A 72,089-nucleotide genomic window follows, 5' to 3' on the forward strand; every position below is an offset into this window, starting at 1 on the left:
CATTAAGAGCAACCAGAGAGAAAGATAAGGTCACTTACAAAAGAAAATCCATCAGAATAACAGTGGATCTCACAGCAGAAACCTTACAAGCCAGATGAGACTGGAGGCCAATATTCAATATTCTTGAAGAAAAGAATTTTCAACCCAGAATTTCATATCCAGTCAAACTAAGCTTCATAAGTGAAGGAGAAAACGAAATTATTTCCAGGCAAGCAAATGCTAAGAGATTTCATCACCAACAGGCCTGCCTGCAAGAGCTCCTAAAGGAAGCACTAAATATGGGAAAGGAAAACTGATACCAGCCACATCAAAATATAATGACCAATGACATTATGAAGAAACTGCATCAACTAATGTACAAAATAACGAGCTAGCATCATGATGACAGGATAAAATTTACACATAAAAATATTAACTTTAAATGTAAATGGGCTAGATGCACCAATTGAAAGACACAGACGGGCAAATTGGATAAACAGTCAAGACCCATGGGTGTGCTGTATTCAGGAGACCCATTTCACATGCAAAGACACACATATGCTCAAAATAAAGGGATGTGGGAAAATTTGCCAAGCAAATGGAAAGCAAAAAAAAAAAAAAAAAAAAAAAAAAAAAAAGCAGGGATTGCAATCCTACTCTCTGATAAAACAGAATTTAAACGACCAAAAATCAAAAAAGACAATGAAGGGCATTACATAATGGTAAAGAAGAAGAAGAGCTAACTATCCTAAATATATATGCACCTGATATAGGAGCACTGAGATTCATAAAACAAGTTCTTAGAGACCTACAAAGAGACTTAGGCTCCCATACAGTAATAGTGGGAGACTTTAACACCCCCCTGTCAATATTAGACAGAGCAATGAGGCAGAAAATTAACAAGGATATTCAGGACTTAAACTCAGCTCTGGATCAAGTTGACCTAATAGACATCCACAGAACTCTCCACTCCAAGTCAACAGAATATACATTCTTTTCAGTGCCACATCGCACTTATTCTAAAATTGACCACATAATTGGAAATAAAAGACTCCTCAGCATATGCAAAAGAACTGAAATAATAACAAATAGTCTCCCAGACCACAGTGCAATCAAATCAGAACTCAAGATTAGGAAATTCACTCAAAACCACAAAACTACCTGGAAACTGAACAACCTGCTCCTGAACGACTACTGGGTGAATAACGAAATTAAGGCACAACTCAAGAAGCTCTTTGAAGCCAATGAGAACAAAGAGAGAACATACCAGAATCTCTGGAACACAGCTAAAGCAGTGTTAAGAGGGACACTTATAGCAATAAATGCCCACATCAGAAATCTGGAAAGACTTCAGATCTACACACTAACATCACAATTAAAAGAATTAGAGAAGCAAGAGCAAGCATATCCAAAAGCTAGCAAAGACAAAGAAATAATTAAGATCAGAACAGAACTGAAGAAGATAGAGAACAAAAATACCTTCAAAAAATCAGTAAATCCAGGAGCTGTATTTTGAAAACATTAACAAACTAGATAGATTGCTAGCCAGACTAATAAAGAAGAAAAGAGAGAAGAATCAAATAGATGCAATAGAAAATGATAAAGGGGGTAGCACCACTGACCCAATGGAAATACAAACTACCATCAGAGAATACTGTAAACACCTCTGTGCCAAGTTAACCAGAAAATCTAGAAGAAATGGATAGATTCCTGGACACATACACCCTCCCAAGACTAAACCAGGAAGAAGTTGAATCCCTGAATAGACCAATAGCAAGTTCTGAATTCGAGGCAGTAATTAATAGCCTACCAACCAAAATAAAGCCCAGGGCCAGATGTATTCGTAGCTGAATTCTACCAGAGATACAAAGAGGAGCTGGTACCATTTCTTCTGAAACTATTCCAAACAATTGAAAAGTAGGAACTCCTCCCTAACTCATTTCGATACTGAAACCTGGCATAGATACCACACACACAAAAAAACTTTGGGCCAATATTCCTGATGAATATCGATGCAAATATCTTCAATAAAATACTGGCAAACCAAATCCAGTAGCACATCAAAAAGCTTATCCACCAATCCAGTTGAGGGATGTTGAATTTATGACAAACCTGTAGATAATATCATACTGAATGGGTAAAAGCTGGATGCATTCCCATTGAAAACCAGAACAAGACAAGGATGCCCTTTCTCACCACTCCTATTCAACATAGTATTTGAAGTTCTGACCAGGGCTATAAGGCAAGAGAAAGAAACAAAACGTATTTAAACAGGAAGATAGAAAGTCAAATTGTCTGTGTTTGCAGATAACATGACTGTATTTTAGAAAACCCTATTGCCTCACTCAAACACTCCTTAAAATGATTAGCAACTTCATCAAAGTCTCAGGATGTATAATTAGTGTGTAAAAGTCACAAACATTCCAATACACCAACAATAGACAAGCAGAGAGCCAAATCATGAATGAACACTCCTACACAATTGCTACAAAGGGAATAAACTACCTAGGAATACAACTAACAAGGGATGTGAAGGACCTCTTTAAGGACCTCTTCAAGGAGAACTACAAACCACTGCTCAAGGAAATAAGAGAAGACACACATAAATGGGAAAACATTCCATTCTCATGGTTAGGAAGAATCAGTATTGTGAAAATGGCCGTACTGCCCAAGTAATTTATAGATTCAATCCTATTCCCATCAAACTACCATTGACATTCTTCACAGAATTAGAAAAATCTACTTTAAATTTCATATGGAACCAAAAGTGAGCCTGTACAGCCAACACAATCCTAAGCAAAAAGAACAAAGCTGGAGGCATCATGCTACCTGACTTCAAACTATGTTACAAGGCTACAGTAACCACAACAGCATGGTACTGGTACTAAAACGGTTACATAGACTAATAAAATGAAAAAAGCGACATCAGAAATAACACTACATATCTACAACCATCTGATCTTCGACAAGCCTGACAAAAACAGGTAATGAGAAAATAATTCCCTGTTTAATAAATGGTGCTGGGAATACTGACTAGCCATATGCAAAAAACTGAAATGCAACCCCTTACACCCTATACAAAAATTAACTCAAGATGTATTAAAGACTTAAAAGTAAAACTCCAAACCATAAAAATCCTAGAGGAAAACCTAGGCAATAACATTCAGGACATAGGCATGGCAAAGACTTCATCTGAAAACACCAAAAGCAATTGCAACAAAAGCCGAAATTGACACATGGGATCTAATTAAACTAAAGAACTTCTACTTCTGCACAGCAAAAGAAACTAGCACATAGCGAACAAGAAACCTACAGAATGGGGGAAAAGTTTAGCAACCTATCCAACTGACAATGGTCTAATATCCAGAATTGACAAGAAACATAAACAAATTACAAGAAAAGAAAACAAATACATCAAAAATTGGCAAAGGATATGAACAGGTACTTCTCAAAAGAAGACATTTATACAGCCAATGAACATATGAGGAAAAGCTCAACATCACTGATCATTAGAGAAATACAAATCAAAACCACAGTGAGAGACCATCTCACACCAATCAGAATGGTGATTATTAGAAAGTCAGGAAACAACAGATGCTGGTGAAGTTGTGGAGAAATAGGAATGCTTTTTCACTGTTGGTGGAAATGTAAATTAATTCAACCATTGTGGAAGACAGAGTGGCTATCCCTCAAGAATCCAGAACCAGAAATACCATTTGACCCAGCAATCCCATTACTGGGTATATACCCAAAGGAATATAAATCATTCTACTACAAAGACACATGCACATGTATGTTAATTGTGGAACTATTTACAATAGCAAAGACATGGAACCCACCCAAATGCCCATTAATGATAGATTGGATAAAGAAAATGTGGTACGTATACAACATGGAATACTATGAAGCCATAAAAAATAAAAAGATCATGTCCTTCACAGGGATGTGGATGAAGCTGGAAGCCATCATCCTCTGCAAACTGACACAGAAACCAAAAACCAAATATCACTTTTTCACTCATAAGTGGGAACTGAACAGTGAAAACGTGTGGGCACAGGGAGAGGAACATCACACACCGGGGCCTGTCAGGGGTTGAGGGGCAAGGGGAGGGATAGCATTAGGAGAAATACCTAATGTAGATGATGGGTTAATGTGTGCAGCAAACCACCATGGCACATGTATACCTGTGTAACAAACTGCAGGTTCTGCACATGTATCCAAGAACTTAAAATAAAATAAAATAAACACTACTGACTGGTTTATAATATATCAATATTGCCTAGGCAATTGTAACAAATGTATTACACAATTGCGAGATGGTAATAATAGAGGAAACTGAGGGCAAGGAGACAGAGGGAATTCTGGGAACTCTGTGTTCTCTGTTCAAGTTTCTGTAAACCTAAAACTGCTCTAAAATTAAACTTTATTTATTAAAAAACATGCAGCCTGCTAATTCTTAAATCTTGTTTTCTTTTAAACTGCCTTCCACACTTTTTCTAGAGTGTTTTAATATGCTTATTTTGTCACTCTCACTTAAAGTCCTCGGAACCCTCAAAATAAACACAATTAAATTAAAAAAAAATTAAATTGACTGTGTGCCAGATGTAGGGAACACTTTGATAAACAAGCCGACCTATGGGATATGGTTTGGTTCTCTGTCCCCACCCAAATTTTATCTTGAATTGAAATTTCCATGTGTTGAGGGAGGGACTTGGTTGGAAGCGATTGGTTCATGGGGAAGGTTTTCCCCATGCTGTTCGCATGATAGTGAGAGAGTTCTCACCAGGTCTGATAGTTTAAAAGTGGCAGTTTCCCCTGTGCGCTCTCTCTCCTCCCACCATGTAAGACATACCTTGCTTCCCCTTTTTCTGTGATTGTAAGTTTCTTGAGACCTTCCCAGCCATGTGGAACTGTGAATCAATTAAACCTCTTTTGTTTATAAATTACCCAGTCTCAGGTAGTATGTTTAAAGCAGTGTGAAAACAAACTAATATATTATGTTTTTAGTTTCCAATATCTTTAACTTTCAGGAACACTATAAATCTAGTTTTGGTGTCATACAGCATATTTGTTTTGTTTTGCTGTTCTTAAATTACTTTCATAATGCTGTATGATCTTGGAAAAACAAGTGTCTCTAAACTTTAGATGTTTGTCTATTGACTATTCTAAAGTGAGCTCATACATATTAACAGTTTTAACTTAAAGAAAAACCTCCTCTGTGTTATTACTGTGCTATTTACTCATTAATGGTTAATTGATCTTTCATGTGCATAAGTCTTGGTTTCAGAACAATTTAGTAGGCTCAGCTGAAGGCATAAAACACATATCATAGTTACATATGTCAACTTGTCCCTACTCCAAATAGTCCTCAAACACTTTTGAACTTTTAGTTAATATCATTTTCCTTTGAATTTTTATTTTTAGATAGTTGAGTAGTTGTGATACAATGTTGAAGAAATACAGATTTCTTCCCTCTCTGTATTTGTGGAGCTCTTGGGCAGGTCAGGAGATAAACATTAAGTAAAAATACTTATATTTTAAAATTGAAACTATGATAGGGCTCTGAGAAAGACACGAATATTGCTAAGGGATTGTATGATAGGCTGATTTTAACTGAGGATTTTATCCAAGAAAACATTCTTTTGGCAAAGACCAACATAAATACGAGGAGGATTAGGCACAGGCTAAATAATACAAGAAGGCAAAAGATTTCAAGAGAGGGGAAATTCAATTTGCAAAGCTCTGTGGCATAGGAGCAATCGAGCTCAGTAGGGGGCCCTGAAAGTTGACACTGTGGCTGGGATGGAATGAACCCCAGGGCATGGTGTCTCATGAGGTTAAAGATTTGAACAAGAAATAGACTGGGCAGGTTCTTCTGTTCATACTAAGAAATTTGTCCTTTACATGTTTTTAAATGTAAGAGTTTTGTTTCCTAGAAATAATGAGAACCACTGAAGCTATTTTAGCAAAGGAGGGCCATATGAAAATCTGTGCTTTATACATTATAGTAACAATAAATAATAACAATATATTTCATAATTGAAAATTGCTAACAGAATATATTTTAAGTATTCTCAGCACATAGAAGAAAATAGTAAATGTATGAGATAATGCATATGTTAAATAGTTTGATGATATGGCTTGGATCTGTGTCCCCATACAAATCTCATCTTAAATTGTAATCCCCAATGTTGGAGGTGGGGCCTGGTGAGAGGTGATGGAATCATGGGGGCAGCTTTCTCATGAATGGCTTAGCACAATCTACTTGGTGCTGTTCTTGTGATAGTGACTAAGTTCTCCTGAGATCTGGTCGTTTAAAAATGTGTGACATCACCCCCTCTGTCTCTTGTTCCACATCTGGCCATGTGATGTGCCTGCTCTTCCTTGCCTTCTGCCATAATTATAAGTTTCCTGAGGTCTCCCCAGAAGCCAAGCATATGCTGTAACCATGTTCTCTGTACAGCCTGAAGAACTGTGACCCAATTAAACCTCTTTTCTTTATAAATTACCCGGTCTCAGATGTTTCTTTATAGAAATGCCAGAATGGCCTAGTACACTTGACTTTGTTATTCCACAACACCTACATATCAAAACATCATATTGCATGCCATAAATACATATATACATACGTGTGTGTGTATAACTTATCAATTATAGTAAATTTTAAAAATCTGTGTTTTTATAAAATCACTCTCGTAATTTGAAAAATAATTTCAAGAGAGGAGCATGAGAAACTTTAGGATACTAGTACACTAATTCAAACAAGAGGTTGGTAGAAGAACCTTGATTTTTCTTAACTCAGTCTACTCAATATTGAAATCTTTTAGAAAGTGACCCAGGCAATTCATCCTTAATGATATTCTCCTTGTCATTAGAAGATGATGGGAATAGTTTACCATAAGGAGAATTGCTTCTCACCATATGGCGTATCTCTTTTATTATTCTAATTCATAACAGATAGTGCAGTCATGTGACAAATATCTTGTTAGTGACAAAAACAAGTTATGATCAGGTGAATTCTCATATCTCATCTGCTCTTTCTTGTGTATTTGAATATGCCTCAGTTTGTTTCATAATGAGCTCTCATAGAGTTCTCCTGTGTATTGTTTCTTTTATCATGGCTATATTTAAAAAGAATATTTGGAAGGAATATCTACAGATTACATATCCAAAAGAGACAAAAATTACAATAGTAAGCAGGCACTGATAAAGTCAAGGACAGTAACATATTTAAGACTGACTGCAAAACCTATCCAGGAAAATGTAATAGATAGAAATGATTATGAGGGCAGGAAAATGAAAATGGTGGTTTTATCATACTTTTGCTGGTGTCAAGAAAGTTTCTTAAATCATGTGGGCAGGGTACAATGTATTTGGATTTTTTCTATAATGTACAAAATTCTGGCTTGGGAAAATTTATTAGAATTGCATAAAATGCCGCACCTGCCTGTAAGTGAATATTTAAACCATGATTCATTATAGCAGTATTTCTTATTTTTTTATTCTGTTCCTTTATGTGCAATTTTAATCAATGATTATTCTTTCTTAATTTTTGCTTTGTTTTAACTTTCTTTATACAGTTTTATTTAGAGAAGCTTTCTCTACATATAAATGATAAGTTATACATTGTCCTTAGGAAAGTATATTCTCTAGGTTACCCCTCTCACTGCCCACCATATTTGCCCAGGGCATTCATTCATTCATTCATTTTGGTTTTGTCTTGACCCTTAAAATTTGGTGCTTAATGTCAGAGGTTTTCAGCCCTTGTTTGAAGGCATCATATGATTAAAGTTTTGATTTATTGGTTTGCATATATTATGAATTATTTTGTTAAATCTGAATCAATTAGAAGAGAGTTTGCTTTAACATTCTGAAACCAAATTTATCTTCAATAGTGTTGTATCATTTTTCTCTATAGTTTAAATGTTAATGGTCAAATAAAAATACGCCATCATCTGGTATATAGATTTAAATTAATTCCATTAATTTAATGAGTATCTTAGTCAATATGGGCTGTTATAACAAAATACTATAGACTACATGGCTTAAAAACAGCAGAAATTTATTTCTCATAGTTTTGGAGGCTGGATGTCAGAGATTAGGGTGCCAGCATGGTTGGATTCTGGTGAGGACCCACTTCCAGGATTTAAACTATAGATTTATCTTTACAGTTTCACATGATGGAAAAATAAGACCAGAGAGCTCTCTCGCATCTCTCTTTATAAGGGCACTAATTCCATTCATGAGATTTCTACCCTCATGACCTACATTACTTCCCAAACACCTACCTACTAATACTATCATCTTGAGAATTAAGATTTTACCATATAAATTGTGGGGGTGGTGGCGGGGGGGAAGGGATACTGTCTACAAAATGAGATTTTCTTACTCTTGAAATAGTTTTAAAAAGAAAGAAACTTTAAAAGGTATTTCATTTCATTTTTATGTGAAATCCAATTAAGTGTCAGGAAGCACAATATTTCAGTCTAGTTTCTTTTTCTTGCTTAGAGATCAAATATATTTAGGAAATTTATTTCAATACACAGTGTGTCATTACTCTCAAGAATCTATTGATGTCAAATGTGTGTGTGTTTCATGGACATAAGGGCATAAATGTCTTCAAACTGGCCACTCAAACTTGATCTCTGATACTTTGGGGTCACTCTTAGAAAATAAAATTTCTTCCAAGCTATTCTCATCAAAAAAGAACATTGAGTTTGTAATTATTCTGTACAGTGTATTATAACAACAACAATAATAAAGCCTCTAAACCTTGCAAAAATGACATGATTATTACAATAGACACAGAGAAATCATTTGACAAAATCCAGCATCCCTTTATGATAAAACCCTCTGCAAAATCAGTATAGAAGGAACATAACTTAATGTAATAAAAGCCATCTCTGACAAACCCACAACCAACATAGTACTGAATGGGAAAAAGTTGAAAGCATCTCCCCTGAGAACTGAAACAAGATGAGGATGCCCACTCTCACTATTTCTATTCATCAGACTGCTGGAACTCCTCTGTAAAGAGGAAGCCAAACTGTCACTGTTTGCTGGTGATAAGATCACATACCTAGAAAACCCTAAAGAATCCTCTAAAAAGCTCCTAAAACTGATCAATGAATTCAGCAATGTTTCAGGATAGAATAATTAATGTATATAAGTCAGTAGCTCTGCTATACACCAACAGTGACCAAGCTGAGAATCAAATCAAGAATTCAAACTTTTGTTACAATAGCTGCAAAAAAAAAAAAAAAAAAAATACATAATACTTAAGAGTATACCTAACTAAAGAGGTGAAAGATTTTTTACGAGGAAAACTAAAAAACACTACTGAAATAAATTACAGACAACACAAACAAATGGAAACAGATCTTATGCTCATGGATGGATAGAATCAATATTTTGAAAATCACCATATGGCCAAAAGAAATCAACAAAGTCAATGCAATTCCCATCAAAATACCATTATCATTCTTTACAGAAGTAGAAAAAACTGTAAAATTTATATGGAACCAAAAAAGGGCCTGCATAGCCAAAGCAAGACTAAGCAAAAATAATCAAACTGGAGGCATTACCTGACTTCAAACTATACTATAAGCTCTAGTCACCAAAACAGCATGACACTAGTATATAAACAGGCAAATAGACTAATGGAACAGAATAGAGAATGTAGAAATAAGGCCAAATACTTACAGAAAACTGTTCTTCAGCAAAACAAACAAAAACATAAAATGAGGAAAGGACACTCTATTCAACAAACAGTGCTAGGATAATTGGCAGGCCATATGTAGAGGAATGAAACTGTATCCTCATCACTCACCTTACAAAAACCAACCCAAGATACATCAAAGACTTAAATCTAAGACCTGAAACTATAAAAATTCTGGAAGATAACATCAGAAAAACTTTTCTAGACATTGGCTTAGGCAAAGACTTCATGACCAAGAACCCCAAAGCAAATGAAACAAAAACAAAGATAAATAGATGGGACTTATTCAAACTAAAATGTTTCTGCACAGCAAAAGAAACAATCAATAGAGTAAACAGACAGCCCACAGAGTGGGAGAAAATCTTCACGTTCTATACATCTGATGAAGGACGAATATCTGGAATCTACAAGGAACTCAAATAAACTAAGAAGAAAAAAACAAACAATCTCATCAAAAAGTGGGCTAGGGGCTTGAATAGACAATTCTCAAAAGAAGATATACAAATAGCCAACAAACGTATTAAAAAATTCTCAACATCACTAATGATTAGGGAAATGCAAATCAAAACCGCAATGTGATACTGTCTCACTCCTCCAGGAATGGCCATAATAAGAAAATAATAGATGTTGGTGGGGATGTGGTGTAAAGGTAATACATTTACACTGTTGGTGAGAATGTAAACTAGTACAAACACTGTGGTTAAAGGTTAACAATGTGGAGATTCCTTGAAGAACTAAAAGTAGAACTACCATTTGATCTAGCAATCTCACTACTGGATATCTACCCAGAGGAAAAGAAGTCATTATACACAAAAGATACTTGTACACACATGTTTGTAGCAGTACATTTTGCAATTGTGAAAGTATGGAACCAGCCTAAATACCCATCAATCAATAAGTGGAAAACTAAATGGTGATATATAGATATAGATATAGATAGATATAGATAGATATACACCATGAAATACTACTTAGCCATAAAAAGGAACAAAATAATGGCATTCACAGCAATCTGGGTGGAGTTGGAGATCATTATTCTAAGTGAAGTAACTCAGAAATGAAAAACCAAATATTGTATGTTCTCACTCATAAGTGGGAGTTAAACTGTGAGGATGTAAAGGCATAAGAATCATACAATGGACTTTAGGGACTCTGGGGAAAGGCTGGGTGGTGAGTGAGAGATAAAAGACTACAAATTGGGTACAGTGTATGCTGCTCAAGTGACAGGTGCACCAACATCTTAGAAATCACCAGTAGATAACTTATTCATGTAACCAAACACCACCTGCTCCCCAAAACCCTATGGAAATAAAAAATGAAAATAATAAATGAAACAGTAGCTAGAACATAGTGGCTACTCAATGAATATTGGTTGGATGAATTAAAAAAATTTCCAACTATGAACAATGTAATTGGTTGCTTTTATGATATAGAGTCCTTAAAAGGGCCCATTATATGGTAAAACCTGGTTTTTGAAGAGTTCTCTCCCAATATTGGTTATTTCACCACTAATAGTTTGAGTCCTATTTGTCACCCAGGTTCTTGTCTGTAAAGCCCAGGATTTCATATTTGGAACATATAAAATATGCCAATGCTTAACATATTTAATGTATAAAAACTCTTAAATATAAAGATAACTAACAGAAGGAAGGAAGGAAGGAAGGAAGGAAGGAAGGAAGGAAGGAAGGAAGGAAGGAAGGAAAGAAAGAAAGAAAGAAAGAAAGAAAGAAAGAAAGAAAGAAAGAAAGAAAGAAGAAAGAAAGAAAGAAAGAAAGAAAGAAAGAAAGAAAGAAAGAAAGAAAGAAAGAAAGAAAGAAAGAAAGAAAGAAAGAAAGAAAGAAAGAATCTCTTTTTTTTGGAATGACTGCCTGCAGTAGACAAATGAATGTGTTCTCTATGTGTAACTTACCTGAACCAATATGGCATTGGTTTCCTCTGGATGTGGCAGAGGTTTAAAGCTGACTCTTTTTTAGATATATTTTTGTGGGCTCCTTAGAAAATTCCTTCATCACGAGGATTTCTGGTCTCTACATCCCCTGCCATATACAAATGTATTTCCACTAGCCCGTCAATCAAGATTGCTTTCACATCTCCTGGGCATTTGGCAATACTCTTCTCACCTCTTTCAGCTGAAGTCCATTTGTCCCTTCTTTTGAACCTCTTTGCAGGATCTAAACCAACTCTGACCAAATTTCTCCTATGCACAAAGTACATGTGCCCCATTTGATCTACCATCAGTAGGAGTGCAGTTATTTTCAATTATACCCTGCTTTTCATTTAGCTGCACAGCAGGTAGTTTAGCTACAGCCTTTTGCCCTTTAAAATTCTCACTTGCAAGTCTGACCCTTATCCAGTATGTCACTAGACTGCTGGGAATACAATCAACCTAGTTGAGTTATCTCTTTGAAATGACTCTCACCAAAATTAAGGTCAAAAGACAGTCATCCCACCCCAAGCCCCTAGGGAGATGGCACTCATAGCAGTGCTCTTGTCAAAGAAATACTTTAATTCCCAACTTAACTGTGGGGTTTTCCAAATTCTGTGACAGGCTGGAGATGGTTATCAGATAAGAGCAGTAAAACAGACAAATGCTTGCTCCCTTCCTTGGCAAGTTAATATGGTCTTTCACCTCATGATAAAATATCGTTTTCATTTTGAGATAGAGACCTATTGAGATAGAGGCTAATTTTATATATTAGTGGGCACTGTGTATATGTTTGTATGTGTGTCTGTTTAATGTAGAAGATTTATTTTATTTACCCTCCACATAATGAGGTACCAAACTGATGCATGAGAAGATTCACTACTGAAATGATGCATGGCTTCCAGTGATTTTCTGTGTTTACAAACCTATGAAACATGCTGATCTCTTGCTAGTGCCTTCTAGACCAATTGCAAGCAAGAACTGTGAGGAAGCTTTGTTAGGAACATAGCAGGGCAGAAAAACGAAGAATGAAAAAATGGGGTGCAAGTGGAAGATAACAATACTATTGGGCTCAAATTCCAAGTTCTTGTCTTAAGGAAATGCAAAAGGAATTCACTTAAATTCTGTGGAGAAAAATCATAAACTTTTTAAGGATTATCTCAAAAATAAGGTAACAATTCACATACACAAGATAGTTAGGAGAAGTAAACACAATAATATAAATAAAAGTATTCTATAGAATGCAAAATGCAGCCTTTATAGACATTAGAAATCCTGGCATGCTCTTATGCACAGGGAAGAACTGCTGAAGATATTCAATAAAGAAAGACAAAATATGATAATCCAATAAAAATACATGTGATGGATTAGAGTAAGTGCAGTCTGGAGGCAGGGAAACCAGTTGGGAAGCCATTATGATATTTTATTCATAAATAACAAGTAATATATAAATAGAAGTAGAAATTAGAGAGAAAATGTTCTATTCATTTGTGCAGAAACAGAAAATGCAATAGAGGGTAGACCTTACAATATCTCTTGGATAATTTGGTATCATCTAAACATTACAGACCACAGGCTCTTAGACTCCCCATGTAATGGCAATTAACATGGGGCCAAGCTGATTTCTCAGATAAGGCTTTTATTTGTGGCTTGTACTCAAGTGCAAGGGAGACAGCAGAGGTGCAAGGATTCTCTGGCTGGCTCCCCAAAAAGAGCTAGTAGGGATTTTTATATCTGGCAAAATGTGGGAACTGACATCAGGGGTAAGATATGCAGGCTGGGTTGGGCAAAGCACAGGAAGAGTAGGGTATGCAGGTCAGTATCTGGTTGTGATGGTTCTCTTGAAGAATGAGCCACCCGGTGGTCTGGTTAGCAGCAACAAGGCTGTGAACAAATTGTTCAGCATTCTTTCCCAAGGTGAGACACTCTGGAACCTTAAATCAATTTTGGATCTTCTAAGGCCAGTTTTTGAAATTCTTTAAGTAAACGTCATGATTAAACATTACGGGAGCACAAAAGAATGATATAGATTGGCCATTTTCTTTATATGACTATTAATGGGTATGACACCAGTGAGGTAGTGGTGTGGGTTTTGTGATCCAAGGGAAGGCTCTAGTTGGGGTGAGCTAAAGCCAAACCCTGTCCTTACTTTGTCCTCATAAATGCTCACAATGTGTTTAAAAATATGTTATGAGCTATAGCAAAGGTAGTGAACAGATAAAGTTGCCATCTCACAGATATTCCTTTACCACTCACAATCCACTAATGTGTTTGCAGCTTCCCACTGGAAACCCCAGATCTTTTTCTGGGCACAGAAATTGCTTGGTCCATGCTTGGGACAAGTTGAAAACATCTAGGAATTAGTGCAGCTGCAATTGCAATAGCCCTCATCCAATATGAGAGGGAAATTGGTGAATAAAGAGCCAGTCCTCTGCACTCAGTGAATGGGTAACCCTGAAGGCATTCTAGGCTATCTTCCAGCATTTCCAGTGGGATTGTGTGCAGGTTGCCCCGACAATAACCTGCAGATTAAAACTGCCAATATTGACTTCCTTCCCTTACATGCTTCATTTCCTCATTCCCCTACCAGTGTTGTCTCATATAGCTTCTTAAGTAAATTAACCACCTGCATCCAAACCTTATATTACAGTCTAATTCTGAGGAACCCAACCTGTGATGAAGAGAGATGAGGGATGGTATCATCTGGTTCCTGACTTTAAGGTGTCTATATAATTTACTAGAGGGGTAAGAGAAATTCATTGCTTCTTCTCTTGTATTTAGTTGTTTACCCATCTCAATAGATCTTAATTTCCTTGGAAAAATAATCTATGTATTACTTACCTGTGACTTCTTTAGCAAGTGGCATATTGCATTGCCCAGAAAAATGCACATTAGTATTTGTTGAAAGGACAAGTTATAAAGAACTAAAAAGCTTCTTTACTACAAGCACTGCTCTCGGGTTGCTGTAATAAACTGATAACCTTTGCATTCAAACCTTTCTCACATGATTTTCCTGCTGGGCTAGTGTACTTTATTCAGGAAATGGACTTCCCTATGCTTTCTTTTGAATCTAGGCAATATTATTGTTATGCGTATGCAGGAACTCAACAGAACAAAACACACAACTGCCCAGAGTTAGGTTGATAGCAGATTCATCATAGCTCTTTTTCTGTGGCCTTTAGTGTATATTGACAGAATCATAAGTTAAATGCCAGACTTTCAAATGTAAAGTAAAATTGTTTCCTATTACAGACTAAATGACTGTTGTGTTAGGCATTTCAGACTGATAGTTCATGCTACAGTGATTGGTTTACTGTTCTATGCATACAGTTTCAGGAATACATCCTAATTCCAACAGGAAAACAAGCCTTACTGTGACTTGAATGAAGCTGGAATTCTATTCTTAGTTGAGGACACTAATGTGAACATAAAACAGATTTAGAACCCCAAATTGGCAGAAAGTATTCCCTAAGGATTACTCAGTACTGTCTGCCATATGCAGCAATCTCTCAATTCATGAGCTTTCTTTGCTTGATTGAGAGCTGGCTAACAAGGTAGCAGCAATCCAGTTAGTTGATATGAAGAACAGAAACACCATGCACACAGGTCTACAACATGAAGGCATTCTTCAGATGATTGTTTTACCTTCAGACAATACAATTATGCTAATATATTTAGCAAATTATAAATTAAAATAAGAGAAAATCAAGTTGAATATGACATATAAAAGTTTTATTTAATAGGCTAAAAATCTAGCATATGTGTGAAATAATCATTTCTAATCACCTTACTACAAAGAAAGAACAATATTTATTTATAAGTTGTTTTATGGTTAGATGATCCTTTTTAAAAAAGCAGGTAAATGAATACGTTGACAATTGTACTTTCCAATGTGTTGGAAAAAATATTATTTTTCTCTCAGAGCAAATGTTTCGGGTTGGACAACTGCTGTAGGCATGCTGGGCCAGTCTTCATGATAGAAGCACCTGAAGCTGTTTCTAGGATCAGCAGGTCTCGCAGCTTTTCCTGAAGACACAAGGTTGCTGAATGGCCCAGGTATAGTGTCTGACTTCCTATTTCCATAGTCTCACAAAAGTGCGGTGCTCATCTGAAGTCGAATTGGTGGCCCCGTTCCTGTACCCCTAGGCTGCAGTCATTGCCGGCCACTGCACTCCAGTCTGGGCGACAGAGCGGGACTCCGTCTCAAAAAAAAAAAAAAAAAAAAAAAAAAAAGAAATCACTGTGGCCTCTCTGCACCTGGCTCAGAGCATGTGGGGTTTTCCCCAAGGTCTTTTTATAAGTGCAACTACTTGAAAAGTGAATTTTCTCCTGCAGGCTGCATCCAAACAGAGTAAGTGAGGTGGAAAAGGAAAGAAATCACTCAGTTGTCTGTGAAAACTTAGAGTATATTATCAAAGCTTAAACCCATAATTGACTTCTCTTGTCTACACTTTCTTAAAAGCCTTAACATATCATAGTTAGGGGGAAAGGCTTTTATCTTGACAGTAGAACAGGAAGAGAAGTGTTACTCAGAGAGGAGAGGGAAAAGGACAGAATTCTTGGTTTTACTTAAGTGAAAAATTATTCACTAAGGAGTAGAGTCTTCCTTTTAGAAAACTACAGACTCATTCTTTCAGCTCTCTCATTTTGTAGTCATTGTAAAATCTGAGCTTTAACTTCCTTCCTTCCTTCTTTCCTTCCTTCCTTCCTTCCTTCTTTCCTTCCTTCCTTCCTTCCTTCTTTCCTTCCTTCCTTCCTTCCTTCCTTCCTTCCTTCCTTCCTTCCTTCCTTCCTTCCTTCCTCTCTCCCTTTTCCTTCCTTCCTTCCTTCCTTCCTTCCTTCCTTCCTTCCTTCCTTCCTTCCTTCCTTCCTTCCTTCCTTCCTTTCTTTCTTTCTTTCTTTCTTTCTTTCTTTCCTTCTTTCTTTCTTTCTTTCTTTCTTTCTTTCTTTCTTTCTTTCTTTCTTTCTTTCTTTCTCTCTTTCTTTCTCTCTTTCTTTCTTTCTTTCTCTCTCTCTCTCTTTTCTTTTCTTTTCTTTTCTTTTCTTTTCTTTTCTTTTCTTTTCTTTTCTTTCTCCTATTATTATTATTTTTTTTTGACAGAGTCTCCCTCTGTCACCCAGGCTGGAGTGCAGTGGTGCAATCCTGGCTGCCCAGGCTGGAAGATGAGGCCGAAATTTCTGTGTATTCCAGTGTTATACATATCAATTTTTATCCAGCTGTAAATGTTCGATTTTGGATTTATTAAAGTTAACTTGTATAAGGGAACCTTTTCTAGGGACTTATGTTCACTTAATAAAAGAAAAGCTAAAAATTAAAGTTGAATGATGTAGACAGTCCAATTATATCACAGTCATAGAGTTAAAATAAGTTTTGGTCCAAAAGGGTTTTCAAAAATTATGTATTATAAATTTATAATTGAAAAAATCAGAAATGTATAGCCCAATATAATTAAGTGATTTCCTGGGTGATAACAAAACCAGAGTTAGAAACTTGATTCTCAAACAAGCTTTCTGTCCCTTTCTGTCTGAAAGGTAACAGAAAAAATGTTACTGTCTATGGGACATAATTTTTTCCCCTCACTTTGTATGCAAGACTTAGGGAAATTGAGGAAATTCTGAATATTGTATTAAGAAATAAGAGTGAATTTCAACTCAGAATCCATGTTGTTTAGAGATTAAACTAGTAATTACAAAAGAATGGATGGTATAGGCTTCCAGAGAAGCACATGACTGATCCATGAAAGAGCAAAGCCTGCGATTTTATCTCCATGAATGTGGGAGAATGAAGATACTATGAGATGCAGGGAGAAAGAATTATAATATAATGGTATCCCTAGGCTAAAGATTTAGTAGAACATCCCTGAAGTGCTACCTATACAATTTCCATAATATCTGTCCAATTATGAACATTTTAAGAAATGATGCAGGTAGAGAAGTCAAATTTCCAAAACCAAGATTAGTGATGTTATGGCACATGGCTTACCAAAAAGAAACACATGTACACATACAGACGTATACATAAAAATGTACATATACATGCTGACACATATGTAACAGAAGTGAATAATTTTTTTTAGCAGATTACCCCTCTATTACAGTAACTTGTTATTAATCATAACTCATTCTCTGTTTTAGTCTTGAATGTTCTTTGCCTTCAAGGGTAGTTTACAGAGAGCATTGCCAGTTGACAATAATATATATTTTTCCAAGGTATTTAAGTTGAAGGTAAATTTATGTAAAGTGGGAGATTGCAGAATATTACAAAAATTTTTTAAAAATTTCAATAATTAATATTTGTACAATTGTTTATAGTTTGTCCAATGGTTTAATGTGCAGAATCTTATCTAAAGAATCAGGGTCAATGTACAGCCATTGCTCAGGGAAGAAATACTAATTGATATGTTGATATGTACTCTGTTAATTGGGTACCCTCCTCCCTCCCTCCCTTCCCTCCTCCCTTCTCTCCTCTCTCCGTGTCTCCCTGTCTCCCATCCTCCCTCCCTCCCTCCCTCCCTTCCTTCCTTCCTCCCTTCCTCCCTCCCTTCCTCCCTTCCTTGCTTCCTTGCTTCCTCCCTTCCTTCCTTCCTTATTTCCTTACTTCATTTCCTTCTGCTTACTATGGCTTGCTCAGTGAAGATGAGCAAAGAACTCCAGGGTTCCTGATAAATATGCCAAACTGCAATGCTCTTTGTTGTGATCAGCATTTTTAAAGGTAGCTTTAAAAATTCAGATTGAGGCAAAGCTCACACTTTATAGAGAAGTGGTAGCAGTGACAGCCTCAAATTGTGAGATTTGGCCCAGTAATTCAAAGCACATGTTTTATCTCAGTTTTATTTGCATGGGCTACAGGCTATAATTAACATCAAGTGGCAAGACAAGATCACATACAATAGAGTCCTGGAGTACAATCAGACCACCAACATTGAAACAAGCTACTTAACTATGCAAGACTAGGTCTCTGTGGCCATAGAGAAATGACTAAAGGGGTATTTAATGACCAATTATGTGAGGAGGATAAAGAGGGGTGGACTAAATTCACCACTAAATGTAGTGGTAAGTAAGATTGTATTTTATTTTGATACCTTCTAACTTGATTTTTAATGCTTGATGCCTAAATTATTTAGTAATCTGGCCTTTGCCAACTTAACTTCTCATAGAATTCTACCATATATCCAAGGAGATCAGACATAACATGAAACTCCCTGCCAAAAACAAAACAAATCCTACTTCATAGGTAAGAATGTTTCACACATGCTCCTTCTTTTCAATAACTCTCTATAGTTTGGAACTAATTATTAATCATCCTCCAATAATCAACTCAATTGTTGCCACTTCTGGAATGGTTTTCCTAAGGATGCCCCAGGCTGAGTTAGGTTCTCCTATGATTTGAATGTTTCTGTTACCTCTAAACTCATATTTTGAAATGTAACCTTCAAGGTGATGTTATTATGAGGTGGGACTTTTGAGAGGTAATTATGTCATGAGGGCAGAGCCCTCAGCAATGCAATCAGTGCCCTTATCAGGGAAAGACGCTCAAAGAGTCTTTTCATCTTTTCCACCTTGTGAGGACACAGAGAAAAGCAGCCATCTATGATCCAGAAAAATGGGAACTTACCAGACATTGCATCTGTCAGCACATTGACCTTCGATGTCCCAGTCTCCAGAACTATAAGAAATACATTTCTGTTGTTCATAAGCCACCCAGTTTATGGTATTTTGCTATAGTAGCCAAGTAAACTAAGAGAAGTTCACTGCTTTTATTGCACTTACCGCACTGAACCATTATTATTTAAGGGTAACTACAAATCTTTGAGTTTTTCTATTACTTCTCTATTATTATTTTACAACATACTGTCTGACATATATAAAGGGATCTATAAGTGCCTATCTAATAAATTCATGAGAACCAGGCATGGTGGCTCAAGCCTGTAATCCCAACAGTTTGTGGGGCAGAGGCAGGCGGATCACCTGAGGTCAGGAGTTCAAGAGCAGCCTGGCCAACACAGTGAAACCCATCTCTACTGAAAATACAAAAATTAGCCAGGTGTGGTGGTGGGTGCCTTTAAACCCAGCTATTTGGGAAGCTGAGGCAGGAGAATCGCTTGAACTTGGGAGGCAGATGTTGCAGTGGGCTGAGATCGTGCCATTGCACTCCAGCCTGGGTGACAAGAGTGAAACTCCGTCTCAAAAAATATAAATAAGATAAATAAAATAAAATAAAATAAAAAACAAATACATACTCCCTCCCTCTTCTGTACCGTCTCATTCTTCTGTGTCAAATACCTAAATTGTGTTCAGTTCATACAAGTTGTCTCTAGATCAAAAGTTATAAGTCTTCATATATCTAAAGAGTATGCATATTTCAGACTTAGAGTACTTTTGAAGTTTGCACAGCCTCTAAAAAAAGAAAGAGGATAATGCTGAAACGATAGATGAGACTTGGAATATTTTTGGAAGTGGTGGTGTTTGCAAGCACATTTTCTTTAATCTGTAGAGCAGAGGGTAAATTTCTATCTTCCAAATGAATTGTTGTAATTACTGAACTCAGATTGAATGACACTGTGTCCTCTCAGAAACAACTCATCCTCAGAGGATGCCTGAGGTAATCTGTAGATAATTGCTTCTAGCTGGGTTGGTTTAATCATATGCACGCCTTGGACCCCAGACCCTAGCTCTTGAAATGCTAGTTGCTCCTCAAGAGCCTTCTTCATTGCTTTAATGGGATGTGAATGAGATTATCTCTCAGGACTGCTCTTCCTGGTACTGTATCCGCATGCTGCATAATTGAATCTGCAAGTGGTTTTGGTAGGACTAAATCAAACCATAGAGATTCGTCGGGGCGTGTTTCTTATGTACTGTAATCTATTGCCAGGAATCCTTTGTCAGCGACATTTGAAATATGCCCTTAATATTTTTGTAACATGTAGGGAAGCAATTTCATTGATAGGGTCATTTTCTTTAGCCATTATGAGAATCATTCAAGTTTAGCCAAAAGATATCATTGGAATATAATTTCCACAAACTGGGGAAAGTGCACCTTCATGTAATTGATGGGTAGTTACTGCTCATTTTAAAAGTATTCAAGCTAATAAATGAAAAAGGGCTTATAAAGTTATATCATCATATCACCACTTTGCAGCACTAGTAAAATAATGTATCTAAGCAATTATCATCAATGGCTACTAATATCATGAAGATATAGGCGGCACAACATCATGCAAATTCTGATTGAAGTACAGCTAGAAAGTATTCATGGCCAAAACAAAATCAAGCCAGAATATGATCAAGTCTATAGCCCTAACCACCAGTGAAGATAAAATATATAGGAAAATATATACTGAATCTTGGGAATATGATATGTAAAATGTAGGCTGTGTGAGTCTTAACAAGTCAGTAAATTATAGGACAAGTAACCTAATTTTTCAAACAAATAACTTGCAGAAAAATACTAAGAGGTACAGGAGCCTAAAGATCAATATTACCTGGGAGAGTTCAAATGTAAGTCACAAATGCAAATCACATGCTAATTTTAAATTTCCTCTCAGCCACATTAAATTTTAAAGTGGTGAAATATGAGATTTTTTCTTTTCGCAAGAAATTGACTTACAGGATTATGGGAACTCGCTAGACAAGCCTAAAATCCAATGGGCGGCTCAGCAGGCCAGAAACTCTTGGTTAGGAACTCATACTGAAGTCTAGTGGTAGCATTTCCTCTTCTCAGTTCAGTTTTACTATTAAGGCCTTACAACTGATTGGATGAGGCGTATTCAGATTATTTAGGACAGAATAGTCTTCTTTACTAAGTCAAATTTTTGTGTATGTTAATGACATTTATAAAATACATTTGCAGTACACCTAGATTAATACAGAATTAAAAAACTGGATACTACAGCCTAGTCAAGTTGACACATAAAACTAGCCATCATACTAACAAACCGTTTATGGGGCAGTAGTATTGATAGACTGAAATTTGGGTTCTAGAGTTACTCATTGCTACTGGTTGGTTACTGTTTATAGGTCCTTTTAGCAGACAGAGTTAGAAAATACATATTTTTTAAAACATAGAATACTTTAGGTTTAAACTGATACTTCATATTCAAATTCAGAACTGTACGCTTCTATTCAACCTTACAAATTTTACTGTATATTTTATCTTCTTTCTCTTACAATGGTCATCACAATTAATCACTGTATTAGTATGAAGAAATTTTCATTTCCTTCATCCACAAATACACACTTAGCTTTAGAATCACTATCCCAACCCTACCACCAAGAATGTGATTACTGAATCTATTTACAAATATTTATTGGAGTGCTTTATGTCCTTGGAATATATCTCATTATGGATGTGCCTTCAAACCACTTTGAAAAAAAAAAAAAGCTTAATTCTTTTAGAGTAATATTAGGTTCACAGCAAAACTGACCAGAAAGTACAGACACTTCTCATGTCTCAACCTCACTGTTGTGTGTATGGGTTGGAAAGAAGAAGTACTCTGTTGACATCCTGCATCAGAGTGATACATTTGTTACAAACCATGAGTCTACATCTATAAATCATTATCACTCAAAGCCCATAGCATACTTTAGAGTTCACTCTTGATGTTGTACACCCTATGGGTTTGACAAATGTATAATGATATGTATACACCACTGTAGTACTACACAGAATAGTTTCACGACCCTAAAAATACTCTTTGCTCTGCTTATTCATCTATCTCTCCCTCCAATCCTTGGCAAATACTTATTTTTTTACTATATTCATAGTTTAGACTTTTCCAGATTTCATATAGTTGGAATCATGCAGTATGTAGTCTTTTCAGATTGGCTTTTTTAAAACATAATATTCACTTAATAATACGCATTTGCATTTCTTCTGTTTTTTTCATAGCTTAATAGCTCATTTTTTAATGCCTAATGATATTCCATTGTATTAATTGTTGTCTTTCAGATAAACAGAACCGATTATATTCTGCAATTTACCAATCCTTCCCCTCTCCCTCTCTGTTTCTCTCTATTTCTCTCTCAATTATACAGAAATGATTAATGTTATTACGGAAGCTGGAGGCTGAGAAGTCCCATGATCTGCCACGTGTATGAGCCGGAATCCCAGGAGAACTGATGGTATAATTTCAACCTGAATCCAAAGGTCTGAGAATGAGGAGAGCTACTGATATAAAGAATCCTACACTGACAAAGAAGACTTCTCTGACACTGGCAAAGAAGATTCATCAGAATTTAGGGCTCAATGTTTCCAGCTTCATCAAGGTCTTCCAACACATCTCTATGACAATTACGGGATAGCATTTTTTTTTTTTTTTCCTCAATGAGTACTCTCATGTTAAAATACACATCTTGTGAGTCTGTGAGTTCAACTCGCATTGTAATTTAGCCACTTAGAAGATGAGATTTTGTGTTTGATTTTCAGCAACTCAGCCCTAAGGCTATAGGAGATAAGGCTCTGGTAAAAGCAAACATAGAAGTTTTCAGGTTATTTTTGTAGTGCTTGAGCTGGAAATTTGTATCCCTGAGCTGGCTCTTTTCTTTGACACTTTGTCCAGCAATATAAGTAGCCACAAAATGATCTACCTCATTAAATTCATGATTTTTAAAGAAATGGTCAAAATTTCATATATCATTTTCTAGCTTCTGGCTTCTTGTACATAGTTGCTTAGGAGTATCAAATAGAGATTTTGCATATTTCTATTGCCATATTATATAAAATAGTTCATATCAATGAACTGTTAGTGCCCTCTTTGCAACTGGAAATATAATGATAGCATCTCAACTTTAATCGAATAAGGGAGCCAATTCCATAAACCCTAAATATCAATTCAAAAAGCTCATTTTTAATATTTTGTTTCTAAAGCCACCTTTGGTTCAAAAACCACTATTTCTATAGATCTATGTCTGTGTGTATACATATACTGAGATTTTAAATACATACTGAGAAGTCCCATTATCTGTAGTTGGAGACACAAGAGATCCTGTAGCATAGTGTCAGTCTGAGTTCAAAGGCTTAAGAACCAGCAGAACTGCTGGTATCTGTTACAGTCTGGGTCTGAAGGCCTGAGAACTGGGATCAATGATGGTGTTAAGTTCCAGTCCAAGGGCAGGAGAAGACAAATGTTCCAGCACCATTAGGCAGGCATAGAGAATGCAAATTCTCTCTTTCTGTGCTTTTTAAATTTTATTCACACACTCAGTGGATTAAATGATGCCCATTCACATTGACAATGTTAACATGCTTTATATAGTCCACAAATTTAAAGCTAATTTTATTCAGAAACACCCTCACAGACATACCCAGAAATAATGTTTAACCACATATCTGGGGGGCACCATATGACCCAGTCAAGTTAATACATAAAATTAACCATCCCATTCATTGTCTGATGTGCTGCAGTTTATTTATTCATTCACCTACTGAAGGACGTCTTGGTTGCTTCCAAGTTTTGGAAATTTTGAATAACTACTACTAACATCTATGTGCAGGTTTTGGTGTAGACATGTTTTCAATGTATTTGGTTACTAAAGAGCATGATTGCTGGGTCATATCATCAGAGTATGTTTAGTTTGGTAAGAAACTGCCAAAATGTCTTCCAAAGTGGCTATACTATTTTTCATTCCCACCAGCAGTGGGTGAGAGACATTTAGATATGTGATCTATGTTGAGTTAGTTTTCATGAAGGCTGTAAGTTCTTTGTCTGGATTCAACTTTTTAAAATGTGTTGTTCTAACACCATTAGTTGAAAAGATTATCTTTGAACGTATATATTATTGTCTTTATTCCTGGAGATTATAGTAAGTCTTGAATTTGAATAATGTCAGTCCTTTGCCTTCCCCTTCAATATTAAGTTGGTTATTCTGGATTTTTTTGCTTTTCCATATAAATTTAAAATCAGTTTGTTGATGTCCACAAAATAACACTGGGATTTTGATTGTGATTGCATCGAATCTATATGTCGAGTTTGTAAGAACTGACGTCTTGGCAACATTGAGTCTTTATATCCAAGAACATAAAATATATGCGCCTTTATTTACTTATTTGATATATTTATTATAGTTTTGTAGTTTTCCTTATATAGATTTTTTTGTGTGTGTGATTTAATGTTTTAATCATAGTAAATGCTGGTTATGCATTTAACCAAATCAGACATTCTATTCCCCAGCTGAGTAAAAGGCCTTGAGCACAAGGCTTATTATTCTCTTTTTAGCATACATATAACGTATACAATTTGTATTTTTCTTTTTAAAGTTTCATCTTATTTTAAGCTAACAAGTAATAATTCTATATAAATTTTGTGTAGTACAATGTGTTATTACAGTTCATACGATTCTTGTGCATATTTTGTTATATTAATATGTAAGTATCTGATTTTTGGTGGTGCTAATATAGATGGCAATGTATTTTTAACTTCAAATGCTCCTTGTTCATTGCTAGTATGTAGGAAAGTGATTGACTTTTTATATTAACCTTGTATCTTGCAATCTTGCCATAATCACATTAATTTCAAGAATTTCTAATACTAGGTGACTTAGTTGAGGGTGATATGAGATAAAGTCACAGGTAACAGAGGCCAGACTGTGTGGTGCCTTATATAGTAATGCATTGCTTAATCACTGAAATGTATTCTTAGAAATTAATTATCAGGCAATTTTGTCATTATATGGATATCACACACTGCCTACACAGACTTAGTATACCCTACTATACACCTAACTGTATGGGCTATTGCTCCCAGGATGCAAACCTGTACATCATGTTACTGTACTGAATATTGTAGGCAATTGTAATACAATGTTAAGTACTTGTATATCTAAACGCAAAAAATATACAAAAATATGATATAATCTTATGGAATCATCATTGTATATGTGGTTCCTCTTTGACCAAAACATTGTTATGTGATACATGACTGCAATTTACACCATTTTTCTTCTTTTCTTAGCGTGGCTTGAGGCTTGTCAATTTTGTTGATCTTTTTAAAGAACCAGCTTTTGGTTTTGTTGATTTTTCTCTATTGATTTCTTCTTTCAATTTTATTAATTTCTACTCAAATTTTTATTATTTCTTTTCATGTGTTTATTTTGGAGATAATTTGATCTTCTTTTTCTAGTTACCTAAGGTAGAAATTCAGACGACTGGATTTAGAGTTTTTCTTTTTTAATACACGCATTCAATGATATAAACTTTCTTCTAAGCACTGCTTTTACTGCATACTACACTTTAATATTTTGATACATTGTATTTTCATTTACATTTAATTCAACATAATTTTAAAAAATTTATCTTGATATTTCTTCTTTGACCATGTATTATTTTAAAGTGCTTTGTTTAATCTCCAAGTATTTTGGGAGTTTCTAGCTATCATTTTGTTGTTAATTTCCAGTCATATTTTATTCTGGTCTGAGAGCAGTCATTGTGTGATTTCTATTCTTTTCTATTTATTGCCATGTGTTTTATGGCCCAGAATGTGGGCTTTCTTGGTGAATATTCCTTGTGAGTTTGAGACCACTGTCCGATCTTCTGTTTTATTTTACCTTCACTTACTTACTTTCTGTTGGCCTTGCTCCCTTCATGTTGATGTGGTTTCTCACTCATATCATTTTCCTTCTCCCTGAAGAACTCCGTTTAACATTTCTTCATGGCAGTTATACTGGCAATAAATTCCCTCAATTTTGGTTTAAAGAAAGTCTGAATTTTTCCTTCATTTTACAGGGTACAATATTCTAGGATGGTGGTGGTGTTATTCTTTTAATATTTTACATATTCCACTCATTTTCTTCTTGCTTGCATGATATGTGGGGAGAAGGGAATATAATTGTTATCTTTACTCCTCCATTGGTAAGATGTTTTTTTCTTCAGGCTACTTTCAAGATTTTTTTCTATGTCTTTTATTTTCTGCAGTTTGAATATTGTATACCTATGCTGTTTTGTTTGTTGGTTGTTTGATCATCTAGCCTATTTGTTGTTCTCTAAACTTTCTGGGTCTGTGGTTTTGTTTGATATTAAGTAGAAAATTTTTCAGATATTATTACATGAAATAATGTTCATTTATTTATTCTTCTCTGGTATTCTATTACATGTATGTTATACCATCTCCAGTTATCCAGTGATACTTGGATATTTTTAGGTGTTTTATTTTCAGTCTTATTTCACTTTGTTTTTCAGTTTTGGACATTTTCATTGGCATAACTTCAAGGTTAGAGATTCTTTTATTAGTGGCGTACAGTCTCCTGATAGGCCTATTATAGGCATTCGTCATTTGTGTTACTATATTTTTTATCTCTAGCATTTCCTTTTTGTTCTTTATCAGAATTTTCATCTCTCTGGTTGCGTTATTCATATGCTACATTATGAAATTCCCATCCACTGAGGGTGGCAGGACCAGTGACTTGCTTCTAACAGTAGAATATGGTAAAGGTAAAACTCACATATGTAATTATGTATACATAATATGTACCACAAAATTAGAGACATACAACAATATACATGAATTACCTCACAGCTTATGTGAATGAGGAGTCTGAGTATCCTCTGCTTTCAGGACCTCACAAAACTATTACTAGTTATCAGTCAGTGTTATGTACATATACATATCATATATAATATGTATATATAATTATGTTACCTTACATTGTAACACCAGCATTGCAAGGAGACACATTCCTTTACTGGCTTTAGGATGCAAGCAGCCATCTTGGGAAGGCCCATGTAGCAAGGAACTCAGGGCAGCCTTCAGCTCTTGCTGAAAGATAGCAAGAAACCGAGCCCCTCAGTCCAAGTCCAACAGCCCACAAAGAACTGAATGCTGCCAACAACTATGCAAGCGTGTAAATGAACTATTCTTCACTTGAGCCTCGGAAGGGACCATAACACTGACTGATAACTAATAATAGTTTTGTGAGGTCCTGAAAGCAGAGGATACTCAGACTCCTCATTCACAGAAGCTGTGAGATAATTCATGTATATTGTTTTATGTCTCTAATTTTTATGGTAATATTGTCATACTTTAATGGTTAATAAAGCTACCAACTCAACAGAAATTTAGATTAAATTGTTTACTTTGGCTTTAGGTTCTTAAGGTGTCAACCTACATTTATTTTCAAGCAGGACCCAGTGTTTTTGGCTGGAAGGAATAATATAGTTGTAATAATTTGCCAAGGATTAATAGTCCTTGGCAAACTGCATTGAGCAGACTCTTCTATGATCAAATTATATCTTGATTTACTACAGCTTATAATGATAAGACACAAAAATTAACACTTCAGTAACTAAGAGCTATAGTGTAGTTTGCAAACAAGCAGCACAATTTTTTTTTTTTTTTTTTTTTTACTGTATAAGAGAAAGAAAACCTATTTTAGAAAAATTATGACTATTTTTTTTTTTCCTGGACAATATAGTGATTTGAGTAGTTTCACCCTGGGAGCCAAAATTACACCATAGAAAATGTCTTGAATGGCTTTGAGACTTTGCTTCTATTTAGTTTATAACGTCTAGTTGTAGTGTTGAGTAAATCCCTTAAATTAACAATTTTGTAACCTCTGAAATATGACTATCTAAATGCTAAGACTGATTCTAGATCCAAGTTCTTGCGATTCTCTGAAATGGACAGAGAAAGCTTGGAGAAACAGACATCACTGGAGTAATATAAAATTCACTCCCCCACACTCAGTGTTGCATCAATCATTTGTAAACATTTTGACTTGTGTTTAAATTTTATATTTTTCCAGGTAGATATACCACTTGTATAATGTGTGGAAATATAAGAATTTATAGTTACTTTGGCAAAAGTATAGGCCAAATAAGATTATCATTATATTTATTGATTTTTACTAATTTAATAATTCTCAAGAAATTTTTTTTTTTCTCCTCTCTTAGTTTGGTCTGCAATTCGTTAAAGGCCTTTTAGGAATGTTTATTTCCATTAGTTAAAAAAATTGGCCGGGCGCGGTGGCTCAAGCCTGTAATCCCAGCACTTTGGGAGGCTGAGACGGGCGGATCACGAGGTCAGGAGATCGAGACCATCCTGGCGAACACGGTGAAACCCCGTCTCTACTAAAAAATACAAAAAACTAGCCGGGCGAGGCGGCGGGCGCCTGTAGTCCCAGCTACTCGGGAGCCTGAGGCAGGAGAATGGCGTAAACCCGGGGGGCGGAGCTTGCAGTGAGCTGAGATCCGGCCACTGCACTCCAGCCCCGGGCGACAGAGCCAGACTCTGTCTCAAAAAAATAAAATAAAATAAAATAAAACTTGCAAATTATATTACTTGAATAAATTTGTGATGATACATCTAAAGAGACAGGAAAATATGCTTTTATTTGTATTAGTCTGCTTAACTGAACTCACTTAAAGCAAATATCCTGCCTTTTTATCTCTTTCTCAGTGAAGTACCACTGTCACTTACAAGTAAGTTATTTAAACATTTATAGCAAGTCTTATAAACCAATGCTGCACAATTAAGAAGTCACATATATTAAGCACATCTATGAAGGGCTCCTGAAAGGGTCTGATTCAACTTTCCTTATCTTAAGAAAACTTTCTGGTCTATACAGGCTAGCTTAGTAGTCTGAAATAGAATTCTGGAACAACAATTAAAAAAATGTGTACTCCACGGCTGATACTTCACATGCTTATTAGTGTAGCATGAACGAAAATGATAATACAATAGCATTTCCCAGTGTGAAATGTACAAAGTTGGAGAGACACAGCATGTGTTGTCATCGGTTAATGTGCAAATGTTCACTGCCAGGGTGAAGCAACCAGGAGTGAACCATGAAATGATTGCATTCACCCTGAAATGTCAGCAAAGCAAGGGAGTGATGAGTAGTAAGCAACTTTTCCTGAGCATGATAAAAGTACTTACTAGAGCAGCAAAAATAACTTATTGAATATTTATATTTTATTAGGAGAGGAACAACTCTGCCTTTGCATACTACGACTTCAAGAAGCACAGGCTGGGCTTAATATGTAAATGCTTATTTTGATGTGCCACCGTATGTAGCCCCTTTCCTTTCCAGCTGGCTGGCCTTACTGCCTCTCTTCTTTACTTTATATCCAACCCAAAGCTCACCAGGAAACTGTTCCTAATTAACATTATCCATTTTCCTATTCCACAGATTCATGGACTTTTAGACTAGCAGCATTGGAACAGACTTTAGAAATGAGAAAATCTTACTGACAAACGAATTCAAAGAGTTGATGATCAATTTTGCAATTTGGGGGGAGAAGAATATGTAGGTGATATTGAGTACACCCCAGACTGGATTTACTGAGGTGAATGCTGCAAAATGCCAGTAATGTAATGAAGAACAATCATTTTTAAAAAAATGGTAAGTAGCATGATTGCCTCAAAATCATGAGACATACAGGATAGAGTCTTAGGAAGAAAAATAAATCTGTTTACATTGCCTTCAAAATTCAGACAACTTCAAGTATATTTTCTTTTTTTTTTAATTATTATACTTTAAGTTCTAGGGTACATGTGCATAACGTGCAGGTTTGTTACATATGTATACTTGTGCCATGTTGCTGTGCTGCACCCATCAACTCGTCAGCACCCATCATCTCGTCATTTACATCAGGTATAACTCCCAATGCAATCCCTTCCCCCGCCCCCCTCCCCATGATAGGCCCCAGTGTGTGATGTTCCCCTTCCCGAGTCCAAGTGATCTCATTGTTCAGTTCCCACCTATGAGTGAGAACATGTGGTGTTTGGTTTTCTGTTCTTGTGATAGTTTGCTAAGAATGATGGTTTCCAGCTGCATCCATGTCCCTACAAAGGACACAAACTCATCCTTTTTTATGGCTGCATAATATTCCATGGTGTATATGTGCCACATTTTCTTAATCCAGTCTGTCACTGATGGACATTTGGGTTGATTCCAAGTCTTTGCTATTGTGAATAGTGCCGCAATAAACATACGTGTGCATGTGTCTTTATAGTAGCATGATTTATAATCCTTTGGGTATATACCCAGTAATGGGATGGCTGGGTCATATGGTACATCTAGTTCTAGATCCTTGAGGAATCGCCATACTGTTTTCCGTAATGGTTGAACTAGTTTACAATCCCACCAACAGTGTAAAAGTGTTCCTATTTCTCCACAGCCTCTCCAGCACCTGTTGTTTCCTGACTTTTTAACGATCGCCATTCGAACTGGTGTGAGATGGTATCTCATTGTGGTTTTGATTTGCATTTCTCTGATGGCCAGTGATGATGAGCATTTTTTCATGTGTCTGTTGGCTGTATGAATGTCTTCTTTTGAGAAATGTCTGTTCTCAAGTATATTTTCTAATTAGACATTGGTTAATTTATAGCTAATGCTTGAAGAAAAACTTTTACCTTTCCAAGCCTAAATGCTCACCTCATGTTTATGATACATAGTACAGAAATTGGATGATTGGGTGATGTGGCATTAGTAGCAGCAACAGTAGCAATGGTTCTTGTCATTCTATGCAGTAAAGACTTAACATGCGTTATCTCAGGAAAAATGCGTTATGGAAGTTACTATTTATTAGAGATGAGAAAGGTGAGTCACAGAAGGCAAAGCTGGCCTGAAAAATCAGTTCATTGCAGAATTGGAACTTGTTACAGTATCCCAGTGATGCCACTATTGGAGAGTTCTTAGCTACACTACTCTTCTCTCCTGTCATTTTATTTTTGAAGCAGAATGATCAATTTAATTAGTTTATTTAGAAAGAGATTGTTGACTGGATGTGGTGGCTCACACCTGTAATCCCAGCACTTTGAGATGCCAAGGCAGGGAGATCACTTGAGACCAGGAGTTCAAGACCAGCCTGGCCAACAGGGTGAAACGCCATCTCTACCAAAAATAGAAAAATTAGCTAGGCATAGTGGCACATGCTTATAATCCCAGCTACTTGGGAGACGGAGGCAGGAGGATCGCTTGAACTTGGGAGGTGGAGGTTGCAGCAGTGAGTAAGGATCGTGCCACTGCATTCCAGCCTGGACAACAGAGTGAGACTGTCTGAAAAAAAAAAAAAAAGGAAGAAAGAAAGAAAGAAAAAGGAATAAAAGATTGTTGAACTATCTTGCTTGTCAAATTTTCAGAAGGACTAAAGAAAAAGACTCCAGGAGCATTTCCAGGAATGACTACCATAACTGCAAACTGGCCTGACAAAGTTGCTTCTACCATTGGGCAGCACCAATATCAGGAAAGCCTCTTGAGAGCTGCTAGCCTCACAACTCTTCCACCTTTGCCACGATCAACAAGCTGCTGAATATGGAAGCTATTGATGTGGCTGATAATTCTAGAATCCCACTCCCTCTACCATATTTCACACTATCAAAATAAATGTCTCACAATGTGGCCTCTTTCTCCATGTAACTTAATTCCAAATTTAAGCTTCATGTAGGTATGTCTGATTAGCAGAAACTATATAATGAGTCTTCTCCTTTGGTGCAATGGCAGCTGGGCAATGCAATAGTGGGATTGTCTACCACTAATTTCACCATGAGTGAACCAGCAAAATTCAGGGAAATCTTCCTAATAATGCAGACAGCCTCTATTGAGAGCTGTCCACTACAATTTCCAAGAACTTATTCAATACCTAATATATATAAAATACCCAGTGTAAAGATTCACACCTACAGACTGAATAAAATACATTATCAGTATTTGCCATTTTTGGCAAGGGCTGTGCTGGAGACTGATAATAGAAAAAACAAAATAAGATTTATCCCTAATACCACAGTATTTCACTGAGGTAAACGAAGCTTACATACTAGTTATAATCATTATCTCTTTTGAGAAAGAGATTACTTAAAATCTGGTATCATTTTTGTGTATCATTTTTATATGCAGTGTGCCTCTCACTATATATGCACATAAAATATACCCTATTGTAAAATATGTTCAATGTCAATTGGGTTTATTGGGAATTTTAGAAAAACAATACGAGGTTGATACTTCCATAATTGGACAATACATAGTACAAATAATGCTCATTCTCAGCAGAATTTTCTCCATTTATTTTCATATATGATTGTTTAATATCAGTAAAGTATTTTCTATATGCTGTAAGGAAATCATACTCATTTGGCTTTTATTGACTAATCAGTATAGTCATTCTGGTAACAATAATAGCTGGACATGTGTTTGGAATTTTTACGTGTCATCGGAACATTAAATTTCAACATAAGTTGAGGAACAAATAACTTAAATTTTATTATTATTATATTTGTATGCTGCAAAGAAATCAATGGTAATAGAGTATAAGTGAACAGGAAAATCTACTCAGCAGAACCGGGTTGCTTAAATCTTACCCCTTCTGAAGAAAGACCTGTCTTCAGGATTGGCCTCTGGAAGGTTCCTGAGATATAACCTCTGAGCCTTTGGAATATTCTGCCATTATAGCAACTTTTTTAAAATGTTGGATGCCTTGGGTCACTCTGCTGTAGCAGTTATCCTAATAATGTGATTTATGGTGAAGGCCTGTTTTTGCTTCTATAAGGGGTGAGTGTTGGGGCTGGAGGGCCAGAATCTGAATAATTAAGTGATTTAGGTGCTGCATGTCTGTGTGACGGATCTTCGATAAAAATAACTGCACAACAAGGCTTGAGTGAGCTTTCCCTATTGGCATTACTTCACAAGTGTTGTCCCACATCACTGCTAGGACAATTAAGCACATCCTATGCAACTCCACTGGGAGGCAACACCTGGCAACTTGCAACTGATTCCCCCTGGACCTTGAGCCTATCTCCTCTGCTGGTTTTGATCTGTATCCTTTTACTGCAATAAACCATATCTGTGAGTATAAGAGCTTCTAAGTCCTATGACCAGTGAATCATTAAGCTTAACCATCCTTATAGGAACCCTTGACACAGGAAGATGTGCTAAGTACCACACAATTTTACAGGATAAGCCCCGGTATTTTAAGTGTAAATCAGCACACACTTTCTTTAAGAGACTGCGACTTTTACATATATGACAATAGCATAATTCTGCAGAGCTGCAGGCATGTTATCTTTCCTTTGGTAAAGTACATGTTATAAGCAGAGGTGGTTTGCCTTTCAGCACTCATCAGTATTGTCTTAAAGAGTTGGACTATTCATTGCTCATGAAAGGTAAAGCACAGCTGTGTTCTATAAATGAGATATTGTGGACAAATTGGGTTTTGTAATGGGTTTCTAACTTCATTTTTAGAGTTGAGGATGAACTGTGTTCTGGGAATCTTTCTGTTATTTGAAACTATTCAATGGAGAAAATATTGATCCTGCTTTTCTGTCGTCTCAGTGGGGTGGCTCTTCCTCTGGTTTAGTTTGCAATAATATTCAACTGCCTCTGGATAGAAAATGTCACTGGCTTAGCATCCTACAGGTACAAGAATTCCACTGGGATCACTGCTTTGCTCTTCTATTTTCTTAGATGAATTATTTTCTTTTATGTTGATTTAAGACATTAATTGTAATGCTATTGCTTGATTTTATTTTGTTTGTTCTGATATCAAGAAGCCCCTATATTCATCTCATATCTTCATGAGATCTAGTTGTATTTGTTAGCTCTGAAGTCATGTTCAATCTAGATACTTTTTTTGTTTGTTCATTTGTTTATCCTAAGTGCAAATTGACTACATGTTTATAAACAAACTTATTTTATTTCTGTTAGTAAATACATAATATCTTCATATAATAAAATTGAAAAATCATTGACATGGTTGAGATTTTTAGAGTCTTACTTTAGTTTTAACTTTAAATTACTACGGCTATTTTAAGAAATTGGAATACTTGAAATTTCAAATATTGGATATCCACTAAGGGGAAGGAAAAAAAATTCAATAGTACTTTAGTGGGATATAAACCCTGCAGGCCTAACTGATAGTTACATTCCATCTGGTTCATGCTTATTTCTGTGGTAGGAACACAAGCTACACACTGAAATGAACCTGATGTTTTTCTATAGCTGGCCAACAAGCTGTTGCATCTGAGTCAGTTATAATATTCATATGTTATTCTGTTAGTTTTACTTTGAAATTATTTTCCAGTTTAATAAGATTTATGGATTTCCTTTGACATGGAGATTCTCTACATGGTTTATGTTTATTGTTATCTTCTTGTCTTTTTAAAAAGTCCTGCAAAATAAAATAAAAAATAAAAACTATCACAACATGCTATTTTGTTCTGGTTTTGACTGCAGGCCATATGTATTATTCAAGAAGCATACCAACTGCAACACAAAAGTATGGCACAGAAGTATTTTTATTATGGTCATATAAGATTATCTGAATTTCATTAGCTGCTGTGTGTTTGTTCCTGAAAGAAATGCCCTTCATTACCATTGCAAACTTGCAAAATTTCCTTCCTTGAGACCAGGCTAAACTGAGATCTCTGATTTAGTAAAATAGTTGAGAAGTGGTATATTTATATATAACCCAAAATGTTGATGGTCTACCAGTTTACTTGCTTTATAAATTTATTTGATCTTCTTCTTGGGCAATATCATTTCATGCCAAAATGTGCCTATTCTGGAAGAAGACTAAATAGATGTGAATGTTAACTTTAGTGCTTTGTATTTAGATTACCTTGGCAAATTATCTTTAACTGTAAAATAGGAATAATGGTATCTGTCTGTCTAGAACATTTTGAGAATTAAGTTAGATAATGCTGTTGAAGTCACTAGAATGTAATAAGCATTCATAAATGTAATTTCTGGACTTTAAAAGCTAAATTTATAAAATTGGACTTTTTAAAGCTCACCTAGTTGAATAACATTGCTGACTATGAAAAATAGACAAAACACTCAAATAGTAGTAGCATTTTAAAAAAAAATTTGAGTGTGAAAACCAGTTTAAGACGCTAGTTTAAGATTTAGAAAGAGTGCTAGGATGACTTACCGTGCCATTTTATGAGCTCATAACTATAGCAACAGTCACTTACTTGCCATCATTTTGCCGTAGAGGGTATCCTATTTGCTTTCGAGTCTTGACTTTTTTACCTTCAAAATTGATACTAATTTTGAAATCTTAGAATGACAGAACTAGAAACTACTTAGCCCCCAAATCTAAAAGTTATGCTAAACACTTTTTCTTAATTCCATTAGTAAACAACTGTAAGTTCCTATCATATCTCCTCTGGACTATTGAAGCTGTGTTCTGCCTGCTTCTGGTCCATTCTTTCCATGGTACTGGCAGACAGAGAACATTCTATAGCAAAGTGGAAAAGTATAGATACGGCACCAAGAAACATACCTCAGGCACAAAATACTCACTCTGCCTTATTTAGCCGCTCCCTGCCTCGGTTTCCCTATATCTAAAAGAGTGAATACTATGGTATTTATCTCATAGAGTTAAGACTTAAATGCAATACTTATGGTAAATGTTTAAATTAAATTTGGAAAAGATACTAGATTTCCACCCATGATACTTAGATCCAATCAGATAATAGTTTTCTCCTCATTAAAACCTTATAGATCCAGTTCCTCATATGTTAATGACCAAATTTATTGCAATTTATTCAAACAGTTGTATTGTTAGTCTATATCTTTAAATTAATCATATTTCTTAATTTTAATTTTCTTTTTTTTCTTTGTGCTCCAGTCAGCACTGAGGTATGTACAGTTTGTTTTCTCATCAGAAATCGTGGCTACTTAAGAGCAATATCTCAAAAACATGGGTGATATATAAAGGCATGCCCAAATTACAGGAGGCCATTTTCCAAAATGCATTTGCTCCCCTGAAACCTTTAGAGTACCAAGTGATCAAGCAGTTCCTAAGCAGCCACAGCTAGGGCAGCTGCTAGACTGATTTGTTTCACTTCCATAGATTTGGCCAACAAGGAGACAATTAACATTGATGATTTTTGACAATTTATTACTCATGGCATAATAGGCAGCATGAACTTCACAGTCCCATCAGTTTGCTGTGTCCTCCAACTCCCATGGGCCTGACACATACGTAGGCGGGCCCAGGTAGACGGGCACATACAGGGGATCTGTCACTTCTAAGGGACTCTGAGATTTTGTTACCCCACTCTTATATAAGGGTTCTGACAAAACCTCCTCTCCTCTTGCGTAAGAAATACTGTCCTATTCTGGAATGTCTCTGAAAGAAGACAGAGATGTCTCTAGCTTTTTCACTTTAAAAAGCATCAAGAGAAACAGCTCAAAATATCTCCAGAAGTCACTATCTTTATGTTTCCAAGGTCATTAAGGCAAACATCTTTGAACAAATTTGTCAGCGCCTTCTGCTCAGAAGACGTGCATGAACATCTGACCCTCGGAGAATTAATCCCCAAAGAGGGGGCTATACACACTATTCACTCTGAGAATCACATAAATATTCCAACCTGATGGTTTTGTATATGATAAAGGTAAGATTCAAGAGTCAAAATAATTTAGACAAAAGCTAAGATTGAAGCACAGGTTTCATGCTTGAATCCAAAGTAACACATTCAAAACTTGATTGCATAATATTTTATTCTCGATCATTACTTCTGTTATCTGATTTGTATCCATATATGCATATATCATGCATTACAACATTGCACTACATATAAACACATGTATATTCTAGCTGCTATATATAGTATATGTACATTACAATATTACAAAATATTGTTTTAAAAGTGTTTCCTGGAAGCAGCTTTTTTTTTTTAATTCAGTGTGGCATCAAAAGACTTGATTTTTATCTTTCTCCAAAGTTTTCTATATTAACCATCTGTCTTTTGCTGTCACAGACTGAAGATGTTATCAATGAAGAATAGTACTTTCACATAGTCTCTTTTAAGATAATAAGTTATACAATTTAATATCAAAACTCAAAAGTGTGGAATGAAAGCCTCCTTATAATTTTTCATCAATACATCTTCGGAAGAGTAGATCATTCTATAGGAATACTACCATGTTGAATTTTGAAATAATTTTTGATTTTTAATACAATTTATTTTTAAAAATAAAATCATTTAAATATATTTATTTAAAATAGTCTTTAGAAATATCTATGTATGCTATGTGTGTACAAATAGAACATGATGCTAGCAAAAAAGACACACTCTTATTTGGGAGTTACACTGTATGAGGCACCAATAAATGGGAAAATAGAAGGACCTGGTGAGATGCATGTCCTTTTTTTTTGCTACAACTTTGTTTTGATCTAATATGATTACTTGTAGGTCACATGTGTTGATTTTCTACGTTTAAAAAACTCTGAAAGACAATTTCATAACAGATAAGAGAGAAAATACAAAATGAGATATCCAAAAACAAGGTGTCAACTCTCGACAGTAGATGGTGGTCTTTCATGGAATTTACTATACTGCCTTAATTCATAAGAGATAGTAACACCGTAGGTAATTATCGCCCAAATTCCAATGAAATCAGTCCTGCATTCGAATAAAGCTACTGATAGAGAATGGATAGTAAGTGTATGAATTATATAGCTCTACCTGTTACAGCTGTTTTTAACTCAATCTTTCACTTAATTTTTAGCGATACAAGTAATAACTTTTTACATTATTTCAGGCACTAGGATAAGAGCTTTACATAAATTATCTCACTTAATTCTTAAAATAAGCCTATGGATAGCTACTATTTTCTTGAGGATAGCATCATTAAATTCCACTAGACTATATGTAAGCGTCATGAGAGTAGAAATCACGTTCATTGTGTTCATATATCCAATGTTATGGTACTCAGCCCATAGCAGATGCCAATATTTTTTAATAAATGCATAAACAAATACTTATTTTTAATGTAAAGATTCTGAGCTGTCACTGACCAAATTACTTGCTTATAGTTTCATAATGATAAAGTGATGTACTTAGTTCTCTAGCCCTAGTCTGTTTGGCAGCTCCGAAGTTCAGCCTTATAGCTACAATTCTAAGGAATCGAACTTTGAGAATCAAAGCAAACTTTGAGAATGCGATGTATTACATTCTCTTTCCCTTCTACATCAGGAAGAGTAAAAATGAGAGTAACCCTTCTTTGAGTTTCTGGGACCTTGGGGATTGCATTTATCTTGTTGGAGAATAAAAATCATATGTTAATTTCCAGTGACCATGTAAAAATGATCTAAGTATTCTTGTCCCCAACATACCCACTGAAAGGAGAGAGAGAGACAGAGAGAGAGAGAGAGAGAGAGAGAGGAGGAGGAGGAGGAGGAGGGAAGGAAGGAAGGAAGGAAGGAAGGAAGGAAGGAAGGAAGGAAGGAAGGAAGGAAGGAAGGGAGGGAGGGAGGGAGGGAGGGAGGGAGGGAGGGAGGGAGGGAGGAAGGAAGGAAGGAAGGAAGGAAGGAAGGAAGGGAGAAAGGGAGGGAGGGAGGGAAAAATATTTTATCTTAGCAATTCTATCCAGAAGTTACCTGCAGCTTAAATGTACATTTTCATTTCACAACTGAATCTTTCTTTCTTTACCTTCTCACTACATTGTCTGTCTGCTTGAATTTATGACCACTGAACTGCATTTTGCTTTATTCTTCTAAAAGTGGTTTAAAAGTGTTCTGGAACTCTCCAAACAATAAAATCTAAAAAGAGTAATGTCTTCTAAACAATAACTCATTTTTTAAATGGTCAATAAATACAAACAAGGCAGGTCCCCAAAGCTCTCTTTGTAACTTACTGGTGAGAAGGAGGATTAGGAAGAAAAACCCGTGTGGACCTGTTGCATAGTGACAGTTATATGGATCCCTTCCGGGCCAGCACTGAACCCCAAGCCAGCTCACTATAGGTCATTTAGCACAGTGTAGTTGGAAAACAACACCTGGAAGCAATGGCTCCTGTCTTTTTTAGACCAGTTTATCTTCAGAAGTTCTAGTAGTTGGGATTGGAATGGAATGGGAGATGCTTTTAATTGTGAAGCTAATTTGGCTTCGCTGAAACCCAGTTACCAGATCCCATGTGACAGATGGTGAACATATAATTAATCATCTGAATCAGAACAATTTAAAAGTAAAAGATAATGCCATTAATAATTACAATGAAGCAACTTGCTCAAAGACAGGATCTCTCAGGCAGACTGGGACCTATGTCAAACCTAAGAATGACAAATTTGGAGAGTTCTTATATATCTTTGGACCCTATATGTGTAACATGGATCATCTACTCTTAACACTTATTATCACACACAATAACATTTGCATAATCCATACCATATTATGATCATACCAACATTTTTTGAAATCTTTCTAATAATTACTGATGAGTACTACATTTTTTGTCTTTCTGCCTGTCTTTGATTTTTTGTAGTCTTTAAATTTACTATTATAATATTGATTATACATAATCAATCTATTTTATATATGTTTTTAAGCCTACGAATATATTGAAGATAATTACTCCAGAAATCCAACTTTATTTTGTAAGAAAATAAAAATGTGACAAATTTAATTTTTAAAATATTAAACTGTATTTCTAAAAACTGAATTCAGATTTTGCTACTCATTTTCTTTCATCTGATGGTCTTAAAAAGGAAAGTAAGTATTCCTATTCAAACACACACACATAAATCACATAAATGCACATACAAACAAACAAAAGCCTTATGTTATACATCATTATTGTTACCTCCTTGAGCCATAGATTTGTGACTATATTAAAGCTGCATTTTCCCGGAGATTGAAAACTGTAAGTTCACAGGCTGTGCGGTAGAAAAGTGATTAAATAACCTTGAGCCCAACAGTAGTACCTGCCTCCCCAAAAGTTGTATCTTGGTAACTATATTCAGAATGTGCACAAAAGTTAAATGTGCTATTCATGGACCAAACAATTTAAACAGATGATAAACATAAATCAGAATCAATAGGATAATGCAAAACAAATCTTAATTTCCCATTGGATTGTGTTTTAGAGTTATTCTGATAGTGGTTGCAACACTTTTTAATTGGGCTCTTTTCTCCTTTCCTGTCCTCCACTTCTACCCTCACTGCTTGACTCTGGCTCTGTTTTTGCCACTGCTCCCGGTCAGGCCCAAAGGTCTCATTCCTTACTTGATTCTTGTGGTTAAGGCTTGGGATACCATTTAATTGCTCCATCTTCTCTCTGCCTATTCTGAAACTAACATATGTCTGTGTCTATAAGGCCTCAGGAACAGGTTTATTTCTATCTTTTATGAAACTTACATAAAGTTAAATATTTACTGCAAATTGTGAGGAGCATAACAGATGAGATTTTATTCATAATTATGTTTAAATAAGTACTTACAGTAAGTATTTGAATGGGTTAAAAATCTTATAATTTTGTGGGATTGAAACATTTCACTCTATCTTTACTATAAATAGCTTTTCCTTGATCAAGGATATTAACTAATTTTGTATACACTATTCTATTCTCTAACTATATTTGAGTTTTAAATTAGATTACGTTTACTTTTTAGGTCATTTTCATATCAGGCAATATGGCATATATTTGTTTTATCTCATTTAATATTCACAACAATCCCATAGAGTGACTACTGGTTATCTTCATTTTACAAATAAGGGAGTTCTAGGGAAACATAGGACTAATGAGTGAGGGGCGATACCCAGGCAGTCCTTATTTTTCAACCTCCAAAATTCCCTACATATATGAATAATTGCATATTCACCTATAATTCTCTACTAATATAAACATAAGCTTTGACTTCTAATATTATATGTTTAATTGGACCCCTTGTACACGTACAGGGCAACCATAATTTCCAGCTTACTTCAGGCTTGACTTTTTACTTCTGACACCCCAAAATACCATCTCTTTTTATATTCGATAAGTTGGATTCAGTGAAGTCAGTGAATGTAAATTATTACAGTATTAATAAACAAGTCATTTTTGGTAAATTGCAGCTATTTCTTCAAAATGTCTGTAAATGTCATTTCCTAAATTGGCAACAAGCAAAGCAGTTTTATTTTCATCTTGATGTCAAGGTGCAATGTGAGCTATAATGGTTCTTGTGCATGCTAGCAATTACTTAATATGCTTTAAATTCTATTTAACTTGATATTCCAAAATTCATTCTGACAACAGGTAAGGTCTGGAGTAAGAAAAAAAAATAAAGCAGGTTTTTAAGAGTTACAATAAATATAATCTTACAAACAAAATGTTTAAAGTTCATATAAGAGTCACGACAAAAGGCTGCATAAAGAAATCACAAAACACTCAAAAAGATTTCAACTCCCTTGCTGTATGTAACTTAAATTGCAGCATTAAAGTTTTGCTTAATATAATTAACAAGAGAGAGACCTATGGGGAAGGTAGTGATAATTTCTGACTCTATTTTCTTCAGAGATTATACATGCATTAGCATTCATTTCAACTTGTCACTAAATGAAAACTTCTTCTCTCTTTGCTTTCCCAATCACAGATGGTGTGAGGAAGAGAGGAGAGGAAAATACCAGTAGATTATTCTTTGTATGATAATTTATTAAATTTCAGAGGGAGAAATCCAAACTAATTGAAATCAAAGAGGATGAGATTGTTTTTAGGGTGAAGACAGATCGCATAGAAATTAAAAAAAAAAAATTCTGAATTCTTATATTACAAAGGGAACAAATTTCATCACTGGGTACATCTGGGAAGCAGTTTATGAGCCTGTGCACTAATATTGGGCTATTAACATCAATCATTTATACGCAATATGTCTCTTTTTATATCTCACTTCTGACTGACCACCTCTTCACATACCTTCTCATTCAAAAGCTGGAGAAAGAACACGATCTTTTTTTTTGTTTTCTAACCAGATAATATATTGTAAATCCAGTGATGTCTAGCTGAACATACAAGATCAAATAATACAGGTGGCCATGTCTAAGGGTTGTAAAGAGTGTAGAACATAGTAAGTTAAAATGGGAATAATTGACATACCAATTCCTTCTCAAATATGTTTTTGTAGACTTTGTATTAGGACAGTTAATCTATTCTTGATTATATTTCTTATCACAAGTCACACAATTCACTTCCTTGAATTAGAAAGAAAAAAGTGCAAAGACTTTTGTGTCTGTGTTTTAAATTATCTAGAGCTCAGTCTTTAAAATTCATCAACAGTTTTCTTAATCCTCCAACAATCATTGCTCCTCCTTTCTCTTTTAGAAATTCATGAAATCCTGGAGATGTTAATCTCCTAGAATTATCAATGATTCTACAAATGCTTTCTACGAATCATTATATATGTGCCTTCACTGGATATGACTTAATGGTTTTCAGGCTCCTTTGGGTTAAGTGAGCCCATTATATTTTTCTGTTCTTATTTAGAAGTCCTAAATTCTATTTTTTTTTTCTGTGTCCTACCATCAAAAAACCCTTCAGCATCTCAATCCTACTTCCCTGTGTTTTTTTGGTGTTTAATTTATTTATCTCTAGTTCTATGTGACTTGTGCTTATTTCAAATGTGTAGCCCATAACCAATGATATTGATGATAACAATATATAGGCTTTGAAATATTATTTTATTCTGACTTAGAGGTAATATCCTGGAAAATAACAAAAACTAATAATGTAGGAATAAAAAATGCATTTTCTTCAAAATATATGCTTTACTGTGAAAATTATTGAACACAAATTAGAGAAGTTCATCTGTCATTCTGTGATGTCAGAAGAGTGAGGTAATCCAAAAGACTTGAGATGGTAGTTAAGGAAAAAAAAAAAAGAATAAAACACAGCATTACCCATTGTGCTATCCATTCCAGTAAATTTTATCCAGTTTGTCTAACAATCAGAGGTAGCGCTCTCAGTCAATCTGAAACAATGGGGCTTTTGCACACCCATGACTTGTCAGTATAAGAATCAACTGGGAAAATGATAGACACATCTAATATGGAGACATCCAGGCCACCATCTCAGAGATCCTGATTCAGTAGGAATTTGTACTTTTAAACAACGCTCCAGTGTTTTAGAAATTACTGAGCCTATGCAATTATGGTTGACATTTAGATTAAAGTAGGACTGGTAACTAATACAGATTCCAAAACTTACTAGTTGTCTGACCATGGGGAAAATAACATACTTAACCATTTAAAGTCTCCATTTCCTCATCTATAAAATTGGTATAACAATAATTATACTCAGTGCATAGGGCTACTTTGGATATTGAGATAATGCATGTAAAATAGTTAATCTCAGGGCTTGTACATATGTTTCCGAAAACATAAGAGTAAATCAATGTTAATAGTATAATCCTCCTCATCATTAACAATAACTGGTTCAACAATAACTGGTTCATCATCAACAATAACTGGTTCATTGTTTGTTTGTCTCAGTTTGTTTAACGTATAAATGATCACAAAGAATCTACTTCATATAGCCATGAGTCAAATATATACAATAGTAAATGACTGAAAGCACCTAACATATTACCCGTATAAAGTTGGTGTTCAAAATTGTAATAAGCGTTATTTTTAATTTCACTGAAGAAAGAAAGAGGAGTGTAGCTCTTCTAGGCATTATTTCATAATAACATAGGCACACATGGGTGCTACCAGTTCTCTTCTCATCCCCTACCATTACCGAATGCACATATCTGTCCAAAATTCATATGGTAAAAACTAATCACCAAGGAATTGGTATTAGAAGGTGGGGCTTTTTGGAAGGTGATTAGGTCAGGAGGGCTCTAGTCACTTGAATGGGATTAATGACTTTAAAGATAAGGTGCAAGGGAGCTGCTTGCTCCTTTTTCTCTTTTCCCCTTCCATCCCTCCTGCCATGTGAGGATGCAGTGTTCAGGTGCCATCTTTGAGACAGAAAGTGAGGCAGGATAGGTAGCCAAGGAAGTAACCATGTCCTCAGGATTCAACAACTGTGGCGACTGCACTAACACAATAAGCCCCACAACATGTATTGCAGTCAACTTCATTCAAGCAAAGTATCTCCAGTAGGAAAATTTCCCTGTAGAGAACATGTGCATTTTGATTTTACCTGTCCTTAGACTGACCCTTTGCTCATTATAATAGTAAAAAACACACTATTTACGGACATTTAAGGTGGTAATGAGATACCCAAGGTATGAACAAGCACGTCCAGCTACTATGCATGTGCACCCAGAGGACCAACCAAAACATGCTTCCTAGTAACACCTGCTCCCACCCCCTCATGAATAATCATGTAAGACTCCCATAAAGGGAGTCTCCCTAGTGCCAGTCTTTGTTGTCTCATCTTTAGAGACAACACCCTGAATCCTCTCTCAGGGTGTACTGTCTATACTGTCTAGTCTTCACCTTTCAGAAGGTGACTTTCGGAATATAACGTTCAGAATATTCTTTTTCCTTTGCATTACATTTATCTAAGCTTTGTCTTCCTTGCTGCATGTCTCTTGTTTAAAGTATTTTAAACTGAGAAGACAAGAATCAAGTTTTCACAACATCTGTCAACAAGAGCAGGCCCTCACGAGACTTCAAATCTAATGTCCCAGTGATTTTGAACTTCCCAGGCTCCAGAACTATGAGAAAATAAATTTCCATTATTTATAAATTACAAATTATATCAAATGTATAAATAATTTCTATTAATTACAAATTGTTTTGTTACAGCAGCATGAACAAACTAAATAATTACCAAGCAGAGGGAAAAGTATATCTTACTTTCTCATACCTCTTAATTTCCTCTAAAACATTGACTGCTAAATAAGGTTACCAAGTTCACAGATAAAAACCTAAGTCACTTAATAAAATTTGAATTTCAGATTAACAAAAGATACATTTTTAGTATTTTACGATTAATAGGCCTCATGCATATTTTACATAAGTATATCCGACGCAGTATTTGGGAAATACATGTAGTAAAAAAGTATTCATTGCTTATCTAAAATTCAGATATTTCTGAATATCCTGCTTTGTTTTGTTTTTTGGCAATTGCTCTTAAGGAAAATACTAGACATTCATCTTAAACTGATTTTTTACTTGGATAAAAATGTTCATGAAAGTTGAACCCACAGGCTAGATAATTCCCTCTCCCATAAAGATATATGGTTGAGCCCGACTGTAGGTAGCCTCAGAATGCATTTTCTGACTCTTGATCACAAAGATTCAGAAACTTGGGCAGTAAATGATTATCTATTTGACTAACCTATAATTTTCATAAGTTGGCTAGATAATGTCAGTTATTTTCATTTCATTTCTGCATACTCTTTTTTCTCCTTAAGCTTTTCAGAATTTTTGTCTTCTTCAGAAAGTAGAAGATATCCATAATGTGTTTCTTATTGCTACATTGCTGAATGTCCCTGAGGACCCATCTGTCTGAAAAAGCTCTTCTGTCAGCAGTAGGGTGTCAAGGGTGACTGCCAACCTGAGAAAGGCATCAGCACTGTTCTTGACATGGTGCTTTCTCTTATTTCTCAACTTTTATGTCAAAACCAATTTGAAAATAGCAAGCTAAGTTTTATAAGCAACACATAATAAAATCTTGCCTGGAACTGATCAAGAGAAAAAATTTCACGTGTTTATACATTGCAAGAACAATGGATCTAAGATCTGCATCAAAAGTTGGGCTAAACAACCGCAAACCAAACTATTAGTATAGTGTATTATGCAGGATCATTGGAGTGGAAGTGCCACCACTCACCATCACCCCTAGTGATCCACTAGCAAAAATTTTGCTTCCTGTTCCCATGATATTATGGTCTGTTGGCCTAGAGGTCTTAGTTCCAGAGGGAGGAATGCTGCCACTAGGAGACACGGTAATTATTCCGTTAAACTGGAATTTAAGATTGCCACCTGGCCACTTTGGGCTCCTCCTACCTCTAAATCAACAAGCTAAGAAGGGCAGGATTACAAATGGCCCAGGCCCTTCAGGAATGATGTTTGGGTCACTGCACTAGGTAAAAATCATGACCTACTGAGGTGCTTGCTGAGGGTAAAGGGAATATGAAATGGGTACTAGAAGAAGGTACTCATCAATTCCAGCTGTTACCACATGACCAGATGCAGAAATGAGGACAGTAAGGAAGAAGTGAATATTTCCTGTTTATTTTGTTAAGAACATATTTTTGCATGGATATACTGGGAAAATATCTTCTTTTTATTTCCTTTCTTTTTGTGTTAGCCTGAGACATAAGATTTATTGACTTCACATTAGCATTTAAGTGTTGTTTGCTTTATGTAATAGTAATAGCATTTAGGTTAAAGATTGGTGCGCTTACGGTTGTACAAAGGATAGATGTATTTTATTAAGGTGGAATTATGATCTTATTATTGTCTGTCTTTTTTTGGAGATTATCTATGACTTCAGGATATGTGTATGTGTTCAAGTTGACAACAGGTGGACTTGTGGTGGTTAAGTGTCGACTTGGTTGAATTGAAGGATGCAAAGTATTGTTTCTGGATGTATTTGCGTGTTGCCAGAAGAGATTGGCATTTGAGTCAGTGGACTGGGAGAGGAAGACGCACCCTCAGGAAGAATCACCCATAATGTGGGTGGGCACCATCCCATCGGTTGCCCATGTGGCTGGAAAAAGCAGGTAGAAGAAGGTGGAAGAAGCTGACTTGGTGACTCTTCCAGCCTTCATCTTTCTCCCATGCTGAATGCTTTCTGCCCGTGAATGTCAGACTCTGAGTTCTTCAGTTTTTGGACTCTTGGGCTTATACCAGTGGTTCTCCAGGGGTTCTTGGGTCTTTGGCCGCAGATTGAAGTCTGCACTGTCTGCTTCCCTACTCTTGAGGTTTTGGGACTGGTTTCCTTGCTCCTCAACTTGCAGATGGCCTATTGTGGGACTTCACCTTGCGATCGTGTGAGTGAATTCCGCTTAATAAACTCCCTTTCCTATATACATATATCCTATTTGTTCTGGCCCTCTAAAGAGCCTTAACTAATACAATGGGCTAGCTGCGAAATAGGAGATTCTTGTTGTATTCCATACTGTACTAAGGGATTCTGGCAAATAACGAGGGTTTCAAATGCATTTCCCTTCTTTATAATTATGTGGCAAAATATCCACTGAGAAATATGAATATTTAAAAAATAATGATATACTTCATACTAATCTAGTTTTTATTTTAAATATTCCATGGTATAGTTTGAAAAAAAGGTACATGAATTTGCTAAAATGACCACTCTGAAGTCTGTGTAGCCAAATAACATCAAAGAAGCTGAGAGTAAACCATTCTGCAGTGATTGGGGACACAGTGTTGAAAATCTGTGGGCATGCTCACTCTTTTACTAGAGTCTCACAGCTCTGAGATGGTGCAGTGATTTGTCTCCTACAGGCTTTTATTGAACCTTTGTTCACTTCCCTTCTAGTCTGTATCATACAGTGCAGGTATGGTTGATTGACCAAGCTGTAAGCTTCTGGAAGGCAAAATGCATCTCTAAATAAGAATGGTAAAGTAGTGCTGCTCTTGACTGCTTTTGTGATGGACACTGTACTGAGTTCTTTCTAAATATCATTTCTTTGAATCATCATCATAGTATTATAAGTTAGATATAATTATCCCAGTTTACACAGTTTGTCCAGGGTTATCTAGATACTATGTATTTTGAATTTAAATTCAAATTGTAGTATACATTCAAAGCTTCTAATAATCTAAAGTCTTGTGGGTCACATTATCTTTCTGCTCAGGATGTGCCATAGTGAATAACATAAAATATGTGTACAGTGAAATATTACTTAAAAAATAACTAATGCCAAAGTTATGTATTTATAACCCTGATTTTACTGCTGCTTATTCCTTCTTAATTATTTGATGCTGGCTGTTTCTTTCTATTTTCTCAGAAAAATGAGCAAGACATTCCATTTCGATACATAGTACATACTGTAAAATTTTCTAATAATCTGAATAGAAGTAAGGAAAATAAATTATGTACAGAAAATCTATAGTTGTTAGAATAAATGGAATATTTACATAAAGAGGGAATGGAATTTCTTTTTTCATTCAGGCTGCAAGGATTTAAAGTCTTCCAGAACTCCAAAAATTATCATGTTTATAAAGAAATAATATTTTTGGACAGCTATTCACAACATGTCCTCAAGGCAGAATCATCATTATACTTACACCACACAATAAATATATATGTGTGGATACATATATAAAATCTATACTCACACACACACACGGAGAGAGAGAGAGACACGATTATTAAATATTATGCATGAGGAAATCAGAGTGAGGAAAAAGTAGCAGAGGAAAAGCAATTATAAAATTACAGAATAAGCTTTAAAACGTGGATGTGGTATGCAACTGAGATGTATTTGGGATTTGACACATACTAGATAATGAAGATAAAGTTATGCTTATTAAAAAAGTAGAATATCTGTACAACTAGGCGCCTATTTTTTTAATGAAAATAATATGTCAAATTTCAGGGATCCATTTCCTACAAGACATAAATAAATAAGTGAGTCCTCAAGTACAGTGCATGCTAACCTTGATTGAGTTATTTTATTCTTATTCTTACATTTTCTTATGCTTCTAATTTATTATGTGGCTTCAATGTCAGGGAAAGAGGTAAAATGATCCAATATGATGACTTTTATGAGTAATAATTTCTAAGGCACTACATTCAACTTTCAGTGATTTGAAAAAACATATACATTGAAGTATTCCAAAAACATTATTAGTGAAACTTAAGGAAAGATTGGAAATACCATTACTCTTACAATAAGCTGTCTAATATGTAATTTATTCCTGAGTTTTTCCTATTGGCATTTGCTTGCTGGCATTGAAATTCTTGTCAATCATCAGTAAGAACTTCTTTTTCCATGTAAGAAAGAGCAATGTCTAAAATAAAACATTACGAAAGAAAAAAAAAATACACCCTTTAATGATTCCATCTGATTATCCTGATTATTTAATCATAAGTTTTTCTTAATTTATTTTAAATCTTTGTTTTAGAAGAGGAGCTTTTTACTCAAAATAATTGTGCTTTCCCTTGGTAGTTTTTAATTTAAAAGTAGTAATTTATCTAATTGTTATGTGTTTTAATTCCTACTTAAAGACACTGTCATATTTTTCAAGTTTTTACTTCTGAGTAATTTTTATTTAAATATTAGCTGGCATTCATACATATGATATTGCTGGACACTCCTGCCTACCTTTCTTAAAAATTACTATAATATTGCTTCTGAAGAACTTAGATATAATTTCCAATAGCCCTTCCACAATAGAACACCACCAAAAGGGAATGTCTATGTCCTTCCTTCCGATGATTCACTATCAGTCAGCAGTATTCAATTTCCAGAAAAATGTGACCCTTACTTCACTCAGTTTGGAGTTATCATCATCTTACAGAAAAAAAAAAAAAATCCATCCATTTTTAAATGGAAGTACATTTTCTCATTTAGACATTCTCCCAAAAGGCATAAAAAGTAATTTTCTACTCTTGAAACTTCTATTCTTAACATTTTATTTTGTCTGATCTTATGAAACATGATACAAGTAGATTTCACTAGGGTTCTATGGAATAAAAAGTAGAGAGAACAATTAGACTGCTCTCTCATTTAATAAACACCAAACTGAAACTAATATCAGGTTCAAAATGATTCTAAAAACATGAGAGATTTCACCATAGTGAATACAATTTTACGAATACAATGCATTTCAATAAGCATTTATTATAAGAAAATATGTATTCTTCAGTTTGCAAGGAACCTTGAAGCATATTTGATTTTCACAGAAACATTATATACAAATGCAAATACATTATTATTTCTGCTTTAGAAAAGTAAAATTCAGAGATACTAATCTCTGAATCGGTTCTAGGACAAATAGCTGGTTCTAGGCCAAATAGCTAATTGGAGTAGAGTCATGACCATATGAAAGGCATTATGTATCCAACTCTGGTGCTTCTCCCAGTATTCTATTCTCTGCCACCCTATACAAGACATGTGCAGCAGCCTATAGATAAATATGTAGTTAAAATATGATCCATGACCTTGAGGAGCTTACACTCTGTAGAGGTTAAAAAACAAGTAGTCCAAAAGTTAGAATTTAGAGAAAATGGGATAAATAATTATTTATTTTGCTTACTTGATTAGTTACTGATTATTGTCTCTATTCAACTACTAGAATATAAATTCCATAAGGGCAGGGACCTTTATCTGTTTTCTTTTTTCTTTAAAACTGGATCCACAAAACCTAAAGCAATGCCTGACAGTCATTCAACAAGCAGTTTTCAATGAATGAATGAGTGAAAATGTTATTGAAGAGATGAGGAAGCATTAAAGTAGGGTAATCTTTTCCCAGCAGAACTTATGGCCAAATTTACATCTGGACTCTGGTTACATCTATAATCTTACTTCCCACCGTGCTCCTGCCTCTTCACTGTTTCAGCTCTTTTAGAGTACATTGAACAACCAATTAAAAGTAACCAAGCAATCTCTCCAACACATCCTAGTCCTTGCCGCTACCTGTTAATTAAAAAATAATTATTATTTTATATTGTTTATTCTGGTTGTTGTTCCCTCATATCTAAGGAGTAAATCTCAATGACAGCAGAGCTTCTGCTTTTCTAACCTAACACTTTATCTCCGGGGCTTAGACAACCCAGTTATATAAGAGTTTGATATTCGATGACTGAAGAAATGAATATAGAGGCAGGGTGAGGAATTGAAGATTAAGTGAGTAGGACATTAATAATTAATCAGATCAATAAAGTTCTTTTTAGAAATTCAATCAGAAATATTGAGAAAGTCTAATTGTTAGGAAACTGGCACAAAAAGGAAACAGTTTTGTTTTGGAGACCATCTTAAGGAACAATGAACTGCACCTACTGAAACAGAAAGATAAGGCGTATCTCTAGAGTTTCCTGGGCCGTAAATGACTTTCTAGGTCTAGTTTCCATGAAGTCCAACAAGATAATGGCTCCTGTTTCATCTCTGGAATTATGAATTTGTATTCCCTAATGTGATGTTTGCTTTTAAATCATACCTTTATAACTTAGTGTAGTCTGAATAAAATCTGTTACAAACATAAGAACACAATGCAAAGATCAATCGGATCTCTTCAGGTCCCTCTCAAAACAGATATTTTATTTTCTTATTAGTGGGCTATTTTTCTGTCTTACTTATTTTGAATAATTCAAAAGTAGAGTCTACTTTTCACATCATTTTATCTACGTAGACCATGTTCAGTCAGGGAAGATGATTGGAAACATCACTCTTCTATCTTCTACCAGCCTCATTGGTCTTAGGAATTTCTAAAAATAGGAAGATCTCAGGGAGCGTTGCTATCCATCAGTGTATAATTAGAAGGACACTGAATGAATTACCTAATCAACCATACTTCAATGATATACTCTCCCCTGTGATTCCTTAAATGTCTATTTTTGAAAGGCCCTCTACATAGAAGCATACTTAAGTTATTAAAATATATTTGTTATTCTGTGGAATTTTCAATACCAGAAGTTTCAATAATAAAAAAGTAGAGTATTATCGAGAAGGATGCACAAGAAGAGAAACTGTCCTAAAAATAAGTGCTATGTTTTCTTAAAATATAAATGTTAGCACTTTTATTTCTTTTTTCCAGCAAACTTGCTGCCACTGTTTACATTCTATTTGAATGCTATTTCACTTGTTGCTTTTTTTTTGTCCCATCTGCAGCAATGTTTCATTATAGGTTTTAATGATTGATTAATAAATAGAAAGGTTATACACATATACCTCCCAAAGAATAATGGTCTCCTAGTTGTCTTTCAAGTACTTGTCAAGTTGCTTGTTGTTTTGTCACAACCTGCTTTCCCTTTTCCAAAAAAAAAAAAAAAAAAGAGAGGAAAAAAAGGTAGAACAGAAAAAATTCCAGAGACTATCCAGACTGATCATCTCATTTTCCAGATGAAAAATACTAAAATCTTGAGAGATGACATGACTTCATAAGGATCAGCGTGAAAGGACCTGGCCTATGTTAAATCAACAAGCCATTTGTGAGAGTATGAAATCCAGGCAACCAAAACCTTATAACCTTTGTGAAAGGTATTATAGTGCCGTATTTGCTGTGGGGCCTGTAGTAAATATTTACTAATTTTAAATAGAACAATGTGTGAGTGGTACATGTTCCATTCTGAGTGTCATTTCACTTAACAACAACATTCATGTTGACCTTTGTCTCATTGTGTGAATTATGCCAAGACTTTATATATGTGTTCTTTTAAAATTTTTGTTAGTTTTATACGTCCTAGTTTCCAGTCCTTTCCAAGTAAATTTACAAGTAAAACAAGATACTGATTATACACTTGGCCAATATGGATAATAGTGCGGTTCTGTGATTACATTTTTTTAAAACATCTGTATTATGTATGTTCTTTGGAACCAATCCATTTTATCAGTTAATTATGTAATTAGGACATTTTTTATAACATATTATGCACTTCTTAGAATGGGATGGCTTCTTCAAAGCCATTCTGGTCTATCATATAATTAAGTAATTAAGCTTGATGTTCAATAAAGAAAATATCCTTTGAATAATTAGTGAAAAAAGAGGGACCATAAGCAGTGTGCATTATGTTTGCTTTCACAAATTCGTTACTGAAAACATAAAGTATCATGGTAATACACATCCTTGATTACCATAATATGAAAATGATGGAACAGTATTTTTTACTATAATGAAAACATCAAGAACAATTTACTCACATATAAATGTAATTTCCACATAGTAAAATCTAGACTCATTTGATTGCTAAGCAAAGAAAGGTGAGTTGTCATTAAGATAGTATAAAAATATGCTTATATTTTTAAAATAAACTAAACAAAGGGTAAAATTTACTCAGAAACAGATTATAATCCTGATGTTACCTTGTTTTCTTTCTCATTTTAAGTTTATTTTAAATAATTAATTTATTTTAAGTGCAACAAATAGATTAGTTATATTTTAAGACTTTGTTCAAAAATTATATCATTTTAATGAAAGTGAGTTTACAAGAAAATGAAGAAAATAAATAATGTGAAATGGTTTATAAAGAATATCACAATTTTGTTTGAGCCTCAATTAGAATTAATTTTACAAATTATTACAACACAGATCAGAGAGTAGATTCATTTTTAAATATTAAGTTAAGCAAATTCCTAGATCATTTAATATCCCTTCAGTGGGAACCAATGATCCATTTTTGTAATAGCACTTAGAAGAGACAAGGCTGCTGGCCACGCAGGGGCAAGTGGCCTGGGACCTGAGCAGATCAATACCTGAGCTATAAACACATGCTTGGCACTCTAAAGATGTGACACACAGCTTGGGGAAATCGTCAGTACAATATGATGATTTCAGTAAAAGTCATGGGATACAGGAGAAGTTGATTAAATTATTGCTGGAACTTAGCAGAGGCTTCAAGTAAGTGAAGAATGACTAAGAGGGTTCCAGGCAGGAAAAAAAAAAAAAAGGAAAGAACATTGTAAAAAGAAGGACAACACTCGTAAACACTCAGAACCATGATTAAAGCATTTTTTATGATCAGAGAAATGCAAGTAATTTCATATTGCAGATATATTGAAAGGAAGTTGGAATTGAAGTTACCTGTGGCAGGAAATGAGGCAAGAATTCAAACAGAATCTAAATCTTTGAAGACCTTTGTGTCTTACTAAGCAATGTGAACATTCTTCTCTATTTAATGGCAAGCTTTTAAATGGTTTAAGCAAGAGATTTGAATGACCAGAAAGGTAATTGTAAAGTTCATTATAGCAGATAAAAAGGGGAACTGATTGGAAAAGGAAGAGGTGAGAGGTACAAGACCTAAGTGCCAAAAAAATAAGCTAATTAAAAGAAACACTTAAGGCCTGGTGCTGTGGCTCACGTCTGTAATCCCAGCACTTTGGGAGGCCAAGGCAGGTGGATCTCCTGAGGTCGGGAGTTCTGGACCAGCCTGGCCAACATGATGAAAACCCCGTCTCTACTAAAATACAAAAATTAGCCAGACGTGGTGGCACACACCTGTAATCCCAGCTATTCCAGAGGCTGAGACAGGAGAATCGCTTGAACCCTGTAGGCAGAGGTTGCAGTGAGCTGAGATCACACCACTGCACTCTAGTTTGGGTGACAGAATGAGACTGTGTCTCAAAAAAAAAAAAAAAAAAAGGAAAGGAAAAAGAAACACTTTAGACAAATTAAATTTAGCAGAGTTTGCTTGACCAAGAAAAAATTCATAAATTGGGCAGCACCCTAAATGGATAAAGTTTCAGGGTTCCATCCAGCAATGTGGGCAGACAGTATTTATAGACAGAAAAACAAAGTGACGTACATAAATAACTTAATTGATTACAGTTCAGTGTTTGCCTTATTTGGGCATGTTTGAGCAGTTTGCAGTCTGTAATTGACTGAAAGCTCAGTTACTATGATTGGCTGAGATTTGGTTACTTATTACAAGAACATATTCTCAAGTGTGGTTACAATTTGTTTACATGTAAAGTTAGGTTATAGTTTGCTATATTCCAATCAGATTTAGGCCAAACATATTTTAATTTGAAAATTCAGAAGAGAAGGTCTAAACTGAAAAAAGTAGTAGTAGAAATTAGAGAGTAACTTCACCATTGCTAGGACTCGGACAGATGAAATACAGCAGAAGGAGTGTGGTGGTCAGCTTCCAAGATGGCCTCCAGTGATTCCTGGTCTCCTGGATTTTCTAGCCTTGTGTAATTTCCTCTAATGTTGGACAGGATTTGTTCTCTGTGACAAGTAGAATACAGAGGAATTGATGGTAAGTCACTTTTGAGATTAAGGATAAAATATATTTCACCTTCCTTTTGGGGCATACAATCTCTCTCTTTTGGATCATTTTCTCTGGGAGAAACTAGCTATATGTGCTGAGAAGCCCTATGGAGAGGCCCATGGCAACAATATTATGTGTAAGCCATGTTGGACACAGCTTCTCCAACCTCATTCAAGCAATCAGATGGCTGAGGTCCCAGCTAATAGTCCCACTGCAACTTCATGGCAGACCCTGAGGCAGCACCACACAGCTCTAGAATATTATTTACTATATTTTAATCTTCCAAGCTTTGAAGTATTTTTTAATTCAGTAGAGTAATTAATATAAAGGGGAATAAAAAAACGACATCCATGCCAGGCACTGTGGCTCACTCCTGTAATCGTAGCACTTTGGGAGGCCGATGTGGGCGGGTCATGAGGTCAAGAGTTCGAGACCAACCTGACCAATATGGTGGACCCCATCTCTACTAAAAATACAAAAAAATTAACCAGGCGTAGTGGCACATGCCTATAGTCCCAGCTACTTGGGAGGCCGAGGTAGGAAAATTGCTTGAACCTGGGAGGCAGAGGTTGCAGTGAGCTGAGACTGTGCCTCTACACTCCAGCCTGGGCTAAAAAAAAAAAAAAAAAGTGTAATAATGCCCAATTTTCTATTTTTTTGCAACTAAGAAGATGTTGGAACCATGAGGAAGTATATTTTAGAAAAGGTGGATGAAGAGTGGTCAAAGGCAGAAAAGTTGTCGTTGACAGATGTCTGCCGGTAGTTTCTCAATGGACAAGTAGAAAACAGAGCACAAAAGAATAATATCAACTAAATATAATAATATAATGATTTAGGTCATTGATAAGCAAGAAAGCATGTTTGAGAAATTACTAAATTTACCCTAATGTAGGTAGCTTAATAGAAGAACTGCAATCCAATTGCTACTGAATATATTTTGAAGATGGTAAGTCTGTAGCATCCCACAACTATCGGCTGAATAGTGACCAACCTCACTGACCTTAACTTACTTCCCCAGCATTCCTTCCAACTAACAATTCATATACACCCTATATTTTATCAAAAAGTATCTTGTTATTATCACAATCTCTGAAATAAATTCTCAATCTCAATGTTTTTTTCTTATTGGGTTTCCTGATAACAACCAATTTTACTAATCAAATTCCTTCTCTATATTTTCAGTTCAAAAGTCATATTCTTTGTTAAAACTTTCCTCAATACTTCCAAGAGAATTTGCTGTCTCTCCTTTGAACTGTCAAGTTCGACATATGCTACAGTGATATTATATGTTACAATTGGAGTTACATAATTACACTTATTTGTGCATATCTCCAAATAGAATATAGGCTTTTGGAGGTGTGGAATATTCATTTATTTTAAAACACTACAGAACCCAAGGGGATGTCTTGCATGCTGTAGATCTTGTGCCTCCTAGATGAATAAATACATTACATGCCTTGGCTACCCAAATATATGTCAGCTGACTTCAAAGTGGTGAGTTATTCCAGTAATAAAATTTCACTGTAGAGAGGTTGTATCACACAGTTAATGTATTATCTTGATTCTAAAATTGCATTTAATCATGTCTAACTTTCTTTAAATGTAGATGATTGTTACTGATAATATCAAGTAAGTCAGCAGTTCCAAGCTGAAGGAATACATTTTGATGCATTTATTATTTCTAGCAAGTGTGCAACATATTCAAGGTAGTTGTTCATGATTTTCATGTCTGCTGAATTATTTACCTCGCAAAACCCTGAAATATGGGTATTCACTAAAATCTGGACTCTTAAATGTTATTTAAATGTCCTGAAAAAATGTCATCCTGTGTTTCAGTCCTGTAGAAATATTATATCATTTGTGAGGATGATGTGTTGTCACATTCATACAAAATAACTAAAGAAATCACCAAATATCAGTATACCTTGGCAATTTAATATAGTGGTCAGGCTGGCTTGATGCGTTTATAAAACTTGCAGGGCTACTACATACACGCCAACCATCTCGGCTACTACATGCTTGCCAAGTATCTGTTAATAACTTCTGACACACTTTCAGGTAAATTTATTTAAATTATAGCATCATCTAGCCTCTGTCACAGACTAAGTAGAAAATAAAGATAGAACCTCAAGAACCTTTACTATGCTAAAAAAGTGTATCACCAAACCTAATGGAGTTTGTAGAATCAGATTACAAATAGGGCCACTGTATTGCACAAACACAGAGAGTACCTTTGACATAATATAAAGATTGAATGGTATATTTTAAAGGTATACAAAGAAGGAGATATGTTAACAAGCCCTGTTTTGGAACATAGTATTTTAGCCTGATGTTACGCAAACCATCTGATTGCCAAAAAATTCATGAAGAATGTGTAACAACCATTAACTCTATTCTGATCTTCCATAAGATAGTAATAATTATAAAAGTGTATACTCTTGATAGCATACATGTTTACATTGTGTTTTGTTATTTGTTTAATTTACATCCCTCAATTTGTTTCCATATGAATCACACAGCTAAAATAGCAAAATATTGAAGTTAGAATATATGGTACTCCTAATCCAAGAAAGAGTGTTCTATCAATTTAACGTAGCTTCATTTCTGCTTATTTAATTAAAAGCCTTTGCAAGGTGCTACAGTTTTTCATTTGAGGAGAGATGGCAGTTAAAGGACTTTATTGTGTTTGTTTTGTTTTCGGAGAGTCAGGTGAAGAAAGAGCATGAAAATATTCATGTAATTAGAATGTGTAAAACTCATAGACTTGAGAAATACGTATTTTATCTTTATTCCATTTTGTTTCATTGTGTACGTGTGTGTGCACATGGAGAAAGAGAGAGAGAGACAGACAATAGGCTGTTTTTCTAATATACATATGTGTAACTGAAGAGGGCATTTTTTTTTGACAAAACTGACTTCAGTAGAGTTGCTATTCATAAATCTGAGTGAAAATGAATACGGAGTGAGTCAGGACCTATGCTCTTTTATTTTTATTGATGTCAAAAATAAAATTCTTAATTTTTAAATGATTTAACTTTACCATAGTAAAGCTTGAAAATTATGGTTAAATTTCCTCACCTGCTGGAGTTTTAGCCTTTCTTTACATAGACTTATGTACAATTAGAGATATTGAATTAATGCATCTGATATTTCTTCATATATTTCCTGGGATTTGGGATTTGAGGAGTTTCATCTTTTTAGTAGTCTTGAAGTTCATTGTTTTATTTACTGTTAAGGCACAGTGACTCTTCAGTAAAGTATTATTTGTTTTGGAAAGAAAATGTTTGTTTTATATTTGTCTTCAGTAATTCAGTAGTTATTCCATATATATGAATTACATTTACTATGCTCTTTCTCTACTTGTAATATTTGAGCTTCATTTTCCCTTTCTGAACTTTTCTATAAAAAACATATCATTATGTATCTTTATTGTACAACCTCATATTCTTTGCTTTCATATAAAGTATTGCTAGATATATAAAAGATAGATAGCTTTTATAACATTTTTAAAGAAACATCATTCAATATTAGTTTTAATTGCTTCAAATTCTTCTGGACAATTAAAATATTATTTATTGACCCATCACTTTGTGAAGGTTTATTCTTCAACTCAAAATTGAGTACAATTGGATTATGATCTGATAAATCTGTTGTAAGAATATTACATTTTTCTGTCTTGAAGATTTTCCCCGGGCAGTAAACAATAATCAATTCCAGTGTGTCATTTATTTATTACAGGGAATATGTAAAGCCTTTTTCATTAAGATATGTTCAATCTTCATGGTTCAAGCTGCAATATAAAATTATATTTTAGTTGATTATAAGTTGATTTGTGTTTCATTATGATATATCAATCTTCATAAATGACTAATGCATGAAAACAAATTTAAATTTGCAAAGTTACTATCATGTTTTTATTTTCTTTGAGAGAATCTGAACATGAGATTATTTTCCTTTTTCACTTGATAAATGGCCTAAGTCAAAATAAATGCTTTAATGATTTCAAATATATAATAAATACTGGAGTCATTATTCATAGTTGAATATATTTTTACTTCTGATGAACTTCTGGGCTTCTCAGAGTGACTAAAAGTAGTAAAAGTGTTTGTTTACAGGATTGGAGAAAAACACATACTAACAACCCTAATTATAAATCTTAAAGAATGAGCTGTTTGTGTAAGATCCAACAAGGAAAGATGGACTTCATGCCAGCTAATAATTTGATGTTATTTCTTATGTATTTGTCCATCCTATATTTCCTCATGAGCATTGCATGAGGAAAGAAAAAAGAAGGGCTAGTGGTAGTAGAACATTTTCTTTTCTTTATTGAGCTCGCTATAAACTGATCTGTGTCTTCCTCAATTTCATATGTGGATTCCCTAATCCCCAGTGTAACTGTATTCAGCAATAGGGTCCTTAAGGAAGTAACTAAGGTGAAATGAAGTCATAAGGGTAGGGCAGAGCCCTGGTCTTGTAGGATTAGCGTCCTTATCAGAAGAGATATTAGAGAACTCTCTCTTGCCTCTCTTGGGTCTCTGTCTGTCTCTCTTTCTTCCTTTTCCATGTGACGACACAGCAAGAAGTTCCCAAATGCAAGTCAGGAAGAGAGATCTCAACAGAACCCAATGGTACTAGCATCCTGATCTTGGACATTCAGTTTCTACAGAACTGAGAAAACAAATTTCTGTGGTTTAAGCAACCCAGTCTATGATACTTTGTTATGAAAGCCCAAGCTGATTAATAAAGGCCTTGAACAATTAGGTTTCTGCAAATGTATTAATACAATGGACTACATTTACCTTCTTTGGAAAGGTAGATCTAGAGCATTACTTGAGAATGTCATATAACCCCAAGGGATTCCTTACTGTATGTCTTCCAACAATATACTGTATTTTCCCTGTATTTGGTTTTCTCAATCTTAGTACCCTTCCAGTGGTGTTTAGCACGTTTTATTAGACTTGCATCTTAGGCCTACTACCAGAATGGCAGACTTCTAATTCAGATTTTATTACTGCTATACATCTCTATAACTTATTACCAACTCTGGCACTACAGACCCCTTAATCAAGACATTTAGCCTGTTGAATCAAACATTAAAAATGCTATCATCAGCTCTTGAACTAACCATGCCAAATTTTAATATTTAAGTGATGATCCTCTGATATAGGATAAATGAAACAAAAATAACACAATTATTATTTAATGAAAGCATACAATATTACTAATCTCTTGGTACCATCCTGGCGATAAAGTGAAACATTCTTAAAGGCAAACAAAACCCATAATGACTTTGGATAACTATACAGTCATCTCTGACATTTTTCCCTTTTCATAAACTATGTCATAATCACACTATTTAAGTTCTGAGTGTGGAAAACTGTAAAAGTGAGTGTAGTTATTTGCAGCCCTTCTCATCAAGAACAGTCTGTTTCCCCTTCCCTTGCATCTGCATTGGTCTTGTGATTTGCTTTCACAAGTAGAATGCCACGAAACATTTGTGAGTACTGAACCTGGGCTATAAGAAGCTTTGTATTCTAATATTCTTGATCTTGGAACTCTGCAAGCATTATGTGAGCAAGTCTGGGCTAGCTTGTTGAAGTATGAGTGATCAGATGGAGAGAGGCCACAGATGCTTCAGCTTTCTCAGAGGCAGCCGTCATAAAGGAATTAGCCCAAGCCAGTCCACGGGTGACCAACGATGCCAAGATCAGTGGAGGTAAGCTGAAATCAGAAAAAGCCTTCAGCTGAAACCCCCACAAATTGTTCACCTGCAAAATTCTAAGCAAAATGTTTATTCTTTTAAGCTACCAAATTTTGGAGTAGTTTGTTATAAAGCAAAATCTGACTACTATAGAATTGTTTCTCCTTCCCAGATTACTCTCATCAAAGTCCCCTCCCTCCTATTAATCTTCAGAGTTCAACGCTGATGACCATTCAAGTCTAATATTTACCCCATACAATTTTCAGAAAGATAGTGTGGTTTGAATTTCTTGTGTAATCTTTAACAATCTCTGTACACAGTAATAAAAGTCTCTGATTGCCAGCATCTGTGTCATGTTGCTCCAACAAAGGAAACAGTGATGATGATATACCATGCCTAACAGATGACTCCAAACCACATGGAATAGAGGAATAGTTGTTTTCCAAAAAAAAAATCGAGAAGTAATCATTCCAGAGAATGAAAGTTTGAAAGTAATCTGGGCTGTGGAAAGCATTAGCCTCTACAATCTATTTCTCTGTCTTCCCTGTGTGTGTATATGTCAGCCTGGGCATGCTTCTATGTATCACACCCTAGACATATTTATATTTATCACATCTTATCTGCTGCTTATCTGTCTTCACAAAAAATTATCAATTCCTGGCAGATATGGGCAATATTTTATTCATCTCTGTTCCCACAAAAATTAACATAGTGCCAGAGGCATTTTAGACAACCAGATATTTGTTGAATTAATAAATGAATTAATATGTCATAAGCTTTGCATACATTGTATTCTATCTTCACAAACTTGCAAATCATTTGTTATTATTTTAGATGTGAAAAAGGTATAAACTGAGTCTATACTTAAAGTAAACATCACCTAAAGAATCATATATATATATATGATTCTTCTATATATGATTCTCTCTCATATATATATATATGTAGAGAGAGAGAGAGAGAGAGAGAAAGACAGAGAGATAGAGAGTGTGTCTTGCTGTGTCCCCCAGACTGGAGCACAGTGGGATTATCTCAACTCACTGCAATCTCTGTCTGCCTCTCTGGTTCAAGTGACTCCCCTGCCTCAGCCTCCAAGTAGCTGGGACTACAGGCAAACTTTTATATTTTTAATAGTGATGGGTTTTCACCAGGTTGACCCGGCTGGTCTCGAACTCCTGAACTCAAGTTATCCACCCACCTCAGCCTCCCAAAGTGCTAGGATTACAGGCTTGAGCCACTGTGCCTGACCAATAATCCTTCTTAAAGGCACAAATATTTACCATTAATTGGAAAAAGAAAAACAGGATGTGGGAAAGTATATGCCATCTGTGAGGTGCTTGTATATGAGGTGAGGTATGTTGTTAAAGATGCCCACAGGTGAATATTATGCAATTTCCAGACCACTCTCTGCTTCCATCCTTAAGCATGATTAATGCTAACCTGTGACATCACAGATAATAATATTAAACTCATCAAAATATTTATAAATAATGAATGTAAAGTTTCCAGCCAACTCAGGGCCTAAAAGTGATAATAATAAAAATGCTATACCCCTTTTATTTCTTTAAAATCACACTGATTTCCTTGTAAACTATACTTAGTAGTAGAATGTAGAAATATTTTATGGTCTAAATTATTTCTGTTAAAAATAAGCTGGATTGAACAACATCCTTCAATTTCACTGATTTTCTCCCTCAGCTATTGAACATAATCGCTGAACAATTTTTGCACTGATCTGGGACTAATGGGTAGCTGAAATGACTAATTCATAAGTTCTTCAGAAAATGGAATATGCATTGCCAATTTGTACAATATTTTCAAACTTAAAAGCTCTCTGTCCAGTAGTTCTGCAGGCCTGATGTAGATAACTACGTTTTTTAAACTAAATTCTTGATGCTTTTATTCAAGGAATAATGAGGTACTAAAGCACCTTGGAGTTCACCAGTCAGAGTTCTAACCCAGTGCATTCTTGCCTTAAATTCCCTCAACCACATGTGTTATACAAATTCTTTTTTTAACATCTCATACAATTTTCAGATGTATAGAAAGGATTATACAGTGAAAACCCATACACCACTGCCTACATTTTTCAGTTAACTTTTTTGCTATACCTTCTTTCTGATACATCCATTCTTTTTTTTAAACAAAAAATGGAATTTTTATTATTAGATAAATCATAAAATGATCACAAGCTAATGAGACAAATGATCTCAAAATTCAAATTTAAAGAAAAAATAATATAAATATATATTTTTTCACAATTAGCACTAAATCTTTATACTCATTCAGTATAGATTTAACATTTTTGTAAACCAGTAAGGGATAATTAATTTCAGTAGAAACTAACATTCAGTAACTCAGTAGCCTAAAATACTTCCTCCTCCTCCTCCTCCTCCTCCTCCTTCCCCTTCCCCTGCCCCTTCTCCCTCCCTCCTCTTTCCTCCCTCCTCCCTCCTCCTCCTCTTCCTTGTCCCTCTCCTCCTCCTCCTGCTCTTCCTCCTCCTCCTTCTTCTTTTCCTCCTCCTTCTCCTCTTCTGCCTCCTCCTCCTCCTCCTCCGTCGTCGTCGTCGTCTTCTTCTTCTTCTTCTTCTTCTTCTTCTTCTTCTTCTTCTTCTTCTTCTTCTTCTTCTTCTTCTTCCTCTTCTTCTTCTTCTTCTTCTACTTCCTCTTCCTCTTATCCTTCCTCTCCTCCTGCTTCTACCTCTGCCTCTGCTGCTTCTGTTTCTGCTTCTTTCTTTTTCCTTCATATGAATATTTGAAAACTTAGCAGGATGCTATACAATGCTACGTGTAATGTTATGTGGTAGGGGACCAAAAAGAGAAATAAGGTTTGTTTCCTTTTTTGAATCAATTTCTGCATTCATTCTCATGCAAAAGAAAATACACCATACAACTTTATTTTAAAAGTACTCCTAGTGATATTCAAAACTTAGGAGTGTAGAAATAGCAATCTAAATCACTGCCAAATATTTGTTATTGCAAAATGTATCATTCATTTACTAGTTTTCCACCCTATATTTTTAAAACAATAATCATAATAACTGAGTACTGTTATAAATAGCTCTTGAGTAGAATTTCTATTATACTCTTTTAAAATTAGGGAATACATACTGTTTAAACTGAGAAGGTGTCAGTTCTCTTAAAATTAATGCATAAATATTCATATTACAAGGTTGAATGACATCCATTCTTTTATCCATTATCCTATACATCCATTGACCAATCTTTTATCTTTGATAGATTTTTAGTTACAAATAGTATTACACTAAAGTCTTCAGCATGCATATAAGTAAATTGAGAATGTGACTTGTTTAACATTCTTTATATTCTGTGATTATCAATAAATAATGAAATGTTACTTCTGTTTCCCAAATGCATCAAGCTTTGTGTAGACATGGGCCTGTGCATATGTGATGTTCTCTGGTTTGAAATTTGTATTCTTCAGTCTTTCATAGCACTAAAACTCCAGTTTATCCTTCAAATGTCATCTCAAATTTCATTTCTTAAGACATCTTCCCTATGCCCTGAGTCTAAACTAGGCACAGCCTACTATTCTGTCTCAGGACATCTTGTTTTTTCGACTATGTATTTACTTTTTTTTGGGGGGGAATTTATTTATTTATTTATTATTATTATTATACTTTAAGTTCTAGAGTACATGTGCATAACGTGCAGGTTTGTTACATATGTATACTTGTGCCATGTTGCTGTGCTGCACCCATCAACTCGTCAGTACCCATCAACTCAACTATGTATTTACTATTTGTTAGTTATTTATTTTATGTAGGATCCCCCCAGCAGATTATAAGCATAATAGTTCTCTACTATAAACTTGTCACCTAGCTCAATATCCAGCAGATTGTTCCGGAAACCTACTTGTCAAATAAATACATGGAATACACAAACCATCCATCTACTAAGAGATTAATAACCAGAATATGTAAAGAGCTCAAAAAACTCAACATGGAAAAATTTAGTTATCTGCTTTTAAAATGTGCAAAAAGTTTGAATAAACATTTCTCCAAAGAAGACATACAAATGGCAAACAGGCATATGAAAAAGAGCTCCACATCACGGATCATCAGAGAAATGTAAATCAAAACTACAATGAGATATCTGCTCACTCCTGTTAACACGGCTTTTATCCAAAAGACAGGCAATAATGAATGTTGGCAAGGATATGGAGAGAAGAGAACCTTCATACACTGTGGAAGGAAATGTAAACTACTATAACCACTATGGAGAACGGTATGGAGGTTCCTCAAAACAACTAAAAACAGAATTACCATGTGATGTAGAATCCCGCTGCTAGATATACACCCAAAAGAAAGCAAATCAGTATATTGAAGAGATATCTGCACTCTTGTGTTTACCATAGTGCTACTCACAATAGCCAAGATCTGGAAACAACCTAAATATCCATCAAAAGATGAATGGATAAAGAAAATGTGGTATGTTTACACAATGGAGTACTCTTCAGCCATAAAAATAACGAGATCTTGTTATTTGCAACAACATGGATGGAATAGGAGGTCATTATGTTAAGTGAAATAAGACAGGTACAGAAAGAGAAACTTCACATGTTCTCACTTACTTGTCAGAGCTAACAATTAAAACAATTGAACTTGTGGACATAGAGAGTAGAATTATGGTTACTAGAGACTGGAAAGTTTAGTGTGTGTTTGTGTGTGTATGTGTGTGTGTAGAAGGGGGGTTGAGGGAAATGAGGTTGGTTAATGGGTATAAAAATATATTTAGATACAATAAATAAGATCTAGTATTTGTTAGCACAACAGGGTGAGTACGGTCAACAATAATGTACTGTATATTTTAAAATAGCTCAAAAAGTATAACTGGAATATTTGTAACACAAAGAAAGGATAAATGCTTGAGGGGATGGATACCCCTTTGACTCTGGTGTGATTATTACTCATCGTATGACTATATCAATATATCTCATGTACCTGGTAAATACATGTACCTAATATGTCCTCACACAAATAAAAAAAAAACATGGAAAATAACAAAAGTTGTAAGAAATGATTGATAAATACATTCAAGAGTTATGTTAAAGTGGTAAGTGAGTGCTATTATTAAGCAGAAAATTGCAGTTCCCTGCACTTTTTCAGGAGACGTGTGTGTGTGAGAGTGTGTGTGTATTTTTTTTTAAACCATTATTTGTTAAGACCACAGTCTCCTCTCATCTCTTGTCTCCCTGCTTTTCTCCATGGCTCCTCAACTATGTCTCTACATACGACTCTGTATCTATGTACAATCAAAGAGGGGAGGAAATAATAAAGCAAAGCAAGAAAAACAATCTCAAATCTGAAAGAGAAAAGAAAAAGGAAAATCTTCCTGTGAGCTGGCTGCACCTCACTTGTCAAATCTACTGCAAAAGATTCCCAACAGAGTTAATATCTCAAAATTAATTCATCCACTTTTGGCAAATGAAATGCTGAGTCAATGCTGGCAGGGTATTTTAGTTGCTTTCCAAGTATTACTTTCAATAAATACACAGGGAAAAAACAAGGAAGTCTAATCTAAACCTCTTTCAATATAGACATCTATCTTTTGATACTGAAGAAGTAGCCCTGTAATAATAGTCTGGGGTGCTGGTTGCCAATATGATTCAAACATTTCCCATTAATTAAAATTTCAGGGGAAGGAAAAGATAAACCCTTGGGGAAAGTGAAACCTTATATCATTGGAGATTCAGAATACAGGTTAGCATTGTAAGGAAATATGTTCATAAATTCTAACATTTTCCAACACTTTTGATCAAATAATTGACAAATATTTATTTGTTCAACTAACTGATCAAATAGTCAAATATTTTGATCACAATATCAAAAATCAAATAATTTGATCAAAATATTTTGATCAAATAACTGGCATCTTTCTAGTAGTAACTTTTAATAGCCCACATTATTAGTTCATATTAACAACTGATATGCATACTTTAACTCCATGAAACAGTTTGAGAAATGTTGTGCTTCTTAAGTTTTAACCCATGTGTATGCAGAATATTGATCTTAGAGTAAGAGTGTATTTACAAAATTATGAAAAATCTTAAACTGATTTTAAAAACCATGAGTGTGTTCCCAATCTGAAGTCAATGAATTTATCAGAGATTCAGTTCTTTTGGGCACTAGCGGAAGCTGCCACAGTAATTTAGGATATGAATACTCCGGTAGTTTGACAGAAATATCTTGTAGGCCCATATTGTCACCCCTCCTCCCACTATCTACTTTGCATTACCACTTCACATTGAAATTTATATTGTAAAACATCCCTGTCATTTGGCAATTCATTTTAAGAGGGACTCAATTTCTGGGAAAAATAAATTCTTATTTCTCAAATACTATACTTCAAATTTCTTAGAGCTTACAACTTTAGCTATAGTTAAAATAGAATATTCCAGGACTATTTTTTCATCTATGTTTCTACTAGAGTGACATTCTTCCTTTCACTTTCTAATATGTATATGATATTTTTAGGTAACATATAAAAATATAAGCTCTAAGAAGTCTGTGGAATTTTTAGGTAGTTATGATTTTTATCATTTCATCATATACGTATATATGTGTGTGTGTATATATATATGCATAATAGGCAATGTTTCCTCACGAATGTGGCACAAATTTTTTAAGCAGGTATTATTAATTTATTAGTTCATTTTCAAAATGAAACAATTTTAGAGAAAACATGTATTATCTTAAGCAATACCAAGGCATTGAGAATATTTTGTTTGGATAGTTCCCGGCAGGTATGGGAATTATGAGGTTTTTTAATAAAGTGTCAATGATTCTAAAACTGTCATTATTGAAAATTACCATTATTATTTTCACACCATTCACTACCTCAATGATATACAGCTTGTCAAAAGTTCTCCATTTAGGTTAAAATTAGTTGCATTTCAATTGAAGAACTTCAAAGAAATTAGGATAAATGCATCCTATTATATAAAAGCACAAATTGTCCTTTTTTAGTAATAAGGTATTTTTATTCTTTATCTTACCATAAAAATCTTATTTAAATAATGAATATTTTGGAAGGTGATAAAACAGTTGAGTTCCACTTCTACAGGAAGAAAAGACAGTTTAATATCAAAAAATCTAGAAATCATTTTTAAAAATCTTGAAACCCTTGCTACAACTGTACACATTTTTGGTAATTTATAAATATATTAATTTATACTTTCTGTCTATATCTATATATGTTTCATATAGATATAGGTACACACACACACATACATACACAGACACACACGTATTTCTTTTTGAAAAACAGTAATTTAAAAAGTTCTCCCAGTTGGCCCAGAGAGGCCAACAGTCTTTCTAGTAAAAAGCCAACCACAGTGTCCTGTTGTATATAGAAAACATTGAAACTTCTTGCAGTAGCCATTTGATACAAGTTTGATCTGAGAAGCTGATACTCTCCTTATTATTTTGAATTATAGTCCTTTACTTCCAGTAACAGCAGACCAAATGTCTCACTAAGAAAAACTGGAAAAGCTATATATATACATAAAGGTTGTATTTTTGAAGATATTTGGGAACAAATAAAATAATATTAATGCAATATTAAAAATAACCCTTAAGAAAGACAGCAACTTTGCTTTCAGTCATCTTAGTCCCTGATACTGTATTTAAGATATTCTTGATTCCAAATACCAATAAGCATAAAAAACAAATCAGTTTTTGAGAAAGACAACATAATCTTAGCTGACAAACTATTTTTTAACATGATTTTGCATTTATAATGACTAGCAAATAAGCAAACAAACAACAAAAGCGCAGTCACATGAAGCGTCAAGGTAATATAAATAAGTAATAAAAGAAGCAAAACTAATAAAAAGAGATCCACTGGGGTCTTACCAGCAATTAATCAATTTTATTAGTCTTTGTTCCAAAGAACCAACTTTGAATCTACAATAAAAATATTTTCATTAAGAAAACTCTGGCCGGGCGCGGTGGCTCAAGCCTGTAATCCCAGCACTTTGGGAGGCCGAGACGGGCGGATCACGAGGTCAGGAGATCGAGACCATCCTGGCTAACACGGTGAAACCCCGTCTCTACTAAAAAATACAAAAAACTAGCCGGGCGAGGTGGCGGGCGCCTGTAGTCCCAGCTACTCGGGAGGCTGAGGCCGGAGAATGGCGTGAACCCGGGAGGCGGAGCTTGCAGTGAGCTGAGATCCGGCCACTGCACTCCAGCCTGGGCGACAGAGCGAGACTCCGTCTCAAAAAAAAAAAAAAAAAAAAGAAAACTCTATAACTGGATGTCTACACCAGTGAATTATACCAATATTTAAGGAAGACAAATTATACGAAATCTTCTAGAGTAAAGAAAAAAAATGAACGTATTCCCAAACATATTCTGTGAGCCAGGTATAACTTTGATAACAAAGACTTAACAAGAATTTTAGGAGAATGGAAAATTGTAGGTTGTTCATACTTACAAACATAGATGTAAAACCTTTTTAAAAAGTCAAAGTCAACGAAATTAATCTGGAATGTATAAAAATAATAGTACATCACAGACTAATTGAAATTATTCACAGATTTAAAGCAGGTTGTATGTTAAATATCAATCAGTGCAATACACATTTACATAATAACGGAAAAAAAAATTTGATTATTTCAATTGATTTAGAAAAATATAAAACAAAGTTCTAAACCAATTTATAGTAAACACCCTCAGAAAACTTCTTTCTATGGAAATTCTGAGGGAACTTTCTTTTATTTACAATTATAGAAAGGGTATTAAAAATTATAGCAAAGCCATATTTATGTTAAAGTAGTGAAAATTTTTTTCTTTGATAACAGAAACTAAATTACAATGTCTGCTGTTACCTAACGAATATCATTTTATAAAGAATGTAATTACGAGCCATCCAACCAGACTAAATTTGTGATATTTCAATGGTTGCAGCATGAACTGTGAACAATTGATGACAGAAAAGATGGTACACAATTAACTTTGTAACGAAGAACATTTTTGCGCTTCTATTAAAGAAAATTGATAAGAAACTTCATGTATTCTTGAATTTAGTCATTGATTAATTTTTTATTATGCTTTCAATCTATTCACATTTTTTACAATTATTAAACACTCAAATTTTCTAATAAAATATTTGTAGCTGTCAAAAGAGTACAAATATTCTCCCAATTTTACATAATACTATACAGCATAGATACATTTAATTAAATAAAACGTCCATAGTCTTAGCATGTGGTACATAGAAAATTTCCATTCATAACATAATCAGGAGTTTCTCTGTACCAATACTTCTTGCTTAGAAAGTGTGCTAATTCAATCAATAATCACTAATTGAGTCTATTCTGTGGATTATAGTTCCTTCTCTTAAGAAGACAGTACTCATAAAGGGAGAAAAGTGTGAAAAATACAAACAAAACAGTAATATAACATAGAAAATGAAAAGTGCTATTAGAAAGGGACAGACAAAGGGGCATATATGTTCAGAAAAATGAGAGATTTCATTAGGTAAAGAGGTGAATCAGGGCTGGTTACAAATGCCATGTTTAATATCTATTGAATATATCCTTTACAATTCTTACCCTGCTTAGTGAAAGTTGGAGCAAGATGGTCTTCATCAACAATTCATGAAAATTCAAAATATGTCTTTTCCTTGATCTATATTATCTAATAATGTATTTTCTCTCAGATAAATAGTATGCTCCAATAGTTTGAAATATGTGTTTCAGAAAGTTTATACATAAAGTGTGGTTTCATTACATTATAATGTAAATGCTTTAAAATATTTTCAGTGTTGTTTTAGGACCCTGTCAGGGAGCATTTTCAGTAAGCAAGAGGGAAGTACTCATTGGCAGGGCTTCCTCTAGACCTCTTCCTTCACAGGAGAGAACTACTCAAATTTCATCTCTTTTACATATCCAATAGTCTTCATAAAATTTTACTTTCATTTTGGACAACAGGTTTGCTGGTCAGAAAAAAATGAAAGAAAGAAAAAAAATGTAGAAGCCCCCAAAAGGTGCAGTCCATTCACTTGCTACTTATAGAAACACTGCTTATCTTAAATGCAAAAAATTGACACATTTGTAATCAGTGTGCTTTTGGGGGTTTCATTTGAAGTTCCTCTTGAATGCCAGTACTTGGAATCCTGCATTATTTTCCCAATAGTACTGAAATTTCTGTCAATAATCTCCTACTTTCAGAAAATGTGCATTTCATCATTCATTCATTCAACAAAAAGATATTCATATCTACTCTACTATTTGGCAGATACAGATAATACATTGGTGGTGGGGGAAAAGACACTCCCTGGTAACTTTCTCCCTGGTTTCGAACACTTCTTTTCAGACTAAAACTTCAGTCTGTGCTGCTGGCCATACCTGACTGTGACTTCTTACCTCATTTTTCTTGCCTTATTGTTTTTATTTACTTCAACCTCTCACATCAGATTTTCTCATAGTCTGCGATGAAGACTTTTTGGCTGCCCTAGACACACCAGGTCTTATTACCGTCCCCATCCTTAAGATGGAGGCTGTTGTTCTTACAATAATCTGTTTCTACATCTCCCCCACCACTAAAACATTTTTTAAAGATTTATCAAAACTCAAGCTCTACTTCTTCACTTTACTTTTTCCTTCAGCCGCTCCAATAAAATGCTAATAAATAAATCACTTGGTCAAATCTTCTGCTCAAATCTGCCAATTTCATCTTGAAAAACCCAACAGATAATAATTCCTGATATTAGCTAACCTCTCTTCAGCATTTTCATTGTCAATCATTCAGTTTTCAAGAGACACATTTTTCAACATCCCTTTAGAATACTCCCATCTTAAAATGTTTTTCTTACCTTGCTATTCACCTTCAGTGCACTTTCCTGGATGGGCACTCCTTGACACCTCAATAGTGGAGCGTCTCCATGCTCAGTCTTATTTCTGTTCCCCTTTATATCTGCATTAAAAAATTTGGTGATCTCCTCCAGTCCTATGGATTTAATACCGTCTCCAAATTGATTACTCAAAAATTCACATCAATAAACAGACTGATCAGATTGATGTATACAACATTTAGCATGTTCAGGATAAAAATCTATATTTTCTGATCCATACATAGACACACACACACACTCATATATACACACACACATACATACATACACACCCTTGATCCATTTTAAAGGTTCTGTAAGTGATAGCATATCACCTAGTTCTCAAGCTAAGACCTAGCA

This window comes from Theropithecus gelada, chromosome 1 (assembly GCF_003255815.1).
Source record: "Theropithecus gelada isolate Dixy chromosome 1, Tgel_1.0, whole genome shotgun sequence".
Classification (NCBI taxonomy): domain Eukaryota; kingdom Metazoa; phylum Chordata; class Mammalia; order Primates; family Cercopithecidae; genus Theropithecus; species Theropithecus gelada.